The 72,089-nt window shown below is 42.0% G+C and overlaps 1 protein-coding gene and 1 pseudogene across 2 annotated transcripts; both read right to left on the reverse strand.

Annotated features, from left to right (window-relative positions):
• Window positions 1-13,863: 13,863 nt before the first annotated feature.
• On the reverse strand, window positions 13,864-39,507 carry LOC148012506 (transcription factor Pur-alpha 1-like). Of its 2 annotated transcripts, none has more exons than XM_087668695.1 (5): window positions 38,773-39,507; window positions 38,594-38,686; window positions 16,821-16,970; window positions 15,081-15,314; window positions 13,864-14,930 (listed from the first exon to the last, which is right to left on the reverse strand). In XM_087668695.1, exons 1-5 carry the CDS (start codon window positions 39,043-39,045, stop codon window positions 14,763-14,765), a joined length of 918 nt encoding a protein of 305 aa, XP_087524821.1. In that variant the 5' UTR covers window positions 39,046-39,507; the 3' UTR covers window positions 13,864-14,762. The 2 variants fall into 2 exon arrangements, with proteins under 2 accessions (XP_087524821.1, XP_087524822.1); XM_087668696.1 differs by having other exon boundaries at window positions 13,866-14,930; window positions 38,639-38,686; window positions 38,773-39,504.
• LOC148012507 (small ribosomal subunit protein eS25x pseudogene) lies at window positions 16,979-21,317 on the reverse strand (annotated as a pseudogene).
• Window positions 39,508-72,089: the final 32,582 nt, after the last annotated feature.

A 72,089-nucleotide genomic window follows, 5' to 3' on the forward strand; every position in this document is an offset into this window, starting at 1 on the left:
CTCTTAATCCCTTTAATATCCAATTGCTTAAGCCATTGATTCGTTGAAAAGGGAGAATTAAGAGTAATCCCATTTTGGAATTGTCAATTGAATGCATATAGACCCAACTTAGGGCTGAATGATGCTATGTTGTATTCTCTTCCTCCTACTCAATAAAATCAGTAGCCCATTGTTGCTAATCGCTTCCATTTGTTGGAAATTTTATGCCTAATCCTAACCTTGGTTGCTTGATGTGATTGATTGCAATTTGGCTGAAAGTAAAATCAAATTGGTAAGTGGTACATTGTATGTAGTGAGTCACTGCAAGAAAGAGCAATACCTATCACTATCCTTTTCCATTTCATCAATTTCCTACTTCCACTTGCATATCATTAAAGGGATGAAAGAGTTCTTTTCAGCCAATTGCATATCATTACTATTTTCTTAGCTTTAACATGTACCTTGCCATGTCTATGCCCGTGAAGAAAAGTGGATGCTAGGCGAGCATTCACAGGGTGTTTACATGGTGCAGGAATTCACAGGACACGTTCACAGTTTCTATTATAGAAATTTCTAACATGGTCTGATTTGGGAGCTTGATATCTTGATTCGAAGAGGTGATATCAAGCTTTGATTTGAATAAAAAATTTCAGTAATTAGACATCGGGAGCAAAAGCTATAGCAGTTTTTCTGACAGGGGGTCTAGTGGGATTGCACCTAGATAGGCTGACAAGGGTGCACTGTTGGAGTGCATTTCACCCATTTACAATATTGGAAGCTGAGATATTCATAAATCTAGAGTATCCCTACTATATAAGCTTCATTTGGATCAAGAAACCATTGGGATTGGTGCAATTGTAAACAAGATATTGACAGTTTTCTTCCCTACAATCATCTTTGACAGCATGTATTTGTAATGGCAAAAAACAAAAGGAAAGATCATGTCATGGAGACCATTTAAGAAGACATCAGAGAGTATGTCAATGATCAAAAAAACACTAATGAAGCCCTCAATCATGACCAACAAGATGATGGTGTAAGATTTGGTAATGCTCATAGTGCATGAGTGGATAATGATGGAAATCGAACCTTTTGAAGACTCTATGCTTTCAAGAGAGATGCGCATGCTAAAACTTGGGGTGCATGATACTTATGAGAAACTATCCAAATCCTTGGGAAAGGCTGAGAACACATCCAACAAAGTGAATGAAGGACTTCAGCACAACTGGTCAAGTTTATGAAGAGTGGATTTGAAGATGTAGTAGCAGCTATCAAGGACTTGAAGATTCAAACCACATCTTTTACACCAAATGTACCCACTTCTCATATTGAAAATACTTCAGCCCAGCCCTCCAATATGAAAGGAAAGGGGATTGGTCAGCCTATAATGTCAACCTTTGAGATAGGAGAGCCATCAACATTGAGGAGTGCTCATTATCAGCCACCAATGTCATCAAAGCATCATGCCCATCCTCAATTCAATTCAAGATGTGAGGCTACTTATGAAGAAGAAGAGGACCTAAGAGAATAAGAGAATGAAGAGTTTCATGGATGTGATCCCTTCTTCAAATCTTTTCTCCCTCAATCTACCATCAAGCAAAAAGAATTAGACTTTCATGATAAGAGTGGAAGATTTGATGAAAGAAGGTCATTTCATGATATCACCAATAAAGACAATTCATTTCATGGCCAACTCACTAATGAACAACATCATTATTTTGGATTGGGACAACCAAATCATGGTGGTAATACTTCTAAACCAAACTCTTTTGGAAGAGATTCAATATATAGAGATTCTAGGAGATAATCATCTTTTGGGCAGCACTCCAACAATTTCCAGCAAACCTATAATGAAAGAGAGTACAAAGAAAAGATTATCGTTTCCAACTTCAAGGGGAATAATGCATCTCCTATGGAGTGGGAAGAATGGGTAAATAAATTAGAGATGTACTTCACACTTTTCCCTCACCATGATGAAGCCAATATCTATTTTGCGGCACTCCATCTTGAAGGCTATGCGCATACATGGTGGAGATATATGCAAAGAGTTGGTCGCAATTTTGCTTCTTGGGAGGATTTTAAAAAGGCAATGTTGGAGGTGTTTGTCTCTCCAACGGCAAAAAAAGGATTGCAAAGAAGATGGTATGGTCTTCAATAAAGGGGCATGTCTGTTCTCGATTACTCTAATATGTTCCTTAACCTTTCTATGTACATTGAAGGGATTGATGATTTGGCCAAGCTAAACAAATACACCTCTGGTGTAGATTCAACCCTCTCTTCAGAAGTAGGTGCAATGCAGCCCAAGACAATTCATGAAGCCATTTTATATGCTGAAAGGTATGGACAAAAATATAGAAGAGACTCAATGGGGGTTCAGCCAAAAAGTGTAGGTAAGGGAAGCCAAAAAGTGTAGGGTATAATATGTAGGCAAAAAGTATAGGCAAGAAGGCAAGGAAACTAGTACCTATAATAATGATTACAACAAGTTGTCTACATATCCAATGGTCTATTGATCAAAACCAAGTGGAGGCAATAGTTATCGGCCAATGGTTGAAGCAAAACAAAGCTTTGCAAGGGCTGAAAATGCACAAAAGGGATCTCAAAAAAGCACTTACAGCAAGTCCTTTCAAATGATCAAATAAGGGGCATGAGAGACAAAGGGTTATGCTTCAAATGCAGAGAAAAGTGGACACAAGACCATAGGCTGAAATGCAAATCCAAAAATAGCAAGCTTAATTTTGTCATCATTGATGAGCCGCATGAAGATGAAAGTGAAGAGGGGAATGTATTTCATGTGGAAGCAAACCCCATGATTGAAGAAATGCATGATGAGGATTAAGGAAATAATGGTGAATTTTATGATATTGTGGACAGCTTTCTCTTTGATTCGGGTGGTTCTTTCTGTGCAATTTCTCATGATGCATGGACTGGTTGTAAGGGAGAAAACACCCTTAGACTTGAGGGGCTGATCAATGGAAGAATGGTTCACCTTTTGATTGATAAGGGCAGCATCCATAGCTAATGGATCTTATGAGTTAAGTAATGAAGTATGCTTACACACTCCTATCACTCTATCTCCTTCATGTACTTTGGAAGTGCACTTGCTCACTTTGGAAACGGGACCCATAGATATTGTCATTGGCTGCGATTGGTTGAAAACCATTGGAATTTTTTCTTTGGACTTGGAAAACATGCTGATGGAGTTCAAATGGAATGGATACCATATAATATTGAAAGGCATTGGTAAAAGCAAATGGAATTAATCTCTATGAAGAAGATGCATAAAGAATCAATGCATGGTCATGCATATTCACTCTTTTGCTTGCAAAAGTGGATGAAGAGCCGCCACCGAATCAGCCATCATCTGCTTTAGAACAATAACCTTGGGGGAATAATAAATCACCCACTGAATATAACTCATTAAATTAAAAATCCATCACACCTCTACACAATAGCCAAATCATTCACAATACAAGTTAATATGCAAATAGATGGATATCATTGTGAAAATTTTACTAGACATAAAAATGAATAATCAAGAATACTCAAAGAAGTTTGATGGGACTATGCAACTTCTAAATCATGTGGATATCCCAATAAATAAATATGGATTTTATAAAATCAATTGATTGTGGTTTCAACATGTTCACACAAATAGACCTTGATGTTTGGAAATTTATCCTTGTCAACACTCCGCTCAAGGGTGAATCCTCCAAGGTCCTCCACCCCTTGAGAATGCGGCCCATGCTTAAGGAGAATCATTTAAGGTGCTCATTCCCTTATGTATTGCAACAGTACTAGATTCTATTATACCTATCAAAATGCATTTTATGATGATAAGAATAATTCTTTAGCCTTCGACACCATTTCCAAGGGATATGATAGTTTAATCATAGTTATCTTCAAATGCTCAAGCTTCTTTTTTCATCTTTTCTTATAAAGTGCGTACATATATTCTCCTTCTTTGTCTTATTAGCTAAAGAGATGGGGCTCTCAAATGTCCAAGAGTGCTTCCTATTATCACCCTTGAAGATCACACACACACACACACACACACACACACACACACACACGCACGCACGCACGCACGCACGCACACACGCACACACAAGCCTTACCAAAGGCTAAGATATTGCATTTATTATAAGAATCTAATGGCAATCTTATTTACTAATTACCTTTATGGTTTTTCTACCTATCCTCTTTGTCACCACTCTATTTACTATCTAAATCTCTCTATTTTAATGGTTTCTCTATTCTCTTTCTCCAAGATTTCACCTCCTGCATGATCCATCTCAACTTCAACAATCGATGCCATATCTGAGGCTTAACTTGCTACTTTGGAACATTGTGATAAAGAAGTTCATGGTGGTTGACCCTTGATATTGTTTCTATTAGATAAAGTAAGAGGGTATGATGTTTATATATTTTAGGGCGACATAGATGTGCACCCACTTTGTAATAAGGTTAGAAAAGTGTATGGAAAGATGGGCCTTCATAATAGGCTGTCCGTGAAGCAAGTTCTTCTAGGGGTAAAGGTAAACTAAATGAGGAGGCCAAGAAACTATAGGAGCTTATAAGGGCCATTGTGCTAAAACACATTTGTGAAATTACAAATGTTGTTAGACTAGGGGGACTCAAAGGAACCAAGGGAATACTCACCACTAGCTAGTCCATACTAATGCAAGCAATTTTGGTTTGCAAGAGGAGCCTTGAGAGGAAATAGTCTAACTAGAAGGTTTCATATGTGCTGCTTCTTAAGAAAGTCATGTAGCTACCCTTAGAAGTCCTTTCTTTGAAGGAGGCCTTTCCATTTGGAGTTGTGATATATTTTACTCCATTAATACACCCTTGAAATTTCATGCTTTAAAAAGTATGGGTGTCTATCCCCTCCCGCTTCTCTCTCTCTCTCTCTCTCTCTCTCTCTCTCTCTCTCTCTCTCTCTCTCTCTCTCTCTCTCTCTCTCTCTCTCTCTCTCTCTCTCTCTCTCTCTCTCTCTCTCTCTCTCTCTCTCTCTCTCTCTCTCTCTCTCTCTCTCTCTCTCTCTCTCTCTCTCTCTCTCTCTCTCTCTCTCTCTCTCTCTCATATTTGTTCAGAGGGACGTTGCCTCAGTTGCTTGATCCTTGTCACGTGTTTTGATTTGATCGTGCCTCCGTTTAGAATGCAATGTGTCGCTCGCTCGTCTTCGATCTGACATATGTACTAAGGGGTATGTTTATATCCTCCCCTTGGGTAGTGGCTAATCCTATGTGGCTCTTCTCATGTGGTAGAGGCTCAATCCCCATATGGAATCCCCATACATAAGTGTTGGTGTGACCAAAGTGTCGGCTCAATCCCCATATGGGGTCCCCATACATGTGTTGGTGTGACCAAAGTGTCGTAGAGCTAGAGCTTTATTTGAGGCTCTTGAAACTGTATGCATGCGCACTAGCTCTCAATCAACCCTAGAGCCGCATAGCCTTGTGTCTATTACTCTCCTCAAAGTGAATCTTGGCCATGAAAATGCAATCTCCAAGTAAACATATCTTTGGACCACCTCCATTGTCTTCACTCCATATGTGAAATGGGGTATTGATTGTTGAATCCACTAGGAGGAAGTGTTAAACACCATAACCTTGGTTTTCCCAAGGTTCACTAGGAGATCCCTATCCTAACAGAAGACTTGAAGGGCATCTAGGTGGCGTTGCAATCCCTCCAATGTGTTGGAGATGAGGACTATGCCATCAACATATAGTAATATGGGTATTAATGCTCCCTCCCCCCCCACATGCCACCTCCCCCAAAATGCTAGCTCCCTCCCCTCGAAGTCCATCAATGTAGTGTAATATCTCATTGATATAAAGGTCAAATGGAGTAGGTGAGAGTGTTTCACCCCAATGGTATTGGGGATATCCTCCGATAACCCTCTTGGTACTCGTACTCGTCTTGATAGATATGTATAGTGATAGTATCCCCCGCCTCATCTCCATCATGACCTTTAGCTCATGTAGTATTTGCATGAGCTTAGCACGTGGTGTTGTGTAAAAGGCCCTACAAAAATCCACAAAGTAGTACACCTCCCATATGCCTTTCTCTCCTCAATGATGGCTTGAAGTGTGAGGATATGATCAAGAGTGGAGTAGCCCCTCCTAAACCATGCATGTCCACATGCCCAATGTTGGTGGTTCTTTGCCCATTTTCTCAACTCATGCTCTAACATCAATTCATAAAGCTTGGCTCTAGCACATGGCTAACCACGACCATCCTTTCATAGGAACCATGGGGTCTCTAGAATTCAAGAAGATTGGTACTATAGTATCAGTAGACCAACTAGCAAGGAAGCCTTTGCACAAGGTGTGTTTAATAGGTGGGCTAGAAGCAATGCTAGGATATCTCTGGCATGGGATAGGTGCTCTACTACTAGTCCATTGGGCTTGGCAGTTTTGGAGTCTATCGATGGCATCTCGAACCCTTGTTATCTAGAACAAGGAGGATGAAGTGGGTCTATCCTTTTGCTAGTCACGGCAACGAGGGTTGCCGATGTACCTAGTATAATGAGATAGCATATGCATGCCACGTGTCTAGGGAAGAGGTGATGGGTGTATGCACTCGAGGCTCCTAGAATGCCCTCCACGCCTCGTTGCTATTTTATCCCAAGAATAGCTTGTAAAAATGTGCTCTAATCTTGATAGAAATGCCCTCTTCTTTCACCGTACTAGGTGGGGAAAGATTGAATGTGTCTGGTTATGCGTGTAGGTCCCTCATGTTTCACCTTAGTAGAGGTGAAAACAAGTTTCCTTGCACTCCTTGCCATGCCAACTATTCTCTAGGACATTCTTGCTTGGGAGGGTGGTATGGGTGCGTGTGTAAGAAAAATAATGGCAGTTAAGGTGTAAAGTGCTCCGCAAGTTGTGCCATAAAATCTTCCAAGGGTATATGGAGATACATCTCTTGCAAGCTTCAATAGAGATGATCTGAGTAAGCAAGCATTGTCAATCTGGTGAAGTGGTATCCGGGGAATCTCGAGTGGCTACTTAGTGTGGACAAATCACATCATGTGTGCAAGTGATGGTAAACTATAGGTAGAGGCATGGTTGGCTGCCACTACTAGTGGACAAGAGGACACTTTGAAGGACTGTATGTTGGGGATGAGGGATAAGGTCCCTATGAGATAGTCCATCATGCTCACTCCTAGTATCTATATATATCCTTTCGAGGGATCTAGGCCATCCACCCAAGCTGTTAAGAATGGCTAATCCATGTGTGTCTCTCAAGGCTAGGAGGTGGTCACCATAATCTATGCACTCAACTGTGTCTTGTGATGTTTAGTTGAGCCCCGTCTCCTCTAGTGTTATCTCTCTATACATGTGGTACTCACTCTCGAAGAAAGGGACCTATCTATGTGTTGTGCAAGCATTGAAGTCCCCCACTAATAGGACATCTCCAATGTTGGAATAATGCATAGTGTCCTCATGTAATGGTGCATATGGTGACTCTCCCCTCTATGATGCATATGGAGAATGTGTTGGAGTAAACTAGTACACTACCATGTATATATCACAAGGGCAATATGTATGTATCTAGATCCACATGAAGCAAGCCTCATCATCTCTTCGCATTTCTTGTACCGTATGTTGTAGCTCCTCTATATATAGAACAACCACTCCTCTAGACTCTTTGTTCCCCCTCGTGATTGGGCTCTAGGGTAGCATGTTGTCTCCCATCTATAGTGTCTCACTATGTCAATGAAGGTCTCCTAGAATAGTCGTGTATCCATCCTCATGGCTCCATTATAGTTCCACACTATGAACTTCAAGTGTATCTTAGATGATGCACCTTGTTATTGGTGCCTATCTATGATAATAATGTGCCTTTCTCTATATACTACCCATTTGCCTACTTTGTGGGCCTTCATAATTTGCGACAACACTCCTTGCAATAAGTTACCTGGGGGGCTATGAGATCATTCTTAAGGTATATTTTTTCTCCTTTGAGAGTCTTTCTTTTGGAGAGAAATGATCATTGTGACTCCAAATCGGTAAATTTGACAATAAGGGGCCGACCCTTTTCTAATTCCTTCCCTATGCGCCATGCATTTTCCACCATGATGGGGTCCTCCACTCCCATTATTGTTCCATCCTTGCACCTTCTTAGCTATCTCCTTCTTGATTTGTTGCATGGCCTCATCACACATTGTTGCCATAATCTCTTTGATATTTCACATATCCTAATCCTACATTTTGCATACGTCTTGAAGTGCTTGTAGGCCCTTCTTCATGTGAGAATATGTCACTTTGTTGATGCTTGTACAAATAACTAGCTATTTCTCGCTCTTCTCCCGTCTTGTGCAGCTACTGGATGTTGGGGATATCTGTCTTTTCTTGGAGGGCCCCATTATAACTTGGAGATTGGTTGTTGTATGTTTTCTCAAGGGTAATCACTAGAATGCCATGTTCGGGCAAGATATGCTCATACTGGAATAGGTGATGGCATGACTGAGCAACTGGAGAGAGGTGGGTTGCAAAAGGCGAGTCTCGCATGGGTCTAGTTGAGCACACGCGGGTCGATGTGGGTGCAGAAGGTGGGGCAGGTCGGAAGCATATTCTACACATATCCCCTGATGGATTTGTTTTCCACCTAAGATACATGGATGCACACTTGTCCCATGGTGTATAATGTGCCATAGACAACTTTGTACGTTCTCACACTAGCTTTGAATTGAGATAGGTAGATACAACATTGCCTACCTCCCCCCAGAGGACAGGATTTGCCAACTTTGCCATTTTGAGCCAGAGATAGAGAGGGAGTACTACTTATGCAAATGCCTAGTGTACTAGAGATGTGAGGGCACCTCCATTGCTTGTTTAGAGTGGGATTTGGGCCACTATCTAGGGTTATAGATTTCCTGGATCTAAGATGCCTTGACTCTTCTTATTGGAGTTATGCCGCCATAGTAGAGAGCACCTGTTATGGAGCCAGTAGTAGACACGAAGCCACATGCTAGTGCACACTCATGGAGTTCTACAATGCATTGACTACTCCCTCTATTGAAGCGACCGATGACCCCACCATAGGGGACCACCCTTGACACCACCACAAAGAGATAGAGAGTCTATTTCCCTTGCCTAGCTAGTCCACATCCTCGCATGAAGCACCATCTGCAAATACAGAGGATACTAGACCATCACTGAGGAACCCTACCTCGCTGCTTCAACCTCTCTATGCTAGATAGACCCATGAGAGATATCCTCGGATGAGAGTCTCATGAGTAGTTCCACATTCTATCTAGCTTAGACATCATTTTGTACTCATCATCAACTATATATTCTTTACTGTGTATTTTCCATTTAGTTAGCCATAGTATTAGATGATAGCTACTTTAGGACATGGGAAATTCCATGACTTTTCATATGTAACAATTTGGTCTCATAGGGCGGTTTGGTCCTTTTGTTCACACACACACACACACACACACACACACATTCACACATTAGTACATCTTTGCAATTTCATGCTTTAAAAAATATGGCTCTCTCTCTCTCTCTCTCTCTCTCTCTCTCTCTCTCTCTCTCTCTCTCTCTCTCTCTCTCTCTCTCTCTCTCTCTCTCTCTCTCTCTCTCTCTCTCTCTCTCTCTCTCTCTCTCTCTCTCTCTCTCTCTCTCTCTCTCTCTCTCTCTCTCTCTCTCTCTCTCTCTCTCTCTCTCTCTCTCTCTCTCTCTCTCTCGTGTCATATTCTTTACAAACTTTACAATGGAAGTACTTGTTTTATTATGTCTATTTAGAAATACTAATAACAAACCTTTTATTAAGAATTTAGTAGCATAGACATATGCACATATGTACACATATTTAATATGTAACCATTTTGTTTGTATGCATGCATGATTACATGTATTTAAATAAGTACATGTACGCATATTGTATATTTTCCACATGCATGCATCATGAATATATACATATAGGAATACATAAGTTATATGCATGTAAAAGGTTATATCTTTGTATAAACATATATCTACAAAAATATACACATGCATGTATACATTAAAAAATACAAAAGAATAATATTATCTCAATATATACAAATTCACATGTCTATATAGGCGCATGCAAGCATTTAACTTGTTTAGTAAATTGCTTCACTAAACACTATATAACATAATGAGAGGAGTACTAAAATATATAACCTAGAATGAAATTTGGATAAAATCTTAAGATTGGCCAAAAGAACTATTTGTATAGAATTTTGACTCATATTTGAAAATTTCATGCAAATTTTATTATCATAACCATTTGAGAGCTTTAATGGGTTACTATGTGATTTGTCTATCTATATCTGAGGTCACATAATTCCTTCATCTTCACTAAGACTTTGAACTTAGCCTCTATTTTTGTCTTCGCAAGGTTGTGATTACACCAACTTGTTCTTATTGCAATATTCACTTAAACAAACCTTGGTGACCCTTGTTTACACCTTATTAACTATTAACACACGCAAATGCATGCATACAAACATGCACACATACAAACACGTTTATACATAACTACCTTGCTTGCTTATATACATGGTCATACACATACACACATAAAGAGATACTAGTGTTCCTCGCACACTTTGTGTATAGAAGATGCTAGGCTACTTTGCAACAATGAAGCAACATTAAGAAAGGAAAATTGTCATGTGGCTCTCTCTCTCTCTCTCTCTCTCTCTCTCTCTCTCTCTCTCTCTCTCTCTCTCTCTCTCTCTCTCTCTCTCTCTCTCTCTCTCTCTCTCTCTCTCTCTCTCTCTCTCTCTCTCTCTCTCTCTCTCTCTCTCTCTCTCTCTCTCTCTCTCTCTCTCTCTCTCTCTCTCTCTCTCTCTCTCTTTGTGCATGCATTCTACCATGTCTCATAATCACATCCCTTCGATGAAGAGTCTCCCTAAGCTTTTTTAATGGTGTCAACATACTATTGCACCAACACTCCTTCATCATTACATTTCGATGAGTACATAATTTAATTCTTTTAAAATTTATTCGCTTTCATCCTTGTTGAACAACTCGTAATAATTGTTGATCTAACAAAAAGACTAGTATTACAAATAGACAATGAAATGAGTAAAACTACACCAACTGGACAAACCTCATAATACTTGAATGATTCAAGGTATAGCATATGTGCTTTTAATGTCCTTTGCAAATAATAAACTCGCCTTGTGCAAATACCTTGATTCCATTAATTGAGTCTAGTCAAAACCAATCTTAAGCCTTCCATCTAAAGATATCTTATTAAGGCTTGATCATTTTCAAAATGTCTTCAATTGGTCAACTAAGCATACATGTTTAGGCCCATCACTTTATCTATTAAACAAGGGTCTCGTTAGATAACATGACATCTCTTGTCAAGTTCAAGTTGAAGAACCAACAATCTTACAAGAAGCAAAAGTAGACCTTGAACTTGCAATTGTCTATTTCCTAGCTTAAAAATAGAGCCTTAGTGGACCAAAAACATCAACTAGAACTATGTTTACATTTAGCCCTTAATCCGGGGGGCTAAGTAGTCCCACACCTTTAGATGCATCTACTAGTGTTGCAAGTAAAGGCAAAAGGAAGAAAGTGTCAAATAGTAATGATGTATTTGCTAGTCATTTGGGGTTTAATGGAGATCCAGTGGTCCAAAGAGTTTGGATGATAGCCAAGATACCTAGTGTACAAAGAGCACATGGTAATGCAAATGCTTCATTGAGTAATACAACGGTATGCAATACAACTAACGCAAAGAATAAGAACATCAAGAACTTGATGGATACAATTACATACACAATTTTAACTATAAATACTTGTGTGATTACTATCATGTTACCTAATGATATTGACACGACAAAACCACAAGCAACCAAGGCCTTAGCATGAGTGCTTCAATGTAGGGTGGCATGAAACACTCTCTTTTGTTAGTGGCCTACTAGGCCCTAGTAATAGTGAAAAACAAAAAACTACATTTCCTTTTGGTAGACATTGTCCATGACATACAAACAAGCTTTGTTAAGGATCAAAGTACCTTGGACATCTTCACGTTCTTCAAGATTGCAAAGAAATACATAAGGTAGACCTAGGTTCTCTAGCTATTTAATGTAATGCTAATTTGTAGAGGAAACCAAATTGGTCAAAAGCAAATGTATTTCAAAATGCACAAGTAAGGAAATAATATTACATTGGAAACTATTGTGGAAAATGTTTCAATTATATAAATTCTTGTATAAGCATATATCTAAATCAACTCTCAAAGAATTAAACTTAAACATACATTAAATTTTAAGCCTTTTTGAAAAGCATAAAGATTTACATCATTAAGCAAATAGACCACTTATTTCATAACTGGCTATATACTTTTGTAATAATTGTTCTCATCAAACTTGAATAGGCTTCAATGAGGAAGGCGAACTTTTGTTTATTTAAAATCCAAAAGATGATTACTAAGGCTAACAACTCCCATGTTCAAGTTCAAAGTTAAGTGTCTAAATATCCCATTTATTTAAGCAATCAACTTCCATTCCAAGCGTCTAAAGGTAGAGATTCCAAGCATCTAAAGGTAGAGTGTAGACATTGCCATCGACATAACCCTTTTGTTTTAATAACAAGCTGATCATTAACCTTAATGTCCACATAATCTTGTTTATTGTCTTAAAAAACAAGTAATGTGGACATCGTTTTTAGTCAAGCTAAAGCTATATTAGTTTGTTTGAGAATGAGATGAGATTCTAAGCATTTGTATGACCAAAATGGAATGAATTTTGCATGATATCGCACTATTCTTCATTAACATGTACATAGCTACACCTATACAGCCATGCAATCAGTATTAATTTTGACGCACCATAAAGACCAATGATTGGACTTCAATAGCACAAAAGCAACTAGTGTTGGTTTTTCCTAATCAAATTTAACATAGTAAAGCCGAAATAGTTCATTTTATTAAATGTTAAAACTAACCTCCCTTAAGGCAACAATCATAAACATCAAAAAACCTACACCTCTATGAGAGAGAGAGAGAGAGAGAGACACAAAATTAAAATCTTTGAAAGGCCAACATGGCCTATAAGACCAAACCAATACATACAATGAAGTGCATCTCTCATTTGGAATGGTAAAACACAAGTCCAGGAAACTAGATGTTAGGCAATACTCTTATGTAAGAGCATGTCAATGATGCAAATGTAAATAATACTACTAAAAATGAAGAAAAAAATATAGAAATGCTATTTGCCTCACTAAACTAGATGTTAGACAATACTCTATGCAAGAGCATGTCAATGATGCAAATGTAAATAATATTGCTAAAAATGAAAAAATATTGAAATACTATTCGCCTCACTGAACTCTCTCCCTCATGGAGTTCGATGTGGCTAAGATGGCATTTGTCTCTTCTGGCATTCAATGATAGTTGTAGTCCATCTATGATATGGATGTCTTGGTCTCTTCCCAAGCGGATGTGGCATTAACTCATAATAGATGGAACTATATTTAAGGGCTTGATGGTACCATGTGTGTATAGCTTACAAGAATGATAGATTGGGATCAATGATAGTTGTAGTTGATCTATGATGTGGGCGTCTTGGTCTCTTCCCAAGCGAATGTTTCATTAACTCATAATACACGAAACTATATTTAAGGGCTTGATGGTACATTGTGTAGGGGTGTGCTTGGGCATTGTCTAATGGCTACATTGTTAGTGGTCAAAACAAGGTGCTTAAGGAAATGCATACAGCTTAGTAGCTCACTTGGAACAAAATTACATGTTACCTCTAGTACACATCACATGTGGAAATCATGAGCTACCCAAACAAGATGGTATGCATGGAAAAAAGTTGATCCAAATTATTGGGCAAGTTAGTACTATACTCCATGCAAGCTAAACTTTGCACAATACTGTTGGCAGTACACGATTAAGAAAAAGCTTAACCTTAGTTTGACTATGAGTATTTCCTATATCCATATTACAACCTGAATGCACCTCACTTATTAGTGTTTATGCTTGATGTAATGTTCTCCAATCAGCATTTAAGGTACATTTTTCCTCCATTAAATGAAAATCCTGAATGCAAGAAATGAAACTCTCTCTTTTACCATCATCTTTCATAGAAGTTGCAGACTTTGCATGGAACCTTAGTACAGCCAACTGCATAACATGAACAAGACAATTTTGGCCCCAAATCACTCGTCCAAGTCCAAGGCCCATATCTGCACAATCATGATCCCTCCCTAAAAGATGCCTTTGATTTTGTACATTCATGTTGCTGGCCCATGATGAAGAAAGTCACTCAACATGCATAGTGGAGTGGTACGAACTCTTTTTTTAAGTCCCAAGCACTCTCACTACACCAGAACTTTGAAAACGTTTTCCATTGCCTTGATTTCATAAATTTGTTCTCATCCTTGAATGTCTTGTCCCACATGTTACAGAGAAACTGGGTCAATCATTGTAGATCAATATGAGGGAGCAGGAGCATGTCTGCCTAAATGGCAAACCAGATCCCTAATTATTGTGAGGCATATGCTACAAGAGTCCCAAATGAGCAAAAAGAACACCTCCACCACTGTTACATGCTTACCAAATATTATTGTTAGTATGATGGTAGTTGTTGCTCAAATGCACCTTGTGTGCTATGTTACCCCCTCAAGGCATGACTTTTGCATGCCCCCACTTGCCATGAGCAGTTAAAGCATTGACTATGGTGAAGATAAATGTTTGACACAAACAGAAACAGCTTCATTATCATGGGGGTAACAAAAACGGATGATACAATCTAATACTTCTGTTGCAACTTGCTACCCCTCATTCCATTTACGTGGGGGCGCAACAGGTCTAACTCTTGCAAGACCAGGCCCTGGCATTCCCTGGCTTTTCACTGTTTCTACAAACTGGCCAAGGGTCTCATAGAACTGCTCCAATGCAGACACAGGAAGAATGATTGCTGAACGGTCTGCACCTGTGACCTGCAAATCCCCAACCAGCCAGAAAGAAGGATGTTTGACAACCACAACAAAACAATTCCCCTGAAGCTAATAGCTCATGGAAATGCAAAATCTGGAAGCTAACCTCCATGCTACCTTAGAAACTTAAACAAAGATATAAAACAGAAGTACCTCAGAAATTTTCAGAAACTGCCCTCGTGCATTACTTCCAAGGTCAAAAAAGAACTTCTTTTGCTCAGCTCTCAGAACCTTTGAAAATGTTCCACCAGCATCACTACCAGAAGAAGGAAGAATCATACTGGGCTCAGCTATAGGACTTTCAGAAGAGCCAGCCTGTGAATCATCTCTGGATAAGACGACACCTAGCGACTGCACTGCCAAATGCTCAGAAGGCAATGCTGAATCCTACCAAATACACAAACACAGATCATCACCCTCCACACGTTTCACTTCATTATTCCCTCACTCTCCCTCCCTTATCCCCTGCTCTCCCAGGGAAAACACACCATCCATGACCATGGAAAACATTAGCTAATCATTCAAGTATATTGTTAAGCTTGGCTGGTGAATCATGAAGAACTAAAAATCCAATTAACATCTCATTCTTGAAAAAAATATCTGACAAATCCTAAACAAGTGTCCTATGTAGCCTTCAGGGTTTTGTGCATCGCAAATATTTCACTTCTAAATTTTATTTCTACTTCTAAAAGTTGTTTTGCAAGTGCAAATATATTCCTCAAGTAAATTCAGGTTTTTTTACAGCATGCTGAGCATCTATTAGCAATGTTTTAATCTTCTGACAAACAGGTCTATGTGCAATTCCAAACCACACCTTCTATGAGCTTCTAGGAAGACAACCAACATCAATCATTTAGAACCCTGATCTCAGTAAGAAATGTGCCCTTAGTGTTTCCTAGTGCAAGTGGGCTCTCTAGTAAAGCACTCCATTGTACATGTGGCTTTTAGTCTCAGAACTGCCCCTCAGGCCTCCTCCCAAATCAGTTAAACCCTAGACATGACAAGATTGGCTCGACTTGCCTTGAACAAGCAATACTCCAACAAGAAATGTCCCAAGGACGATTCTTTGTTTCATGGCAGCAAGTCTTCCATGTGTTTTGCAAAACATTGATTCCACAATCTTGCGGGTATTACATGATCTGTATTAATGGCTCAGGGCTGTTCCATTTGAGGTCCAACCACCAACTTGGACATTACTGCAACTCTGTAGTCCCTTAATATCATGCTACTTTGATAAATGTGCGGGAGAAGTCTTGAAATTACAATATAGAAAAGTGGCCATCAACCATGAAGAGTAAGTTGACCCATTTGTGTCATTATTGTAGGTGCAAAAGGCAAGGCAAATTCATAAGCCAAACCATTGATTGTACACAGTATTATATTCTGGAGCATTGTATGCAATGATTGGCCCCAACTCTTGTCTCGTCTGATGAGGAAATACAAATGAAAACTGGCTCCACCTGCACAACACTCCCACAACTTATCTAGGAACCATATCTGACTAACCTTCTAAGATATGCTGATTGTATTATTATATGTGCACTATATTTGTATGTAATGATTGGCCCCAAGTCTTGTCTCGTCTGATGAGGAAATACAAATGAAAACTGGCTCCACCTGCACAACACTCCCACAACTTATCTAGGAACCATATCTGACCAACCTTCTAAGATATGCTGATTGTATTATTATATGTGCACTATATTTTTTCACTTGATTGTATGTACAAGGAGCTTAAAAGGATCTCCATTTAATTGCTTACAGATCACCCATACATGCACACAGACACATCTACACATGCATGCACACACGGGCATACATAAATGTGTAGACAGAGTATGCGTAACTACCCATGTCTATACACAGCCCTGCTGCAAATAAGAGGACCTTCACCTGAAGACCTGCTGCATGGTTATCTGCTTGAAGAACATGCTGAGCTTCATCAATATCACTGAGGATATCACGGAAGGCAGCCCAACCTTCGGCAGCTTCATTGCCAGCTGGTACAATAATAGTGCTTCGATTGCGAGTGACCTCAGACACCTGCATCACAAAATACACTTCTTAAATATGTTGGAACTGAACCAAGATTCCCTCTTTCTCACACACACAAGACTAAAACAAACACATGTGATGAATATTTTCATCATATGGAAGAATGCACAAACAAGCTAAGGCTCCCATTCAAAGTTAGCATAAAGAACAACTTCAAGTAATAAAAGAACAAAGAAACCTACATAAATTTACACTAACAATTAATTTACAACAGCCCAAGAACAGAATTACCCTCCAATTGTTGATTAAGGGGAAGAAAGCACATACAGTGGCAGTGTGTGTGCATGCGTGCACATGAGAGGGGGGGTGGGGGTTACACTAAAGTTACGAGACACCAAATCAGCCTATGAGACAAACATAGATACATCTGAAACTTAAGGAACTATCATGTTTCCCAAGTAGAGTAAACAAAACATAACTGAAAAGAAAAGTCCTGCAAGGAAATAACACTAAAATTGGAATGCACATCTTCATGGTCTCAGTTATCACTTTGGCAGTCCTCAAGGTCTCAGTTGTATTCTTTGTCCATCTGATCTTGTCAATCATGTTGGTCTACCATGCGTCTCTTTCAAAAACTTGCAAAAACAGCAAAAAATAGCTGCCATTTGATGTTCTCTGCTGCCTCCTCTTGGCAACACAGAACTCTGAAGAAATACCACTCTAATTTGAATGCAAACACACACTACAAACTGTCATCTGCTACCTCTGCCCGGCCAAAAAATTCTCTATTCAGCACAACCCAACCCAAACACAATGAGGAGAGAGTTGAGGGAGACAAAACATATCAGAGGAGAGAAAAGGTAGCAAGGTAAAGAAATCACAGCTGCTATATGGGGCTCCATGCATTCACAATGATACCATGTGAGAGTGAGAAACTGGAAAACAAAGTGGAGAGAGGAAAACAGCGCATGAGAGAAGATGAAATGCAAAAGAAATCTAAAAGAATACCACTCTCATCTAAACGCAAAAAAAGGCTGCAAGAGTGAGCAATAGCAAAAGAACACAAAGAAGAGAAAAGGAGAGTATAAAAGAAGATAAACCACAAAAGAAATCTGAAGGAATACCACTCTCATCTGAATGCAAATGTAGGCTGAGAACAATCAGCCCCTTGCGTGCCATGTCAATGAGAGCACCATACTGATGGCAAATGATGACGATGATGCTTCTACTGTAAATTAGGATTTACAACAGAGATTTTCCAATATCTTCAACTTTGATTACTTAAACTATTGGAAAATGTTGAGGGGAGTTGAGAAATGGTTGTAATATGAAGAGAATGTCAAAGAGAAATTTTAGACTTCCATCACAAGAAAAGGGAAGAAATCAATTGCTGTCCGGTCCCTACTAATGGAACTTCCCGAACACAATGTTGTTTGAGTGAAACAACCCTCAAACTATTGTCATCTACTGCTATGGTCACTTCAAGGCATGTCACCTGCTCTTGGAGAGTCTCTTGCTGGCTGGAAATGGCTTGTCGCTTCTTGTAGCAGCTATGGCAGCCTTCTCTCTATTTCTCACAGCTTGCACAAGCTTGGAACGACTCTTTTTTTTTTTTTTAGTGCGTGAAATTTTTCTCATTGCAACCGTAGTATAACATGAGAAAATCATTTGAGGTTACACCAAGTAACTTTCATTAATACATGACTACAGCAATACTTCTCCAAAGGCTAAAAAGACTCAGTGTTTGTTGCTCGAGTGTAGATCTGTTGGCTGGCATGAGCTGAAATAACTCTCATTGTGCCTCGCTGCACCAACTCCTTAATTGCCTTCCTTGCAAGCGATCCAATTATCCGCAACCAATCTGAGAGAACCGATGGGGTGATGAGCTTGTACTTCGGTACCTCCGACAAAAGCTTGTCATATGTCGCTTGATCAAATAAGACCATGTTGTTTACCTTCTCCTTCTGTTTTCCTTTGCTCCATTTCTTCTTCTTCTGCTTGCCACCTCCTCCACTTTTCGCAGGCTTGGACCGTGCTGCTGCAGCTTTGTCTTTCTTGGGCGCCATCGCCGCAGAAGAAAAATTTGGAATGACTCTCTCTCTCTCTCTCTCTCTCTCTCTCTCTCTCTCTCTCTCGGCCTAAAGTCTCTCCCACTTACATGGCAAGTTTTGCCAAGTGACAACCTTCTAATCAAATTTTCTGGCATTATCCAACTTATTAAATTAATTTTCAGAATATTAATTCTAAAATTTAATGATTATTCTAGTGCCCAAAAAAACAATTCCACCAACAAGTAGTTAAATTGGTTGGGCCACTTTGTCTCCCAAGTGTTCCTAAGCAATTATTGACCTCTAGAATGGCATTAATTAATTAATTAATGCCAAGTCTCTAATGTCACCTCTGACATTAGTGGACAATAAATTAGTCTAGGCCCAAATCTCACATCAAGTAACACCTAGTACTTGTTAGGCATAATTTATTTATTACAACTTTTGCCTTTGGATATCACAGGATATAAAATACAAAAGTTGTTATAAGTTATGCCGCACAAGTACTTGGTGGTATCCGGTACAAATAGCTGGCCTAGATCATTCATTTGGCCATAAGTGTCAGTTGGTGACACTAGGAAAGTGACATTTAATGGTACCTAACACTAATATGATGGTCAAAGATGATGCAGAGACACTCGGGAATGAAAGTTACCTAGCCAATTTAATTATTGGTCAATTTGATTGTTTTTTAGAGCACCGAAATAGTTAATATATTAATTTTCAGTATTTAAAGACTAAAACTTAATATTTAATTATAAATAATGTCAAAAAAACCATTTGGAAAGGCTGCTACTTGTCAAAAATGCCCATGCAAGACTGAAAAACGTCTTTAGAGGTTGGAAAGAGGCATTTTTAATGTATTCAACCAGCAAGAGAGAGGGAGGAGATGTTGCTTGTCTGATTTACAACCATTGGAGGATCTTCTGAGGCAACCAGGGGCAAGAGAAGACCAATCCATAGCAAGTGACAGCATCTACAAGCTGTTGAGATAGGGCAGCAATAGTAAATGACTGATTTTCTTCAGTTTTTTGCATCTACAAGCTGTTGAGACAAAGAAGCAACAGTAAATGACAAATTTTCATCAGTTTTTCGCGAAGAAAGTCTGAATTTTCTCTCTCCTCAGCATTCTCTCTCATCTCCCAACCTTTCGATAGCCTTGCTCCGAATATTACAGCATTGAGTTCACCAAAGACTGAGAAATTTCAGATTTCTCTGTTGTAGACGCTAATCTGCAATAAAAATTAGGGTTTAGCAATAGCCTCTGAAAGCATGCCAAAAATTGAAAGCTTCAATACTTGGATTCAACAGGGCTGAAGTTGTTTTTAGCCTATTCAAGTGGAGGGACCAGCAAATCATTGAATTTGGGGCATTTTCCATATCCATCAAAGCAGATGAAGGCCAATTGATTGCCTGAATCAAGGGGCAAATCATATTGAAGACTTGCTGACCATTGTGAACAGCAAGGGGAGTTGGAATACCAAAAGGAATTGGGAGAATCCCATTATACATCAACTTCTTCTTCAATTGAGTTAAATAAATACCGAAAGGAGCGTCAGTTTTAGAGTCAACAAGGTGTCCAATCTCCAAGATTATATGGTAAAGTATACATTTTAAATTTGTGAATTTGTTAATTGCTGTAAATAGTACTTAATCAGGTTATTTACCACCCTATCCAAGGATTGCAAGCCAACGCTTTGTGCTAGTGCTGATTTTTACTCTCAGTTGAGAAATTACAGCAATATGTCTTCATGATGGCCTTACATTTGCATTCCTTGCCCCGTAGGTACCAACTATTTTATTTCATTAGCATCTTTGGGAGTTTCAAATGAAGGGTTTGGCATTATCTTCGGTGCATCTTAATGTCTCGAAGGTGTAGAAGACGTCTTCTTCTTATTGCCTTTGCTGTCTTTCTTTGAAGCATACAAAAGTCGGGTAAATCGAGGATCCTTTGCTAATTCAACAAAGAGATTTGCTATTGTCCTTACCTGATTCTTGAACTAGTCATCGAATTCCTCTTCACTTTGCTGGTCATCAGTCTCCTTATGCCTTGAAGGCCGTGCATCTTGCCAAACAGCAACATTTTCAGCTTCTTGTCCATGGTCTGAGCCTCGTTCAAGGTTAGGCATTGCATTTTGTTCATTCCCATGTGAATGTTCATACTGAGAGGCATCATCACTGCTTGAGTCCATATGGAAGTGCCAATCCAATGAATTTTGGACAACAGGGCATGCATGCTATGATGGGGCAGCCAAGATATTTTGGTGGAAGCACGATTTTTCATGCTATGGTTGAACAAGGACAGCATACGGGAATGTATGGCACAAATCCCTATGGTATGCAACACCCAATGCATGGTGTGCAAGGCCCAATGCATTTAGATATGGTTGGAAATATGCAAAACCCTATGTATGGCAGCATTGGCTTGATGCCTGGGGCACAAAGTAGCATGTTTGGTACTGCATCTGCATCCCCGAATGCTTATGGGGCTCAAGGAATGAATGTTGGTCATGCAAATGCTCCATTTGGTGTTGGTTTTGATGTAAATTCAGCAAATGTACCCTTTTTGTAGCAGCCAATGTATGACAACTTGACATCCAAAGGGGTAGAAAAAGACTATGATGAGGGTGGAAAAGGAGTGAAGTTTGAGTCCTTTAGCGGTGTACAAGATAGGTTGAAAGCTTTGACTTTCATTCAGCAGTTTGATGCAGTCTATTCAGGGGAAAACTTCACGGAGTCCTCAAAGATTCGAAAGGCAGCTACTCTCTTGAAAGGGAATGCATTACAGTGGTGGTCCACTCTTTTGATGCAAGGTAGAGCACCATCAATGTGGGTACAATTCAAGCAAATGTTTGTATCAAATTGGTTGACAAGTACCTTTGAGGTGGACATCATGACAGCTTGGAATAAGCTGGATGCTAAGAAATGCAAGAATTTGGAGCAATATAATATGAAATTTTGGGATACATTAATTCCTATTACTTCTTATCGCCCCATATCCCTTCATGAGCAAGTGGAAAAATATGTCTATGGGCTGCCCAAAGGAATCATGGATTTTTGCATTAAATCCACCTTGTCTAGCATATCTCAACTTATAGAGACTGCTGCTACAGCTGATGCTTTGCTGCATGGGAAGGATTCGAGCTTCCTAGAGAGTGGGGAGAAGCCGAATAAAAGGTTGTTTAAGGCTGAGAAAAGGGGCAGATCTGAAAACCCTAAAAAGAGGCCAAAACAACAAAGTAAGGGCTCGAAAACATTGGCACAATGTAGGGAATCAAGGATTATTACTTCTTATTGCCCCATACCCCTTCATGAGCAAGTGGAAAAATATGTTTGTGGGTTGCCGAAAGGAATCAGGGATTTTTGCATTAAATCCACCGTGTCTAGCATGTCTCAGCTTATAGAGACTACTGCTATAGCCGATGCTTTGCTGCATGGAAAGAATTCGGGTTTCCTAGAGAGTGGGGAGAAGCCGAATAAAAAGGTGTTTAAGTCTAAGAAAAGGGGCAGATCTGAAAATCAGCCTGAAAAGAGGCCAAAACAACAAAGAAAGGGCTCAGAAACATTGGCACAACGTAGGGAATTGATGGCTACAAATAAATGTTTTATTTGTGAACAGGAGGGTCACATTGCAAGGGACTATCCCAATAGGTAGCAAGCTGCAAAATCAGAAAATCAAGGAGATTTTGAAGGAAAAAAGCCTAAAACATCAACGGGATTGATGCCGATGTTGTTAGTGATCAACCCAATGATGATACTATTGAGTTGTGCAGAGCATGGGGCAAAATTAGGGATCAGCATGCATTGATTTTCTTTGATAATGGTGCACGAGCCAACCTCATCTGTGTCGATATGGCCGTCCGTCTAGGTATCAGAGAGAATGAGATGGGACCCATGGGGGAAGTTGGAATGGCATGTAAAGGCCATACAGAGCACGTCACATCGCTGATTGGAAAGCTTCAATTGCATATGCAAGGATATGTGGACCGCGAAGAGTTCTTCAATGCTCCACTTCAGGGTTGTGATGTATTGCCTGGTATGCCATGGTGTCACCGTAAGCATGCAGTGATTGATTCTCGTGCAAAAAATATCAATATTCAACATAAGGGAAGGTGAATCTATTCCTGTTGTATCTACAATTGCTATTTCTAAAGTAATGAAAAATCATCTTTCAAAGTACTTAAGAGCCGAATTCTCGACAGTGCAGAAAAGAATTTGCAGGTCTATGTGGAAACATTATTTGTTGGGGGCTGATTTTACCGTGCAAACAGACCATCAAACTTTGAGGTACTTTCTAACGCAGACAAAGTTGTCTGAGAAGCATATGAGATAGGTAAATTTTCTCTCTTTGTTTCATTTCAGATTGTACATATTGATAGTAAAAAGAATGTTGTGGCTGATGCACTGTCACGTAAGCCACAAATTTCAGCTGTCGACATGGTTTATGACACTAAGTTGGATGCCATGAAAGAGCAATATTGTAAACGCCCCGAACAACGTAGTATGCTTAACAATTATGATATTCACTTGTTTTCGAGATTTAATATAAAAGAGAATGAACACTTAAAGCTGAAAATGAAAATTACTCACAAAATTACAGCATGAAAATCTAAAAGTAATGGAGACAAGATTGAGGGTTGAAGATGGGCAACCCCCCCCCCCCCCCCCCCCCCCGAAGGAATGTATTTCTGCTCAACCCAAGTCCCTTAGGGAAGAGCTCAGTTACAATCAACCTGAGAGTGAGAAGAAGTAATTCTCAGTCTCACAAGATCATGCAAAGATGTACAAACACACATGCATTATCTATTATGCAATGATAAGAACTGATTTCTTTACAGTATGAGAGAAGAAAAAGGGGAAATCAGCCTTCTCCATCGTTGAACAATAGTATATGGATAGGGCTTGCTTCTTGTTACTAAAATGGAAGAAAGAGCTTGAGAAGGAGGTGCTGTAATGAATTTACAGGCTTGTTGTCCTGTAAAACAGCAGTGATAGAAGAGGGAATATGGAGGAATTTGATAATGGAGAGGTGGGGGATGATGATGGGGATGGATGGGGCCAGTTTCTAGCTATCTGTGGGTGATGTACATGAGTTTACAGCAAAGAAAAATGATGCTGAATGAAGAAAAACGAGCTCTTATTTATAGGAGAGGGAAGAGCTAGTATAAAAGGGGAAAGTGGAGTAGCACAAGACAAGTGTCCAACCACATGTCATGAGATGTGACAAGTGGTGGGACACTTGGAAACTTGTGTGACAAGTGTCTTGACACTTGTCTCTTCTCTATGGCCTTTCTTTTTGGGCTGAATACTATCAAGAATGGAAACAACCAAATTTAGTAAGCACAGTCAGAGTACAGAACTTACTATTTTTAAAATGACATTCCTATTTTTTAGGACTAGCATTTTTAGGCTAATTCGAGGCTCCTAAAATTTAGGGATCTCCTAAAATTTAGGGACCCCCCCAATATGGGTGTCATATGAAAGCTTTTTCCGTGTACATCGCAAAAACGGTATCCGAATCTTCATGTGACTTTCCTATGCAAAGAAATGTGCATTTCAAGCTTTCAGCCCACACATGCACATTATACAAGCATTTCATGATCATGCCATCTTGTTGATTGTAACTGTCTGTTCTAACCCACTGCGTGGATCCACCATAACCTGTGACCACTCATCAGTGGCCAGCTCCAATGCACTTTTCTTTATATCTAATTAGTGCAAAGGAAATAAATTTAATAAATCATTATATAGACAAATTAATGAAAAATGATACAATTTCTGTTTCCATAGAGTTGTGACAAATATGTTGTTGATTCAAACTTTGCAATGGCCAAAGGCATGAACACTTTCTACTAAGAGATGGATTTCTAACGATGCATGGATGACTCTGTGTCACAAAGCAGTTAAGGCCTAGAGTTATCACTGAAAGTCTTGCTTCTCCATATGCAAGACACACAGGTATTGATGCCACGGTCAAGGCAGTGGAGCATTTCTTTTATTGGTCAACTTTGAGGCATGATATAGAACAGTTTGTTAAGACATGCATCATATGCCAGAAGGTAAAACATGATAGGCAAAATATGTCAGGTTTGTTGCAGCCCTTGCCTATTCCAAATAGGCCTTGGCAGAGCATTGCAATGGACTTTTATCTTTTAGCTTCCTAAGACATCTACAAGGAATGATGGGATATGGACTATCATTTGCAAGTTTAGCAAACAAGCCCATTTCATTCCGATGAGAAAAAAAATAAAGGTTGATCATATGGCACGATTGTTTTTGCAGCACATCTTTAAGTATCATGGTATGCCAGAGTCGATCATTAGTAATCGAGACCCCTGGATGACCAGTTTATTTTGGAAGAGTTTGTTTGAGAATATGGGTACTACACTGAAATTCTCATCATCCTTCCATCCGCAAACAAATGGTCAATTTAAGGAAGTAAATTCCACTCTGTTAGATCTTTTGAGGTGCTATGTTTCAAACTACAATACACAGTGGGAGCAGTATTTGCCCTTGGTTGAGTTTGCTTACAACAATACAATACATAGTTCTACGGACAAAGCTCCATTTGAGGTGGTTAAGGGTGGCAAGAAGGTACCACCGATTCTGCAAACTAAGGATAAGATCTTTGTGGCTGATCGTTATGTGGAAAACTTAGATGTAGCCTATGCAAAGATAAAATATGCACTTTAAAGATCGCAATAAAAGCAAAAGAGAGCAGCTGATCGCCACAGACGTGCTTTCGAGTTTGCAGAGGGTGATTATGTATTGCTGCATTTTGAAAGGCTAAAAAATATGAAAGAAAGAGAAAGATTGTATCCGAAGTTGAGTATGAGATACTATGGGCTCTTCTAGGTGTTGGAGAATATCAATGATGTGGCATATCAGCTAAAATTACCTCCACATTGGCGGATACACAATGCCTTTCATATCAATTTGTTAAGGCCTTTTCATAGTGATGTGCCAGAGGATATGTCTGTTGAAATTCAACCTGAGCTTGAGGAGCTGAATGAGATTTTGTTACCCAAGCAAATTTTGGCATATAAGGGAAAAAAAGTCAAAGGTAAAGTTTCCAAGAGATACTTTGTGAAATTTCAGAATTATTCACCAATGGATGCCAAATGGATGGAAGAGGATGACTTGGCAAACCATCCTCAATTGTTGCAACTTTACCTAGATGCCTTTCAATTAGAGCAAACTTTAGTTCGAGCTCCATTAGGTTTAGCAGAGCAAGGATCTGGAGTATTAGCTGATGCTCAAGGGGGAGGTAGCACTTCCACTCCTTCAATTCTGGACAGCTCTCGTATGTAGTGGATCTCGGATGTATTCAGCATGCTCCAAGGTATTGCATTGACAGTATGTTTGCCATGAGGTCACTACTTAGTGTACTAGGCAGCACTATGAGATGTATGCAGATGAGTATGAGTTTCACCAGGGCACTGAAACTATACTTTTGCATCAAAATTTTGCCTCGATTTTGAGACAAAAATTCTGATTAATTTCAGCTCAATTCTTTATCAACTTGAGAACCGTTTATGGTCACTTTTCAGATCACTTTTTGCATCGATTGCTAGTCAATTTTTGCAATGAGTTTGTGATCAGTTTGGGGTCACATTTGTAGCAGTTTGTGATCAGTTCTCAAATCAGCAAGTGATCAGTTTATGATCAGATTATGCTCAGTTTTCAATGGTTTGCATCTAGTTCTATCGACAACAGCATATGTTATGATGCCATTGATGTTTTAGCCATGGTTTATGCTTGGTTATGCCATGCTATGGTTTGGTTTTGCCAAATGAGCCAGCCAATCATAACATACCATAAGACTCACAAATAATCTTTTAAAAAAAACATTGCTACATCTTTGTTTGGGCTGCCTATTTCAGCCCACTTTCTTCACATAATCAAATCAAGAAGGCTTCTTGACACACCTCTCTTCAAGCTTCTACAATGGTAGCTTGTTGTAAGCTTCCAAGAGCAAGAATGAGCCCCTTGATGAGACAAGATGAACTTTGGCCCTTTAGATTACAGGTTCAGATAGCCAATAGTAGTCCTCATTCAACTCTTGAAGGACTCGAGAGTAAATTTGATGCCTCTCTTGACATGGGAGTTTAGAATCAACATATTTATGGAATGCTTGAGCAACAATGCGTAATGTTGTGTTAACTATGATGCCTTGTGGAAATTCCAATCCACTATTTTACTTTTGATGCATTTGGCAGTGCAATCAAGGACGATTACAAGGATTTTAAGGGGAAGGGCTATCTTGAGGACATATATTTTTGAAACCTCACTTAACATGTGGATTAATTTTTAATCACGTGTTTAAGTAAATGTTGCACATGTGAGGTATAACTAGGTTTAGAGTTAATTTACGAGCTCGGGACTCGAGGAAATCACGAGATGTCAAAGGAAAAAGTTTCTATAAGTTATGTCACACAGATACTTGGTGGTATCTGGTGCAAGTTGTTGGCCTGGGTCATTCATTTGACCATAAGTATCAGTTGGTGACACTAGGAAAGTGGCGTTTAATGGTACCTAACACCAATTGATCGTCAAAGATGGCTCAGAGACACTCAAGAATGGAAGTTGCCTAGCCAATTTAATTATTGGCCAATCAAATTATTTTTTAGGGCACCGAAATAATTAATATATTAATTTTTAATATTTAAAGACTAACATATAATATTTAATTATGGATAGTGCCAAAAAAACCATTTGGGAAGACTGCTACTTGTCAAAAATGCCCATGCAAGACTAAAAAATGTCTTTAGAGGTTAAAGAGAGGCATTTTTAATGTATTCAACCTACAAGAGAGAGGAAGGAGATACTGCTGGTCTAATTTGCAGCCATTGGAGAACCTTCTAAGGTAGCCAAGGGCAAGAGAAGACCAATCAATAGCACGTGACAGCATCTACAAACCGTTGAGATAGGGCAGCAGCAATAAATGACTGATTTTCTTCAATTCTTTGCATCTACAAGTTGTTGAGACAAAGCAGCAGCAGTAGATGACAGATTTTCCTCATTTCTTCGAGTAGAAAGTCTGAATTTTCTCTCTCCTCAGCATTCTCTCACATCTCCCAGCCTTTCTACAGCCTTGCTCCGAAGATTACAGCTTTGAGTTCACCAGAGGCTAAGAAATTTCAGATTCCTCTATTGTAAACTCTAATCTAAACAGAAATTAGGGTTTAGCAATGGCCTTGGAAAGCGTGCCGAAAATTGGAAGCTCCAAAACTTAGATTCAACAGGGCTAAAGCTATTTTTAGCCTATTCAAGTGGAGGGACTAGCAAATCATTGAATTTGGGGCATTTTCCATCTCCATCAAAGCGGATGAAGACCAATTAATTGCCCAAATCAAAGGGCAAATCAAATTGAAGACTTGCTGGCCATTTTAAACAAGGGGAGTTGGAATACCGAAAGGCATTGGGAGAATCCCATTATACATTAACTTCTTCTTCAATGAAGTTAAATAAATACCGAAAGGGGCACCAGTTTTGGGGCCAACACGGTGTCCAATATCCAAGATTATATGGCAAAGTATACATTTCAGTTTTGTGAATTTGTTAATTGCTGTAAATAGTGCTTAATCAGGTTATTTACTACCCTATCTGAGGAGGAAGGCTGGTTACACAAACACAAACGGTTTGATACAAGCAATAAGGTGCAAAGTGTAGGCGATAGTGAGGATGACCCCACGGAGCAGAGAGAAGATCAAACGCAACCAATCTAGCCAAGGTACTGGCAACAGTACCTTGGTGACGGCGACAACTTTAAAAGGCCCTGGTGACAATAAGCACAGTCTGAATGATGACACCACCATCTAGAGATGGACACTTGGCAACAAACACAAATTTGACAGTGATGGATCAACAACCGCGACCTGGATGTGGATAATGGAGGCTACATTTAAGCGCCAAATGGTAGTAGACAGCAATTGGAAGCTCTACTATAATGTTCTCCTCGAACGAGATGTGAGCAACAGAGATATGACTCCTAAAACCTGCAAAAATAAGATTGATGATGAGTAGTGGCCTGTATGCCTATTTATAGAAAGTTTGGGGCACCCAAGTCAAGGTTTGGCAGTCCCATCAAGTCCTCACTGATGCTTAGACGGGTGGTCGTGTCAACAGAGATGAAGTTGGCTCATGCACCACTATCAAAGAAAATCAATGCATGGTGATCCCTAATTTTGCCCCATGCTCTGCACAACTCAATAGCAGCATCATTGGGCTGATCACTAACAACATCGGGCACCAATCCCACTGATGTTTTGGGCTTCTTTCCTTTAGAATCTCCCTGATTTTCTGATTTTCCGGCTTGCTGCCTATTGGGACAATCCCTTGCAATGTGACCCTCCTATTCACAAATAAAACATTTATTTGCAGCCATCAATTCCCTACGTTGTGCCAATGTTTCCGAGCCCTTTCTTTGTTGTTTTGGCCTCTTCTCAGGCTGATTTTCAGATCTGCCCCTTTTCTCAGCCTTAAGCACCTTTTTATTCGGCTTCTCCCCACTCTCTAGGAAACCCGAATTCTTTCCACGCAGCAAAGCATCGGCTATAGCAGTAGTGTCTATAAGTTGAGACATGCTAGACACGGTGGATTTAATGCAAAAATCCCTAATTCCTTTGGGCAGCCCACAAACATATTTTTCCACTTGCTTATGAAGGGGTACGAGGCAATAAGAAGTAATAGGCAGCAATGCATCCCAAAACTTCTTATTATATTGCTCCAAATTCTTGCATTCCTTAGCATCTAGCTTATTCCAAGCTGTCATGATGTCCACCTCAAAGGTACTTGTCAACCAATTTGATACAAACATTTACTTGAATTGTACCCACATTGACGGTGCCCTACCTTGCATCAAAAGAGGGGACCACCACTGTAATGCATTCCCTTTCAAGAAAGTGGCTGCCTTTCGAATCTTTGAGGACTCCGTGAAGTTCCCCCCTAAATAAACTGCATCAAACTACTGAATGAAAGTCAAAGCTTTCAACCTATCTTGTACACCACTAAAGGACTCAAACTTCACTCCTTTTTCACCTTCATCATAGTTTTTTGCTGCCCCTTTGGGTGTCAAGTTGTCATACACTGGCTGCTGCAAAAAGGGTACATTTGCTGAATTTACATCAAAACCAACGCCAAATGGAGCATTTGCATGACCAACATTCACTCCTTGAGCCCCATAAGCATTCGGGGGTGCAGACACAGTATCAAACATGCTACTTTGTGCCCCAGGCATCAAGCCAATGCTGCCATACATTCTCGTATGCGGTTCTTGTCCAACCATAGTATGAAAATTCGTGCTTCCACCAAAATATACTAGCTGCCCCATCATAGCATGCATGCCTGGCTGTCCAAGATCCATTGGATTGGCACTTCTGTGATGGCCTTGCATTTGCATTCCTTGCCATGTCGGTACCAACTGTTTTATTTCATTAACATCTTTAGGAGCTTCAAATGAAGGGTTTGGCATTCTCTTCGGTGCATCTTACTGTCCCGAAGGTGTAGAGGACGTCTTCTTCTTCTTGCCTTTGCTGTCCTTCTTTGGAGCATTCAAAAATTGGGTAAATTGAGGATCCTTTGCCAATTCAGCAAAAAAGATTTGACGCTGTCCTCATCCGATTCTTAAACTGGTCATCAAATTCCTCTTCGCTTTGCCCTAAAGGCCTCCTTATGCCCTAAAGGCCATGCATCTTGCCCAATAGCAACATTTTCAGCTTGTTGTCCATGGTCTAAGCCTTGCCCAAGGCCAAGCACAGCATTTCCTTCATTCCCATGTAAACGTTCATATTGAGAGACATCATCACTGCTTGAGTCCATCTCACTATATGAAGACATATTGCTGTAATTTCTCGGCTAAGAGTAAAAATCAATACTAGCACAAAGCTTTGGCTTGCAATCAAGTGCCTCGGGCCCACCAAATCAAGGGATTGAGTGGTATCTCGGCAATGGAACCATGAAACCAACCTTCCTCCTCGGATAGGGTGGTAAATCCTTGATTACAACTTAATTACAGCAACAAACAATAAATGCAAATCTGAAAATATAAATTTACCTACTGATCTTGGACAATGCACACCCAATTGGCCCCAAAATTAGCGACCCTTTCTATATTTCTTTAGGTTCATTGAAGAAAAAGTTGACTTACAATGGGATTCTCCCAATCCCTTTCGGTATTTCAACTCCCCTTGCTGTCCAAAGTGACCAGTAAGTCTTCAATCTATTTTGCCCCTTGATTCGGGCACTCAATTGGCCTTCACCCACTTCATAGACGATGGAAATGCCCCAAATTCAATGGTTGGCTAGTCCTCTACCTGAATTCAATTGAAATTCACCTTCAGCCTTGTTGAATCCAAGTCTTGGAGCTTCCAATTTCTGGCACGATCTTCGGAGCAAGGCTGTGAAATGGCTGGGAGATGAGAGGGAAAGCTGTAGAGAGAGAAATTTAGAGTTTTGTCGCGAAGAATGACTGAAAATCAGTCAAGTGCAACTTGCTGCCCTACCACAACAGCATGTAGATGCATAGAACTGAAGAAAATCAATCATTTACTGCTGCTGCCCTGCCTCAATAGCCTGTAGATGATGTCTCATGCTGTTGATTGGTCTTCTTTTATCCCTGGCTACCTTAAAGGTCCTCCAATGGCTGCAAATCAGACCAGCAGTCTCCCCTCCCTTTCTCTTGTAGGTTGAATTTATAGAAATGCCTCTCTCCAGCCTCTAAAGACGTTTTTCAATCTTGCATGGGCATTTTTCACAAGTGGCAGCCTTCCCAAATGGTTTTTCCAACATTTTCCATAGTTAAATATTAATTTTCAGTCTTAAAATACTAAAAATTAATCTAATAATTATTTCGATGCCCTAAAAAATAATCTGACTCGCCAATAATTAAATTGGCTAGGCAACTTCCATTCCCGAGTGTTTCTGCGCCATCTTTGACCATCAGATTGGCGTTAGGTACCATTAAACACCACTTCTTTAGTGTCACTAACGAGTGACACTTATGGCCAAATGGATGACCTAGGCCAACAACTGACACCAAATACCACCAAGTACATGTGGACATAACTTATAGCAACTTTTGCCTTTGACATCCTGTGATTTCTTCGGGTCCCGGGCTCGTAAATTTACTTTAACCCTAGTTGCACCTCACATGTGCATCATTTACTTAATCATGTGATTAAACATCAATCCACATGTTAAGTGAGGTTTTAAAAATATATGTCCTCATGACAGCAAACACTAAGAGAAGAGAATCTCAAAAACACAAGAACATGGTGACGATGCATTGAATCATACTATGAGAAGAAAAGCTAATACATTGGAGCCGAAGCTCAAAAGATAACTGCATTATCCTCTCTAAATCAGGCGGCAACATTTGTGGAAATCTACATAGTGAAGGGAGCCAAACATAGTCCTCCACACAGTGGGCTATCGAAGTAATCACTGAAAGGTGAAAGACAGTTGTTGAGGGAGTGGACCACACTCCTCTAATGTCGTCAGAGATGTGGAAGATGATCATCAACTACCAAGGGAGCGAACCGTAGTCCTCTAGTGTTGAGGAGTGATCTAGGCAGTAAAACGCAAATCCCAATGTGTTGGAGCTGTCAAACGCAAGGAGAGCAGCCCAAATGTTGATGCCAAGTGGATAATGATGACGTCTGATAATAAAGGATGAGCCAGGCTACAAAAATATAGGTCTCAACAGCCTTTGTGGTAGGCGAGTAACACTAGGTGATGGAGGAGGAGCCAAGCTACAAAAATGCAGGTCCCAACAGCCCTTGTGATAGACGAATGATGAAATCACTAACGCTCCGTGATGGAGACTCTCGCTTGAGGCTAGGATGTTGACGCCAAGCTGAAGATGATGCTGCCAAGCAAGGAGAAGGCCTCCAGAATAAAAAACGCAAGTAAAGGTGGAGCCTGAAGGAGAAGGATACTGACGCCAAGCAAATGATGGCAACACTAGGTGGAAGATGCTCCAAATGCAAGGTTTGATGATGGAACAAGGCGCCTGAAGCAAAAGAGAAAGGATAAGGCAACCATGAGCCACAAATTGCATTGTTCTCCTGAAGGGGTCTGAGGGCAGTGGAAGGGGCTCAGGCGAGAAGAAAAGTGGTGGTGACCAAAAAAAATGGTGAAGAATGACTGAAGAAAGAGTGGTGAGAATAAATAAAGTGATTGTCTATTTATAGGCATAAGCTGTCTAGAGTGGTGCACCACTATATAGGTACCCATTGAAAAAGTAACTAAAATGTGGACACTAGTCCTTTTTGAGGCTGTCAATGCAAAACCCTAAATGAAGTGTGTAAACTAAAGAAGTGGTTTCTCAAACACCCCCTCTCAAGCCCAAAAAGGGATGTGAAGAAAGAGGGGCTAAGAGAGAGATAATGACAATGTAGAGAATCTCGAAGATCCAACATTACCACCTAAAAGGTAACCTATAGGAAGAAACAGTAGATAGGATGAACTGTAGAACCTAACTTCACCTCGGAAGAGAAGCCACTAGCTTCGTTACTTCATACTAGAAGAAATGATTGCTCAAGGACAACCATCCTAAAATAATAAATGGTGGGTGATGAACTTCACGATGAGTAGGCATCCCCCGGAGAGCGGAGGGGCACAGGCCCCCTCTAAAGCCGAAGAGGTAGAAGCCCCCTTGGCGAGGCAAAGAGAGTGCATCCACCTCTGAATCCCCCTCCACAAGAAAGACGAAATCTAAAAACTCATGGATCACAGACTCCAAATCATTTGATGACGAAGGAAGTGCCACCGGTCATGCCAAAGAAGGTATCTAGGGGGCCGATGAAACCAGCCTTTCTTCCATGAATGGGTGGTAATTCCCTGATTACAACTCAATTATAACAATACCATTTATTACAAAACTGAGAAATGCAAAATAACTTACAATCTTGGACGATCGACACCCACCCTGTTGACCTCAAAACTAGCACTCCTTTCGATATTTCTTTAACTTAATTGAAGAAGAAGTTGATGTACAATGGGATTCTCCCAACCCTAATTAGCCCCTTAATTTAGGCAGTCAATTAGCCTTCACCTGCTTTAATAGAGATGAAAAATGCCCCAAATTCACTGATTTCTGGTCCTCCACTTGAATTCGACTGAAAACAGCTTCAGCCCTATTGAATCTAAGTCTTGGAGCTTTCAATTTCTTGTACGCTTCCTGAGGCTACTGCTAAACCCTAATTTCTGCTGTAGATTAGGGTTTACAGCAGAGAAATCTAAAATTTCTCAGCCTCTGTGATCTTGATGTTGTAATCTTTAGAGCAAGGCTGTAGAAAGGCTGGGATGAGAGAGAATGCTAAGGAGAGAAAAATTTCAAACTTCCTTCACGAAGAGCTAAAGAAAATCAGTCATTTATTGTTATTGCCATGTCTCAATAGCTTGTAGATGCAAAGAACTAAAGAAAGTCAGTCATTTACCACTGCTGCCCTGTCTCAACACCTTGTAGATCCTGTCACCTGCTGTTGATTGGTCTTCTCCTACTCCTAGCTGTCTCAAAGGATCCTCCACTGGCTACAAATAAAACCAATAGCATGTTCTTCTTCCCTCTCTCTTGCAATGCACTAAAATATCTCTCTCCACCCTCTAAAGACGTTTTTCAGTCTTGCATGGACATTGTTGACAAGTGGAAGTCTTTCCAAATGGTTTTTCCATCATTATCTATAATTAAATATTAATTAATATTCAATCTCTAAATATTGAAAATTAATCTAATAATTATTTCAAAGCCCAAAAAAATAATCTGACTGGCCAATAATCAAATTGGCTAGGCAATTTCCATTCCCCAAGTATCTTTGTGCCATCTTTAACCATCATATTTGCATTAGGTACAATTAAACGCCACTTCTCTAGTGTCACCAACTAACACTTGTGGCCAAATGAATAACCTATGCCAACAATTGGCACCACATACCACCAAGTACCCGTGTCGCATAACTTATAGCAACTTTTACCTTTGACATCCCCTGATTTCCTCAAGTTCCGAGCTCATAAATTTGCTCTAGCCCCAATTACATCTCACAAGTGCAACATTTACTTAACCATGTGATTAAAAATCAATCCATATGTTAAGGTTTCAAAAATACATGTCCTCACAACAGTCAAACTCCCACAGGTGGCCTCTCGAACTTGAGTAGTGGAGGGTGGAAAAAACGGAGGCTCAGACTGAGCCAAGGGTGGGCTACAATCATTGTCTCTCAATGAAGCAGACTACAGAGCTGAAGTAATAGGTATCAAACAATCACTGTTTCTCGAAGGAGCGGACTGTTGAGGGGACGATATCCAACAATCACTATCTCTTGGTGGAGCGGACTGCAAAACCATGAGTTGTCGAGGTGGCATTCCTGAAACCCTAGAAGAAGTAGAAGCAACCTCCGTAGCGCATTGCAGTGATTGCGAGAAGGCCATGGTACCAATCCATTCTTGTGTGGCTCAAAAGGGCTTAGTGCGCATCGGATGCGTCTTATTGCCTTGAGCATAAAAATTCTAAAGCCAATGCAGAATAAACTCTGTGCTAGAAGGGACAGGTAGCACAATGAGTACCTAGGGATAGACGCATATACTCCGACGGGGTGGGAAGCAAAGGTCTATGGTGGCAAATATCGATGGGAGTTTCAGTGATGCCAGAAGAGGTGCCCAGTGGTCTATCCATCTGCCTATGGAGAAGTCATAGCACCAGAGTATCGATCTGTAAAAGAGGATGGGTGGAAGAGGAAAAAAAAGGAATCTATGTATCCTAGTAATGCAACGAAAATAAAGGGAAAAACCAGTAGATGATGCCAAATCCGCAACCTGTCTTTGTCTTCTTAGATGAACAAGGTCTTTAGTTCTTTAAGCTCCTACGCTCTGATACATGTCAAAATAATAGGTATGCTTTGATACCATGTCAAAATAAGCAACAATGCAAAGAGAGTAGATTTTGAGGGCAATAACATAGAGTGTGTACAAAACGCAAGACCACGGTGATGATGCACTAAATCATGCCATGAGAAGAAAAGCTGATAAAGCGGAGCCGAAGATCAAAAGATAGCTACATTGTCTTGTCTGAATCAAACGGAAATACCTATGGGAATCTACATAGTGAAGGAAACAAAACGTAGTCCACCGGGCGGTGGACTATCGAAGTAATCACTGGAAGATGAAAGACCACAGTCTTCTAATGCTGGGGAGTGACTTGGGCAGCAAAACGCAAATCCCAAAGTGTTGAAGCTGTCAAAAGTGGGAGAGCAGCCCAGATGTTGACACTAGGTGGATAAAGATGACAAAAAATGATGGAGAATGAGTTGGGCTGCAAAGTCGCAAATCCTAGCAACCTTTATGACAGACGAGTGACGCTAGGTGATGGAGGAGAAGCTAGGCTGCAAAAACACACCAATAATCCCTATGATAGACAAATGATGAAATCACTGACGCTCAACGATGGAGACTGCGCCAAAGGCTAGGATGCTGACAACAAGCTAGAGATGATGCCACCAAGCAAGGAGGAGGCCTCTAGACTGAAAAACGCAAGTGAAGGTGGAGCCTGAAGGAGAAGGGTGCTGACCCTAACCAGATAATGGTGATGCCAAGTGAAGATGCTCCAAATGCACAAGGCCTAATGATGGAACAGGGCGCCTGAAGCAAAAGAGGAAGGGAAAAGGTGGACACCAAACCTTTTTGGGGCTATCAAAGCGAAACCCTAAATAAAGTGTGAAACTAAAGAATTGGTTTCTCAACAACCCTAAGGCTCTCACTCCATTGTATCAACGTTCAACATGAGTCATTGAGCATCATTCACTACTTTTGTATTTCTGAGTTCTTTGTCACAATGTTTGCCATACACACTCTATGTTCCTCTTTGCAAATCCTACTATTTCTTGACAATACAAAATGATAAATCCCTCCTCCATCTCTTTCATACTCTGACAAAGCTTAACAACCAAGAGATAACAGCAAAACTCAGAGAACACTAACACCATTGCAGGCGGTGTTCTATGGCAAGAAGATTGTGATGCCAAAATTCCACAACTACAACGACTAACACTTAGAATTATTAGTCAAAATGCTAGCTCCTCGCCTTTAGAGCAACTATGGACAGGTTTTAGCCATGTTGCTGCAAAAAAGAGAAACACGTTAAAGAAAAGTAGAATCAATTCCTTGCTCTATGTTGCTACCACTCTTCACCTTTTAGGTCAACCATCAACTCAATTGTCCAAATCTTGACGATGAAAGCTTCATAATTCTTGAGCTTAGGTTATGTTCTAATGATGATGATTTCAACAAATGTATGATTCCTTGCGGTATTCTTAAACTTTTATGAGGTAACTTTCAAGTTTCTCTAAACACTATAAATATGTATGGCATGGTGGTGGTGTATTTTCCACTTTTCCTGAAGGGTCTTGAACTTTTATGATGAACATGGCATGATGTTTCATGTTTTCCACTTTTCTTGGGAATGTTTCCACATTCCATGAGTCATGGTTATTACCATCCCATTCCCATTAAATTGTCATTTTGATTTGTGTATCTGTGCCCAGTTCCATTTCAAAGTTTCCCTCAACTATCATTAACATTGGTACTACAATTCCAGATTGTGCACAAGGCAAGAAGACCATGGAAAGAAAGGCATATGCTCGATAAGCTTTGTAACCCCTAGAGCCATCCTGATTGACTGCAGGCCCACCAACTTGTTTGCCTTGCAACCAAACCCCACAGACCACACTTGGTCTACTGTTATTCTGATCCAGTCTGATTGTACAATAATCATGCCTAGCCCCTTCAGGCCTGCTGGTGCCCATTCTCACTTACTTGCCACATTCTTCCAAATCACTCACAAATGGGGATCCTCAACCTGCCTATGCAATGAACAGCATCAAGTCCACCCTGCAGTCCATTCTGCAAGTTTTTCCTATAGGCAAGGTTGTATCATCTCAGTCTTAATGCAGAATTGTCCCACTATCAGCTGTCAATATTTGCTAAGTGGACGCTGGTGATGAACAGTTGTGTTTTGAGACTTGTAATTATTGATATTATGGTTAACATTCAGTTTAGCAGTGATTTGATTACAGTGAAGCACATTTGGTTTCCATAATGCTAGCACAACTCAAGCCAGGAAGAGTACCCACACTATGGCTTGGTCTTGAATAAAACCTTTGGTTTGTTGTGTCATCATCACCCAGACGAGTTGGCAGCAATCCTTGCTTGCTTGAAGATCAATTTCCCATATATGTCGCAAGTAGACTCCAAGTTGGCTCATGGTCTGCCATTTTATTCACTCTAATCCTATGTGAAAGTCGATCAAAACCTTCCAATCCCAGTCTGATTCAAAGAGTCATGTGAAAAGTATCTTCCTTCCCTTCGTAAATTTCCAGTTTCACAAGCATTCTGACCCAAGGGCCAAGTTCCAACACCATTAGCTTCTCTAGTTTGGAGAATACAGACACCTGCAAGAGGCATCCTAATTACACTGAATAGATTTCTGAACAAACTGCACAGCATGTACATAATTCAAGTAATCACATTGGTATTAAAAACAGTGTGCAATGTGTAGCAGTGACAACAGTAAACCATGTTCCACAAATCACCCGCAACTTAATTTTAATGTGTGAATTCATCACACTCAACCTCACGTGAGTGAACGAATTGTAAAGGGACTTTCAATCGTATAACCTTCAAAAAGCGGCCTCGCTGATTCTCTCCAACATCAAAATAGAACACCTGTCAATCATTTTATAGCTCATCAATATTTCATTGCAAGTATCCAGAAGACGCAAATGAGCAGGGCAAGGGCAAAAAAGACGAACCTTTGCGTCCAGCTGAACCTCGGTGCTCTCGAGTGGTAAGTCTTTGTTTGCAAGCTCCGAATTGTCTCCTGCTGTGTAATACTTAAACAGATCAACAAAGATGCTTATTCCGGAAGCAGGCACAATTATCGTGGACCTAGAACCAGAGGTCTTCTCTGAGATCTTCAAATAGCGGCCACGGGGATTCTCCTTCAAATCGAAATAAAAAAGCTTGTGCTCCACCTGGAGAGTTTTAGACAGCAGCTCTAGATCGCCTCCTTGAGGACCTTCCATGGTCTCTCTCTCTCTCTCTCTCTCTCTCTCTCTCTCTCTCTCTCTCTCTCTCTCTCTCAAACCCCGGCCGGTAAGGCTAAGCACCTTCAACCTATGCTGGCTGTTGAGCGGTCATGAAAAGGTCGATCGCTGTTCTGATTGCTAGAAAGAGCAAAGAACCAACAAGAAGAAAAGCAGATCGGTCCCGGCTTTCAAATAACGAAGGCTGTAAGGGAAAACCTAGGGGCCGTTACAGCATAAAAGCAGGAATGTGCGGGAACCTGAATCCTGATCTGCTGCTGACAGCATAGCAGAGATGAGATAATAGAAGAACACTGGAGCCGGACTCCGGGGTCTCTGCTTTGCTTATATATTCGCGCCGCGACTGATCCAGCTCATTTTCTTCTTCTTTTGCGATGATGGTGATGACGATGATGATGATGATAACACCACGACGACGATGACAAAGGACTGCACTATAGCAACGTCAGCTTGTCATCATTCAAATGCTAAAGCCTAAAACTCTTTTTGCCTCTTCAATAATTATGGGGTTTTTTGGCCTTTTGCCAGTATTTATTGATTTATTGATGGGTATAACATCCACGTCTTTTTCACCCCCCAAGATAGGTAACAGTGGGTTCACACACATCCGGATGCCCATTTCATGTAGGCACGTCTAGCGTAAGTGTCAAAACAAAGCAAGATCTAGAAAGTAAGTAGACATTAAACTCAAACTCCACTTTCATGTTGAACACGAGGTAGTAGACTACTTTAAAATTTTATAGACTCCACAGATGACAGATGACGATGTATTCTAAGTCTTCCCCTTGTAAGAACTTAGGGTGATGCTTTTCCAAATGGCCAATAATGATTGGTAATGAAAAAACAAAAAGTGCAATATAGAATATAATAGCCGCTCATTTGTGAAGCATTTGATGTAGAGACATGAATTTCTTAGTCAACCCATCCACCCTCTTATGAACTCACCCTAAGGTATTTATTCAATCACACACACTCCTAACCTATTGGGCCACCACTCATTGGTAGCAACTAATTTTCAAAAAGATTTAAGTCTAATTTCTCACTTCCTTGAATGATCCAAGTATACACATTTGGATTAATAACTAATGTAAGGGGGGGCCAATTCAATGAGATGGTGATTAGTAGTCCCACAGAAAATATATGTTTTTGTACAAGATGACCATGATTATTAGAAACAAACGTTTCATGTTGGTGAAGCTATGGTAAAGGCATCATGGTGCTAGAAATTAAAAACAGTAAAGCAAAACAAGCCCACCAATTTATCACATGGAAATGCCTCTTTAAGACAATCTTATCATAAGCAACTTTTAATAAGAGACCTTTTCCACCTCCTAATGCTTCTTCACCCATTATTTTCTAGACCTAACAAGTGTCATAAAATGGGGGAGCATCTTTCAATCAATCCCCCAATCTAGTGTCCAATTTTAGCCTTGAAGATTAAGTGTCCCATTCAACAACTAGAAAGTGGACCCTACAAATCAAGCTATGCTAACAACACATTTCTTAGAGTTGGGCCAAGCTTTCATTCATCCTACCAACCATCATTCCCTCGATGGCTATCACATTGACACCCATGAATACTCCTCAAAGACTAAATTTATGCTTGGCTTTTTGCCTTCCTCATAAAAGTAATATGTAAAGATTATACTATTCCTCAACCCAAAAGTTATTTGTAAAGATTACAACATTCCTCAACTCATAACTGGAACATTTTCAAGGGTATCTTTCAATTTGGAGGGTTTGTGTATCATCCATCAACCAATCAATTTGGATATAAACATATATGGACATGCCATCTCTTTTTCTCTTAAAAGCATATGCATGCAATAAATCTCAATCCCTTCAACAAACTTTTCCTTTAGTTTCTCCCTCATTCTAACGTGCAATTAGGTGTCTCACCCCTTCACATTTGATTGCCTTATAAGCCTTGAAAACAAAAACACAACTTGCATACTAAAAAGTACAAGCTTCATTGGTTGCTCAAACACTTCAAAACCATAATTCCATACTGTGATTGGATTTTTCTAAAGCTTGCAAACGAGATCTAAGACCCTCCTCTAAAAAGATGAATAAGGTGAACTTTTGGATTATATTGAAGTTTGAACAAATGAATTGAAAAATGAACATGTGATAGTGCTTACTTGTTTTCCATGAGAGAAGGCACATACACACACACACACCCAAACCTTGAGGGGGGGAGGGGGGAACACCTGCCTTCCAAATATTAGCCAAGAAAGTAAGTAAGAGCCATGGTAGCATTGTTTTGATACACAATGTAGGAGCTTTCGCTCAACCGCAAGACCCACTGACTGCCTATTGCTTCAAGCATTCCAAGCCAAGCACTAATGGCTACCTCTCACATAGCCGACGCACCATTTATATCTATGGGTGTAGTGAGCTTACCTCCATGCCGATCGAGTTACCTCCTCTTCCGCGCACTCCGGTAGCTCCACGATCCAAGTGCAAGCTTCAAGCAAGCTCCATGCTCCAAGCTCCATTGTTGCGAGCAAGACAATAGAAGAGAAGAGAAGAGAAGAAGAGAGGAGAAGACGGAGAGCTTCTCCTCCCCGGTCCCTCACCCTCACATACTCACTCCCTCACACTCTCACACTCCCTCTCAAGCACAAGCTCAAGCAAGCAAGAACAATAAGAAGAAGAAGAAGAAGAAGAAGAAGAGGAGAGCCACTTTTGGCCACACACAAGAATGAGCTTCTCATTCACTTTTCAACTTTATATACAAAACCCTAAATCCCTTTTGGGCGGTCATCCCCTTATCCCCTTTTTTACATGGCCGGCCATGGCCTAGGCCATTTTTCCCCTTGTCCTCCTATCTTCTTAGCTTCCTTTCCACTGCCCGTCTACATTTACAAATTGCACGGGTGAGAACCCGACACTCTTAAAATAAATCATGGTGCGCCTTGCGCTTTTTTACAAAAGTATTGACTTACGCTTTTTCTTGTGTACCTTTTTCATTTATTTAGGACTTTTCTGCACTTCTTGTGTTTCCATATTTTCATTGGCGTGCCTTCGTCTTCCGTTTCACTTTTGCCTTTGCCTTAGCCTTTGTCTTCTCCTTTAGATTTTTTGAATTTTCCACCTCGTTCGTTGTCTAAGGGTTAACACACAAACATGAGAGCTTGCCAGCCAAATAAACAACAATACTTGCTTAATTTCTCAATAACCCAATTAAGGAGGCAGATCAACTAAGGTCAAGTGGGTGAGAGTCTAAAGTTTCACAACCACATTATATAAGTGAAGCGTCTAAGTGATTCACACATATAAAAAGACTTAGGCTAACAACCTTGAGATTATGAGCTCGACTCATAACCACTAAGCCATTATGTTTGGGATATGATAATGAAAACTAATAACACTTAGGTTAAAATGTAAGACATTAGATATGCAATAAGACATAAATTTGCAATATGATATGTTGTCTATGTGTGTGTCTATGTTATGCATGCATGTGTGTGTGTGCACGCGCATGTACGTGTGCGTATGTGAAAAAAAATTCTCAAAATTTTGACTCATATAGGATTATTAAAAATTAATAAATGATCCTAAATCTAAAAACTACTTCAAAGAAATCAATTAAGAAACATATAAAGAAAAAGAGTTTGGACATATAAATAATCAAATATACAAATCACATGCGAACTATATCATTTGAAGAAAATGAAGGGAAAAGCCCAAGTGGAATCACGAGTGAGTGGAAGCAAGAGAGGTGTGAGCTATGGCAGATGGAGAGAGAGAGAGAGAGAGAGAGAGAGAGACTCAAGATGTGGGAACTCCAATAGTCACAATGTGTGATCAGCCTTCCCTTTATTCAAATGTCGCTAAAAGGATAAAGAATGAAGTAATAGTGATGGGCGCCCACCACTTATGGTGTGCAGGTGCAAGTATTATCAATAAAGTAATGCATGGGCAGTTAGGCACAGGTGCCTTTACCCCCAACAACAATGTCAACCCCAGTGCAAAGAAAGCGAAAGAAAATCAAAGGAGCAGGGCAAAGCGAAAAAATGTGGCCCAATGGAAAAATAGGAGGAAAAAGGCCAAAAGCACAAGAGTAACTTTAAAAGTCCGGGGCGATTGCAAAAAGGGAAATGCATATTTTAAATATAAAAGTGCAACCCTAAATTTTTATGAGAGAGTGCCATGCTAGCTTTTATGCAATTTGTAAATATAGATGGGCATGGGTGAAGGAACAATGTAAACAGGAAGGGAATAGGGAAAGAGGACCTATGCTAAAATGGTCGGTCATGTAAAAGGGAATGAAGAAGCTCATTCTTGTGTGTAGCCAAAACTAGCTCTCTTCTTCTTCTTCTTCTTGCTAGTGCTTGTGCTTGAGAGAGGGAGTGTGAGGCAGTGAATGTATGAGAGTGAGGGACCATGGTGGAGAAGCTCTTCATCTTCTCCTCTCTTCTCTTGTCTCACACATGACAATAGAGCTTGGAGCTTAGAGCTTCAGGATCGAGCTTACTTGAGCTTGCATCTTGGATTGTGGACCTACTAGAGAGCTCATGGGAGGAGGCAACTCAATTGGGCATGAGGGTAAGCTCACTACACTTGTAGATGTGAGATCGGATGCTGGATGTGTACATAGCAAGCGCCGGAAGGTCCCCAAGGACAAAGAACTCTACTTTAAGCTTAAAAAAAACAAAAGGATAGACTTGCACGACATGATGTAAAAAGACCAATTGGATACAATCTCTCCCCATGTCTTGTGTGAGTGCTTCACAAGGCATGTATTTATAAATTTATTCATCTCAAAGCTAAAAAATAGCCCAATTTTACAAATAAGCATGCTTTAGCTTTTGTGTTTGCTTTTGTCCATATAAAGAATAAAGCGGTTGGGCGGCCCAAGAGTCAGTGGGCTGTGCCCAAATACAATGTCCAATAATAAAATATTTAAACCATGCGCCTATGCGTATACAAAATAATAAATATTTGTTAAGCGCTTCAATAAATAAGCACGTCTAAATAATATATTTGTGTCACACCTTTAATGATAAGACGCGCGCCTATCAAAATGATAATTTCTTCTATCGCCCAGTGCTTCCCAACGCCATCACTACCTGCTCTACACATAAACTGAAGCATTCACAATTGTTAGAAAATAATAAAATTAACTTGACAAAAGTGAATACCTAGTAGTCTTCAGCTACAAAATAAATAAATAGGTTGGAGCTCTGTCCTAACCTTAATTTAATACGAGTGCACTCTAAACTCATAAATGTCCATTAATTTAAATATGTATTTTGTGGGATCACCCACTATGGAGTCACCCACGTGCACATTAAATTAACACGACACCCGAAAAGGACATGTGTCGCCGTCAACTTCTCACACAAGGAATCAACCTTGTGTACGAGCCCTAGTAAATAAATATAGGTTTACGAAATCCACCGCAAAACCTCACGGAATCCACTGTGGAATATGCCTCCTGGCATCATACCCCCGGGGTGGGATAGCAATTTTCCTCAATTGCTATTAGCTCAATGTGGAGCGAGCATTGAGGGATAAGCACTTAGTCGCAAGCGTACATCCATTGGGCCTCTTCAACAGGATGATTTTAAACTTAACCAAATATCTAGAGTATCTACAGCCAGTTCTAGTGGTCATAAAGTCAGTGTCTAGAATAGTTTCAGGTTCAAGGATTTCAGTTTCCTCTTCTAACAAAGGAGGGTTTTCATAGACAGGATAAACATATAATTGGCCTCTAAAAGGTCATAACAAATTGATATGAAAAGTATTATGGATTTTCCAGTGTTGGGGGAATTCTAATTTAAAGACATTGTCATTGATTTTGTGAATGATTTTGAAAGGTTCATAAAATCAAGGGGCTAAGTTAACAACATGGTGTTTCTCAACACTTTATAATCTTCTCTTTTCAATGTGTAACCAAACATAATCATCAACTTTGAAACTCATAGCTTTTCTTTTCTTGTTAGCTTGTTTAGTGTATGCTTGTTGGGCTTTTGCAATCATGTCTTTGACTTCAACAAAAATAGTAGCATGCATATTGGCAATATCATCAACAACTTTAAACTTTGTTTGACAATAATGTAACATGTGTAGGCAATCTATTTCCATAAATGATTTCGAAAGGTGCTTTTTGTGTAGCTATATGTGGTGTATTATTGTATACAAACTGAAGTAAATGCAAGTGTGTATCCCATGTTTATGGTTTTGAAATTGTGTGTGCACGCAAAAGATCTAAAAATGTATTGTTAGTAGCTCTGTTTGCCCAATTGTTTTAGGATGAAATACAGATGAAAAATCAATATTTATACCTAAATGAGTAAACAAAGTAGTCCAAAAATTATTGCATAATCTAGAATCACGGTCAGAAATAATAAATTTTGGCAAACCATGGTTAGTGAAAACAGATTTAAAAAACAATTGAGCAACTTGAGATGCAGTTAATGTTTTCTTGCATAGAATGGAATATGCTTGTTTGCTAAATCGATCTACAATAGTCCAAATCATATCGTGATTAGCTTGGGTGTTAGGCAAACCAGTAATAAAATCCTTTGAAATATGTTCCCATGGTCGTTCAAGATTTGGTAAAGGCATTAATAAACCATATTGCTTACCATGGCATTGCTTAGCTCTTTGATAAATTAACCACTCATATACAAAGTTAGAAACATCAAATTCCATTTGTGGCCAGTAAAAATCTTCAACCAATGTACGCAAAGTAAAATAATACCTCTATGGCCTTGGTATGGAGGACAATGAATTTCGTGCAACACAAATGATCGAAATGGAACAATTACACACAACCTTTTCTCATAAAACATAAATCCATCAGTATAAGACAATGAATCTATTGGAATCTAGTTATTTGCAACTAATTTATTCCAATCAGCATGAAAACTGGGGTCTTGGTCATAGATATCTTTCATATGGATAAGGGAATCAAAAGATATAACAGAGATATTATGGATAGTTGGTCTCCTACTCAAGGCATCGGCAACAACGTTCCCTTTTCTGGGTTGATATTGGATAAGTGGATGAAAACTTTGAATAAAAGTAGCCCATTTAATATGACGGTAAGAAATTTGTGGCTGACTAATGAGATGTTTGATACTTTGTTGGTCAGCTTTGATCATGAATTCAGATCCCATTAAATAGTGTTTCCATTGACGTAAAGCTTGTACTACAACTAGCGATTCCTTATCATAGGTAGAATACTTAAGTTCAAATGGTTTAAGTTTGTATAACTAGAGTAGGCTATGGGATGTGAATCGTGCATAAGGATAGCTCCTATTCCAGATCCACTAGCATCAATGACTACTAGGAAGAATGGTCTATTAAAGTCGGGTAGTTGCAATACAGGGGCATGTGTTAAGGCATGTTTCAGTAAATCAAAAGACTATTCCTGATTATCATACCAATGATACACAATACCTTTCTTTTAATAATTTTGTCAAAGGCAATGCAAGCAATGAAAATTTTCTCACAAATTTTCTGTAAAAGCTAGCAAGACATAAGAAAGAACGTAATTCATGCACATTTTTAGGTATCGGCCAATTTAACATTACTTTTATTTTTTTAGGATTAACTTTAATACCATCAAATGAAACAATATATCCTAAGTATTCAATGTGGGTTTAGAAAAATTCACTCTTTTCAGGATTAGCATGTAATTGATTTTCTTTTAATAATTTGAAAACCAAAGATAAATGTTCATAATGCTCGTTCTCGTTCTTACTAAAACCAATATGTCATCAAAGAAAACAATTACACAATGCTGATGCTTTAAAAATATGTGATTCATCATACGATTGAATGTGGCCGGTGCATTAGTTAAACCAAAAGGCATAACAAGGAATTCATAATGTCCAAATTGAGTTCTAAATGCAGTTATGAAAATATCAGATATGTCCAATCGTACTTGATGATATCCAGATTTAAGATCTATCTTGCTAAATATTGTGGCCCCTTGTAGCTTATCCATGAGATCGTCTACCCTAAGAATCAAAAATCTATTTTTGACAATGATCTTGTTTAGCGCACGATAATCAATGCACATCCTACTAATAAGACAGGTGCACCAAAAGGAGAACTACTGGGCCTAATGAGTCCTCGGGTTAACAAATCTTCAACTTGGGTTTGAATTTCTTTCTGTTCAATTTGATTATGTTGATAAGGTGCTTTACATGGTGGTTGAGAACCTAGAATTAAGTCTATTTTATGATCTTCAGGACATGTAGGTGGTAAGCCCAGTGGTGAGTCAGCATTTAAATTGTGAAAGAAATTGTGTGTGCCTAGGATGCATCTGATTTTCCTTAGCTTCAATTTCATTCAACCATATTAAGTAGGATTTTCTACCTTTTCTTAATGCACATTTAGCTTGTGTGTGACTAAGCAATGGAAAAGTATCTAAGGCATGTGTACCATGTAATGTGATTTGTTTCCCATTAGAACGAATCATCATTGAATGTGTGGAATAATCTATATCGGGATTATATTTATGATGCAAAGGCATTCCTAAGATAATGTCACTAGATTGCAAAGGTACAACTAAGAAATTTATGTACTCAATATAATCACCAATTTTAATTTCTAAGTCATGAACTTCTTGTGTTCCATTGTATCTAGTACCTAAGAATGCAGCCTTGATGCGATAATGAGTTGAAACAGTGTGTAAATTCAATTCTTTAACTAATTTCGCAAAAATAAAATCGTGTGTGCTTTCGTCATCGTGTAAAACAATATTTTCGCTACCATGCACAAGACATTTCATTGTTAATAAAGAATGAGGATTTGGCATACCTGGTAAAGTATCTGAAGTAGTACCCATACCGTCATCGTCTTCCGTGAAATCAAGCATTTCCTCATAGTCTTCATCTTCAGTCGCTCCCAAGTAGTTGATGTGAACAGTTGCCTTTTTGGATTGACAATTCACCGCTAGATGTCCAGGTTGATGACACTTATAGCAGACTATGGGTTTGGCTTTGGAAACATTATTGGTAATGGCTGGGAGTTTAGGTATGTTGGGATTTGACTGGTAAGATGGCTTAGGATTTGGATTTGTGTTTGATGGTAAAGCAGGGGGTCATGTCCAAGATTTACGGAAAGAAGATGGAACAAAACAAATTTGAATGAATCTTTGAAAGGTAGAATTGAATTGCTTTGTACCGAAGTTATCGTTAGTTGGGAATTGTTGTGGTCGCTTCTCTCGTCCTCGAATTTTGTCTTCAGCATCACGGGCCAAAGAAATCGCATCCTCGAGAGTCATTGGCTTGAACATGTTCACCTCCGCATAAAAGTGCCAAAGTAGAACATACATAAACTTGCACTTGTGGATCACCTCGGGTACATCTTCGAGCATTCGAAGTTGCAATAAGGCATTCCAGAAACGCTCGATATATTGTGAAATAGGCTCATGATCTCTTTGTTGTAGAAGATCCCACTGTTTGATTGCTTTTTCGTGGAATTGAGGTGGAAGAAAATTTTGCAAAATTTTCTTTTGAAAATCCTCCCAAGTAGTAGGACAATCAATACTTTTGTGGACAACAGTCCAACATAGCGATGCTCTGTCCACTAAATGGTTAGTGACTCACTTGAGTTTGTCTTTTTTGGCATAGTGTTCTTCATGAAAATAATCATCAAACTGATTAATAAAAGGGAGAATAGTCTTTTCGTCACATAGCCCATTAAAAGTACAGAATTTGAAATTTCTTTTACTTATATTGGCTTCTTTCTTGATAGATTTTGCTTTGAGTGTTGCATAGATCGTACATCGTATAACATCTTTAGGTTGCGGTCCATCTTGTTCGACAATAGATCGTTGAAGAGTGACTAGTTGAGCTTGCAAAGTTTGACGTGCTCTTCGTTCCTCTTAAAGCTGCATCATAATTAGGTCCAATTTTTGCTCCACCGTCTGGTAAATCACATTCGACCATAAAATCTTCCATATTTTGATCAGACATCCTGCAAAATTTCAAACAACCTCACACTTTGGAAATCTTGTTAGCGAGATGAGCGTAGCTCAAAGTTGGGTTTACAAGGCTTGCTTCTTTTTTTTTAAATGGCTTTTTTTTTACAATCTTTCTTCTTTTTGCGGGTACGGAAGTTGATAAATGTCTTCTTCAAGTGGGAAATATATTGCATGTATCAGCTTGCATGCTGGAAACTGTCTCTCTCAGAGTGCAGATACAAACATGGACTTGTTGAAGTTACAAAGCCGGTTTGGGGCTGGTTCAGTGTGAATTGTTGCTATGGAGAATATTTAAGATTGAAACTTTTAAGCTTTAGGAAGCTTAATAAGCTTAAGCTTTATTAAAAGCTTAATATTTTAAAGAAAAACGAATCAAGACGGTGGTATATTGGCACCGAATTCGTCGCCAGTCAGGACGTCCTTCCACCGCTGTTCATGAGATTTTAGAACTTTCGAGCCTTAAGCTTAAACAATAAGCTTACTATTTGATAAAAAAAGTTGGCACCTTCTGTCTGTTAGAGAGAAAAAAAAACGTCTTTGTGAAGAAGTTTCGTGAGTGGTCCTTCGTCTCCAGAGAGTGGTCCTTCGCAATCCAATAGCATAGCAGCGGATTCTTCACCGCCAGGAACACGCTAGTATTGATGGTTCCTCACGAGACTGACTGTAGAGCCCATTTGTTCTAGGAGCTTTGCTTTCACGCGAGATGGTAAGCGATTGGAAGCCCTTGATCTCAGCTTCGCTTTGATACCACTGGTGCGCAAATCGGATGTTGAATGCGTACATAGCGAGTGCTGGAAGGTTCCCAAGAACAAACAACTCTACTTTAAGCTTTAAAAAACAAGAGGATAGACTTGCACGACATAAGGCAAATAGACAAATTGGGTACAATCTCCCCCCATGCCTTGTGTGAGCACTTGACAAGGCATGTATTTATAAATTTATTCATCTCAAAGCTAAAAAATAACCCAATTTTACAAATAAACATGCTTTAGCTTTTGTGTTTGCTTTTGTCCAAATAAAGAATAAAGGGGTTAGGCGGCCCAACAGTCGGTGGGTTGTGCCCAAATACAATGTCCAATAATAAAATATTTAAACTATGTGCCCATACGCATACAAAATAATAAATATTTATCAAGCGTTTCAATAAATAAGCGTGCCTAAATAAATATTGGCACCACGCCTTTAATGATAAGACATGTGCCCATCAAAATGATAATTTCTTATAGGAAATTTGAATACATGCTATCACCCAATGCTTCCCAATGCCAGCGCTGCCTGCTCTACACATCAATTAAAGCATTCACAATTGTTAGAAAATAATAAAATTAACTTGACAAAAGTGAATACCTAGTAGTCTTCAGCTACAAAATAACTAAATAGGTTAGAGCTTGTGGGAGCCTTCGCTCAACCGCCAAGACCCACGGACCGCTTATTGTTTCAAGCGTTCCAAGCGAGCTCTAATGGCTACCTCTCACATAGCCGGCGCGCCCTCAATCCTACGAGTGTTGTGAGCTTACCTTGATGCCGATATGAGTTGCCTCCTTGCTTGCGCACTCCAGTAGCTCCACGATTCTAGTGCAAGCTTCAAGCAAGCTCCATCCTCCTCCATCTCCAAGCTCCAACCGCCATAGCTGCATTCTCAAGAGAAGGAAAGAGAAGAGAAGATGGTGAAGAGCTTCACCCCCTTGATCCCTTACTCCCACTCACTCACTCCCTCACACTCACAATCACACACTCTCTCAAGAGCACACACAAGCAAGGAGAGGAGAAGAAGAGAAGAGCTCTTGTGGGCACACACCAAAGAATGGGCTTCCATTCACTTTTTGAACTTTATATATACAAACCCTAAAACCCCATGGGCACCCATCCTTTTTTACATGACCGGCCATTATGGCAAGGTCCCTTTTTCTAATTCCCTCTTTTTGCTTCATGCCCTAGGCCTATATTCGACTATTCTTTTACAGGTAGCATAAGAGGGAGCCTGGCGCTCTTTTACAAGAGTTTTTGGAGTTTTTGAGGCACCTTTTATTTAAAACTACGCTTTTGGCTCCGGCTTAGCTTTGGAGATCGCCTACGTGTCCTTGCTCCTTTTCCATCTTCTTTTTGCTTTTTCATTCGTCCTTTCGCCTTCTCAGCTTGGGGTTAACATTACCCCCCTCCGAGACGGGTGCCAGTCCTCCAGGGCACTCTTGTCAATTGTTGGTGTCAAGAGGCAGTTGGCGGAGCAGTCATGTAAAGGCAGGGCAACGTGTAGACTCGGGTGCTCGTGGAAGCATGGTAGTAAGGTTGGATGAGGAAGTAACGGATAGCTAGTGGTTGACGGGGGCCTTCGAAGTCGGTGGTTGGGCGCGTTGGTGGTGCTTGGAAGGGCAGGGGGTGGTGCTCCACCTAAAGAGGGGGATGTCTATCGTAGTGTATAGTGTAGTGTGCTCGTGCCAGTGGAATGGGGAGTTGGGTTTAACCACAGGGCAGCCGAGGTGATATCCCACACGTGGGGGCTCCATTCGTGCTAGAGGTGCAGTGCAAGGGGCTCAGGGTGACAGGTCTAACCATAGACGAGTGGCCTCCCTAGGCATATCCTGCCCTTGATGGGCCCTAAGAGTGAAGTGGGGGAGCAAAAAGGGCTAGGGGGTTAGGAGCAGAGCCGGTTGACCGAAGCCACCGGGCACGGCTAACTTGAGGACCCCTAGGTGTGGTGATTGTGCTTTATGTGGTGCTGAGTGCTTGTGGAAGTGAGTTGTTTTGGTTATTCCATGCGTAAGGATCCGCCTATGCATATTGTTCTCTCTTCTTTTTTTTTTGGGTATTATACTAGGAGAACGACAGCATGTACCTAATCTTTCTTGTTTGATTGAGGCGGAGAAGGGGGTCGAATGGACTTGCTAAAAAATTGATGGCTTTGCATGTACCCTTTGAGGTTCATGCGGACGTGTAGGGAGGTAGTGGAGAGGAAGGGATGGTTGCACCTAGTAAATTGGCTGCTGTCGTTCATATCTTTTAGGAGAGCTAGGCAAAAGGAGGGAAGAAGGCTAGCTCTCATCATTAGGCGCACCATGGCACAGCTATCAATAGCATTGGGGTCAAAAAAGAGGGGAGGCAAGCCATGCTCTTGTGGGGTCAGGTCCTGCTTGAGTAATAGCTTAAGTAGCCTGAGGTAATTACAGGTAGTTATAAAGGTGGGATCGGGACAAGAGGAGAAGTCCACAAGAAAGCGCGTCATGGAAGGAGGGCATGCTTGAAGGAGGTAGCGTTGGAGTTATAGATGATGGGGAAATCATGCCGCCCATGGAGGGTGGCAACAAAATCCACACCTACCCTACGAGGATACGCCATGAATGTGGGGTCGTTCCTCTCATAGGGTAGGGTGTTGCAAAACGCCATCCAGGCGAGCATGCTAATATCGCACACTCGCCTCCTCCAAAGAGGTTGGCAGTTGTAGCCCTGTACAACATGTGGTATTTTGAACACCTTATCTTGCCAAAACTTTGCTTCCTCCGTGCCCCACAAAGTGGGGGTCTTCTCTCTTTCTTCCAGCCATTTTTGGCCAGTTGGCCGCCAGTCATGATCACCTCCTCCATTACCTTAATTAGTAGGACCCTCCTCAGGATGTTAGGCATGAGAACGCTGAAGGTGAAAGGGTCATTTTCATTTTCTTACCGTTCCCAAATCACCAGCTCCGCATGGAATCCCACAAGGAGGTCATTGGGCACGGTGGGAGGGGTGCGGACGGCCGCATGACTGGTTTGGCTCTTAACTGCCTCCTGGTTTCGTCAACTAATTTCTTCCGTCACTCCCTGAGCGCGGTTTGTCTGTCTGAGGGTGGGTCAATATGTTGCTGTTCTTGATCATGCAGTGAGGGGGGTTGTGGGATTATCTCTTCATTGGTTCTCCTTATAACGAATTCAATGTCAGCCTCCTCCCTCTACTGGTCTTCTAGTTGCGCTCCTTCCTCAAAGCCGAGTGCGTCCAACTCCTAGGGGGTTAGGCCGGCCAATAGTAGGTGCTTTCGTTGTCCTTCTAAGCCCAGCCTAACCTCCGCAGGTTGGGGTGGCATCTGTAGCCCCGCATACAGGGCCATGTGTGTGATGCTCAGTTTCTTTTGCACCACCTCCAATGACTCCTTTCCCTTTGGCTAGGTCGTGTCGAGTAATGTGTTGAGGAAGGCCTGTTGCTAGGCACTGAAGGCTGTCTGGGCAGTGTCTGCTTTACTTTCTGCCAGGATTTTTTCTTTTTCCACCAAAGCAAGGCACCGTACCAGTGTCTTCACCCATTTCTCATTCTGCGCGGCCCATTCCTCTGCCCTTTTGTTCATTCCTTCCATGCTCTCCCCCTACTTCTGTGCGAGGGTTACGAGCTTCTGCTCCTGGGCTCTGAGTTCTCTGCTCATATTCATGCGCTCTTTCCTTCCCAGGTGCAGTTGATAGATCATAGAATCGATCTCCTTTCTCTGCTGCTCCCTCTCTTATATTCTCTCCTCTTCTTTGGCATTTACTTCCTCCATCATTTGCTCGATGTTGGCGGTTTTCGCCTCTAGTTCCCCATGTTGCATCAAGAGGAGCTTGTATTTCTGCTACATCTATACCAGTTCTTGATTTTCCTCCTTGAGCCACTATTTGTAGCTTTCTTCCATGTCTTCCTTGGCCTTTAATTCCTCCTTGAGGTCAAAGATTTGTCGTTATTGCATGGCTATTATGCGGGTTTTGTCTAGCTGGAAGGTGGCTAGTGACTCCTTTTCCACCACCAACTTAGCCACATCCATTCTCTTTTCCTCCTTTGCCCTCTCCAATTGGGAGAGTAGCTTGGCGATGTACTCATCGTAACTGGCTGGTGGCGTCATTGTTGTGTGGGTTGGGGTGGTTGAGGCCTTCACTCGTAGACGCTTCTGGTCCTGCCTCGACTTAGCATTGCGGCTGGCCTCTTTTGCCCCGTGGCCATGGTTTTTGTGCTTTTCCCCCGTGCCATTTCCTTACTGATGAAATATTGCATCCAAGCCACGAAGTTGGAAACTTCCATGTTGGTGGGGATGCTAGGGGTGAGTATAGTTGGTTCGGTGGAGGGTGCTATGAGGGTGGGGATAGGATGGAGGAGGGCCTTACCTTTGCCTTCCAGGACAGTAGGCGGCGTGACTTTTGGTACCTGCATGCTAGAGCTAGGCCCTTCTTCCCTCAGCTGGCTCCAGGCTCTTGGATCATTAGCCTTGCACTGTTGCTCAATGGACCGATGTGTGGCTTCAGCCAAGTCCTCCTCCTCCTTCCTTCATAGTTCCTCTTCTTCCTTCGTAGCTCTTCTTTGCCTTTCTTTTTCGGCCTTCCTGTATTCTTCCTTCAGTTTCTCCTTTTCTTCCTGCTTTCTCTTTTTCTCTTCTCAGCCTCCTGTTTTGAAGCCTTTTTAGCCCTCTTGACTTGTTCTGTTGTTTCTTCCTCTTCCTGTTTCCTCTTCTTCTCCCTCTCCTCGGCCTCCTTGAGGGATTGTCTTTTTGCTTTTTCCAAATCGTCTTTCTCCTTCCTGCGGCCTTCATTCGGTTTCTTTTTCTTCTGCACTGTCTTCTCCTTGGGTTCCTTGACCTACTTTTTGCTTGATTGCTCTTCTTGCCCCTGTCCTATCTTATCAGTCTCAATTCTGTCATTGGACCTCTCGGTACTGATAAGGGGGTGACCTGTCGAGCGTTTCCCCTTCCTCTTCTTCAGCATCCTGCATCTCTTTCACTGCCTCCTGGATGAGCACAGTCAAAATGCTTCCATAGGCGATGAATGAGGCCTTGGACGAGGCCTTCTTTCTTTCTGTGGCCCTAGAGGCTAGAGACTCTCCTCCTACGGGCGTGCTTCCTAAAGCCAGTGCTTTAGCCGCCTGGTCAATAGTTTTGCGCACATAGCCATTCCAATCGACTTCATGCAGGGTATGAGCTGCTACGTTTTCCAACACACACACACTGATTCGGTGCATCAATGCGTTGTAGCGTTGGCTGGAGAAGAGCGCATGTACCAGTTTTGCCTGCAATCTGGTTTCCGCATCAGGGATGTCCTAGATATTGATGCCATCATTTGTTAGCACGTCCTCCTTTGTCATCCTCAGCATGGCGTACACATCTCTCTTCTGCTTCTTTTCTATTTTCGGCTCCAGTCCCAATGCCTTCTCCACCAAGGCAGGGATTAAGCGAACCTGCACCTGTTTGGTATTTTGTCCCCTTCCTATTGTGACGATGCCGCACTCGTTGTCGGGGTTGTAAGACCTGAGAAATTCCACACACTTTGTGTGGTCGAGTTCTTGTGCGAATTCTTCTAGGTACTTGGTGAAGTTGCATTTTTCAATGACTCTCCTGGCTGCCTCCTCCTTGGCCACCAAACCTTCTATGTTGTGAATGGTTCAGAACTTTAGCTGGTTGTAGGCACGGCTCTCTAGAGTGATGCTCTACTACGCTCTTTCCTCTTCCGTGAATGGAAGTCGGTGGGCACGGTCTTGTTGCGACATCTTTCGTTCCTATCATAAACCCTAGTTTCCATTAGTGCTTCCAAATTAACAATTCACAAAAGAAATCATAGACTAAAAAGAAACGACTCTATGTGTTTACTGAATGAAAGCCTTAAAATCTTATCCAATGTGGAGCCTTCCCTTTCAGCTTTAACTTTTTGCCTTTTATTTTAAAGTTCTCTCGACATCTTCCTACCTCGCTCGTTGTCTACACGCTTATGCGTTTTACTTGATTTTCACTGGTTTTAATTGATCTCTTGATTCACCATTGATCTCTTGATTCACCTTACTCCCCTTCCCTTCTTAGCTTGAAAAGAATCCTTAATAGGATTGAAGGTGTGGGAGGTTGAGGACCTTTGGCAATGGGTCTTAGGAGTCACCAGCGTAGGAACTAAGTGTAAAAATCAGGGTTGTACTCTAACTGAGCTCTGTGTGATCGAGATCAAAAGGGCGAGTGCCAACGTGTGTTATGTAAGTGAGAACATCTGTTAGGAAGTCACTGGAGGCACCGCAACTAGCAATGTGTAGCTCCTCCTCATTCAATAGGTGATTGAGGTAAGGATGTCCCTTGATGTGCTCTCCCAAGGGGCGGTTGTGAAGAGTGGTTAACACTCTGTACGAGGTTGGTGCGATATGAGTGGGGTCGTACTCCGCTATTTTGATTGCGCAGCACTGCTCCGTGTTGGTCATGACTCGGCATCCCTCTACTTCCCATTGCAACCTAAGAGTGTACCAGTGCCGCAAGAATGGGGATTCAATCCCGGCAAGTTGGGATAATTCTGCAATTTCTTGGTCGGTGATGGCAGAAGTGGTTAGTTGATCATATGATGTTATGAGGCGCTGTTTGAGGGCTTGCTCTTTAGAGACCTCGCTGTCGAGCAATACAGCAGCAGAGTTTTCTGCCTTTGCAAAGGCAAGTTCAAACGTTTCCCAAGAACAAGGCATCGTGTGAATTTCGGTTGCCAAAGGCTCAGGCAATAAGCCTAAGTCCAAGTGGTCATAGCTTAGAGCTAGCTCTCTGAAGGTGGCATCGAGCCGTCTAATGCAATCAACCATGTCTTCCCCTGTATCTTCGGCTAGATCTGAGGCTAGTGTCAAAAATGACTTCCGCTCGTAGGAGGGTTTAAGACGTGCTGGTGGTTGGGGTTTGATAGCACTAGAGCCTTTAACAGTGGATAGTTGTGGTTGCGGGTGTGCCTTAGGTTGCGGTTGGTCTTCCTAGCTTAGGGCTAGGGGAGCAACAGCTACTTCTAATGGACTGTTGCCTTTAGAGTGGATCATTGTAGTCGGATGGACTCTAGTGGGTGATGGGTCATGCGACGGTGTCTGTCGTTTGGGCCGGTAGGCTTGTTTGAGTCTCTCGGGCATATGTGTAGATGGGCTTGATGCATGTGGGCCTGGGGAGCACTGCGGCTCATGGTTTTGAGGTTTGATGGGGCTGAGGGTGATCGAGCTTGGGGGTAGTATATGAGTGGCGGTCTTGGCCAAGTGGGCTTTAGGGATATTTAACTAGGTCTTTCCCTCATAGTCGCCTTGCGCGTGCAGGAGGGCTTTGGAGACTCACCTTTGCCAGATCATGCCCTGATTTCTGTAGCTGCGCCTTGGCATCCTACGTTTAGCGCTTTGGGTCTTATGAGGTCGTGTATGACGACTCCTAGGTGGCGGTTGCAACTGTTTAGGCATCCATTGGAAACTAGGCTGTTGACCCTTAGCTTTTGTTACCATGAGTTGTGGTTCTTGAGAGGTGGTGGGTGGTGGCCAGGCACTACCCTTCTCCTTAGATTAAAATGCTAATAGTTCTATCAGTGGTTGTGCGAACTATTCCATCGCACAACCCTTACTGAAAGGTGTATCCATGCGAATGTTGCCTATGGCGAGGTGAATGCACTGCAACTTATAATCGACGTGGCAACGAGTTTGCTTCTTGAAGGTTCGCCCTAGCAGCGTCTCCGTGCTTGTGTCCTTGGTGTTTGGTAGCACGTAGAAGATCATTGGTACAGTTTCAGTCTCGATAGAAACGATGGCCCTGCACTTGCCAAGGAGTGCATAGGAGCGGCCCCCATATGGATTTAACCTGGTGTTAGTGGGTTGTAGTGGCAGTTTGCCAAGTTAGGTCCAATAATCGTGAGTCAAGACATTGAAGTCCGCTCCCTCGTCAATTAAGGCATTGAAGATGCATGTTCGCTTGGCAGTGACTGTGATGTGCATGTATGCAGGTTCCACGATTTTCTCATTCGCACCATCGATTTCGGTGACGATGGCTCCCCGGACGTTGACTGGTGGTTCCAACATTGGTGGTTCATGCGAAGGATGCGTGGGGGGATAGTATTTCTTGACACGACTGCCATTGAAGAAGCCTATTCCTTCGTCGGCTAGAGTCTCGATCTCGACGTTGCCAGTTCGGCTGATCGCACGGACCCTGAAAGGTCCAAGACCTCGAAACTTCATTTTTTGCTTGTGCCCCTTGACTGAGTATAGGAGCACTAGGTCGCCTTGCTCGAAGTCGTGTTGCTTGACATGCTTGTCAAACTAGCTCTTGCGTCGTGCATTCTCGCATACGAGTGCATGAGTGACTAGAAGACGAGTCTCTGAGAGGCATTCAAGCTCTACTAGGCGTTGTGTCCATGCTTCCTTTCCTTCCCATCACTCCTAAAGCGCAATTCATAGGCTAGGCATGAAGAATTCTATGAGGAGAATTGCTTCGGTTCTGTAGGTCAGCCTAAAGGGGGTCTGTCCGACAGCCATTTTGTAAGCTGTGCGGTAAGCCCACAAGGCCGCCATTAGCTTGTTATCCCAGTCGCTGCATGAGGCTGAGACTACCTTGGTTAGGATGTTGACAAGAATCTTATTTGTGGATTCCGCCTGGTTGTTTGCTTGAGGCTAGTATGGAGAGGATTTCTGATGGATAATTAGGAAGGTGGATAGGAGATGAGTTATCACTTCATTGATGAAGTGTGTCCCCTGATCATTGACTAGTTCGATGGGGCATCCGAATGGTGAGATCACCTGCTCCCATAAGAACTTTGCAGTCATTCGAGCATCGTTCTTTCAGGTTGCTCTCGCCTCTGCCCACTTTGTTAGGTAGTCTATGGCCATAATGATGTATTTGGCCTAAGAATACTGTGCAGCAGGGCTGATGGGTCCCATGAAGTCGATCCCCTATTTTTCGAAGGGTTGTCGTGCAATGACTGGGGTCAACTCCATCTGATCCTTGTGAATCAGGATCTTCATCCACTAACATTCATCACAATGCTTAACAAATCGTGCGGCATCACGAAACAGCGTTGGCCACCATAGTTGAGACTACAACAGCTTGCGGGCCATTGTGTCTCCGCAAAAGTGTCCACCAGCAATCCCACTATGTGCCTCCGAGAGCATGTCGTGCATCTCATGTTCGCACACGCATCTGTGCAGCAATCCATCTTGCCCTAAGCGATATAGCTGGCCTGCTATCAATTGGTAGGGTTGGATTTTGAGAATAAGTCGCCTCAGTCTTGACTTCTCTATTGGTCGTTCAGGCAGTCCATGCTCAAGCAGTTGGACTATGTCATTTGCCCAATATGGTGTTAGATTGGCCTTGAATAAATCCCTCCCGTTGGAGAGGTTAAAGAGGTGGGCGTCTGGCAATTCATCGGTAATGCCTTCTCCAGCGGATTCCCCTGTGGGGATGCGTGACATATGATTAGCCATGTAGTGTTGTTTCCCCTTCTGTACAACCATAGAGAAGTCAAACTCCAAAAGCAGAAGGAGTCTTCGAGCTATGCATCCTGTAGTGCAAGGTTTGTTCACTAGGTATAGCAAGGCTTGATGGTCTACAAAGAAGGTAAAGGGCGTAGCCAATAGATAATGCCGGAACTTCTTCACATCAAATACCATGGCCAAGCCCTCTCTTTCCATCATTGAGTAATTCATTTCCGTCTTCGTGAGTTGTCTGCTAGCAAAGCTCACTGGATAATCTAGGTTGTGCTCGCCACATTGGCACAACACTGCCCCCACAGCGATTTTAGAAGCATCGATATGCACATGGAAGGTTATGGTCCAATCCAACGCTTGTAGAATTGGTGTTGTGGTTAGAGCCCTCTTCAACTCTTCTTATGCGCATTGATAGGCTTCAGTCCATTCAAAGACAATTAGTAGCTTGTACAAAGGTCTTGCTATCAATGCGTAATTCAACATAAACCGTCGACAGTATCCCGTATGGCCTAAGAAGCATCAAACTCCCTTGTAGTTGGTTGGGGTGGAAGGTCAACAATAGCCCTGACCTTCGAGAAGTCAGTGGCAATGCCATTCTTCGACACCACATGGCCGAGGTTGCATCCATGTTTCACCCAAAACCGGCATTTCAAGGGGTTCAGGAAGAGATGATATAGGCGACATCAATCAAAGACTGCTTGGAGTTTGTTCAAGTGTTTCATCCAGGTCGAGTAAACGCATAGGTCATCGATAAAGACTTCTAACTCCTTGCGAATCATGTCTTTAAATATGGTGCACATGAGACATTGGAAGGTGGCAGGGGCATTAGTCAACCCAAAAGGCATGACTATGTATGCAAAGATGCCCCACTCAGTGGCGAAGGCAGTCTTATGCCTGTTGGCAGGATGCACTTGCACTGGTTGTATCCTAAGAAGCCGTCCAGAAAACTGTAGGCCTCCTTGTCTACCACTCTTTCAAGCATGTGCTCGTTGTATGGCAATGGATAATTATTCCTTTTGGTAGCAACGTTTACCTTTTTATAATTGACACACACTCTAATTTTTCCGTTTTTTTTTCATCACAATGACTATGGGTGATACCCAGTCCGTGTGCTCAATTTCGTAAATGAATCCTGCTTTCATTAGCTTATCAATTTCTTCCTTGACAGCATGAGCGTGCTTAGGATTCATTGGGTACGGTCGTTGTTTCATTGATGTTGCGTCTGGTGTCATGGGTATGTTATGAGTCACTACACTCGGATCTACCCCTTTAAGCTCTTCCAAGGACCATGCGAACACGTTTACATACTCTCGCAAGAGAGTGACCAGACTCGCTTCCTCATTCTCAGCCAAGTCATTGGCAATGAAGACTGGTTGGGGTGTCTCCCCTTCCCGAGCTAAGTTCACCTCTTTGACCCTAGCTGGTCCCTCGATTGGTTTGCTTGTTTGCCCTTGCCGTTTGGCACCCATCAAGATCACTACCCTATCTCCTTTCTTGAATTTCGTAAATCGTTTTGGAAGGTCCTATGGTTTTCATTGCTCGTTTGTTCAGGTGTCCTTGAGTTGGTTCGCCCTTCCTTGCTTCAATCGTTTGCGCCTTAGGTGGATAGGTAAGTCCCCGGCTGTGCGTCAGGTCTTGGGCGCGGCCTAGGTATTTTTGGATCGCTATCCAAGCTCACCTCTGACTCAGAGTCGAACTCAACGTCTTCGCTAGAAGAGGGGGTCTCCCCTGGTGGTAGCAGTTCAAGTGGTGATTCTGCTCTAAGCACTTGTGTCGCCCCTGGTTGAGCTAGGCCTGCTTGCTCAAGGTCTATGGCTGCTACGTGTTCTAACCACACACGGTCACAATTTATGTGCATGAGTCCTCTCTCTGTCTTGTAGGCACTTCTTTTTTGCGGCTTGGAATCCGCCCGTATTTGTTCTATTTCATGTCCTTCCATGTCGTACTCTTCCGAATCCACCTCACCCTCACTTCCATCACTGAAGGGTTTGCAGTCTTCGTACTTGTCGTCAGAGTCCTCTGCGATAGCCGATTCGTCGTCTCGTAGGGCTTGGTACATCTCTTATCACCGATCCAGGACTAAGGCCCAGTTGTACATAAGGTTCAAGTCATGCACTTTGGTCCATTGCCACTCGGATTCACCTAAGAGGTCCTGGAGTGGTGTGAGGTTTGCTGCTGAGTTGTCAGCCAGCTTGTCTGTTAAGTATTACAGGGCCTCTTGGAGTTCTCTCTTGTTGCCTGGCACTTGGAAGGTGACGGGCTTAGGTCTCCCAAGATGGGTCCCTTCCATCATGCACACCGGTATAGAGGGCATGCCATCGGTCATGCCCATCATCTTAATGGTTTCCTCATGCGCTTCTTGGTCTGAGAACGGCAGGTCGATTGTAGCAAGGACATGCATCCAATCCCGCTAGTCTTTTGGACATGGGATATACTTGGTCAAGGGCCCATAAGACTTCTTGACCTGACTGTCACCCTTGAGCATCGAGGAGATGGCATCCAAGTTGACTGGTGAGGTTTTCCAAGTGTCCATCTCCACCCTCACAGCTTCCATCTTGTTGCCTAAGAATATCGAGCCGTTACCCCAATCTTCAATAACTCTGGCATTGTGCATCCATGGCCGGCCTAATAGGACATCGTAGTCCACCCCCTTCATGACTATAAAGTCGATAGAGAACTGGACACCTGTGATTTTCACTGGCCAGTTTTTAAGTACCTCGAATGGCCTCACCCTCATGCCGTTTGCTAATGTGACATTAAACTGAGCGGTCTCAACAGGTGGGTTTCCCCAGGTTTGCAGTACTGCATGGGTTAGCACACTAATCTTGGCTTCCATGTCTATGATCCCCTTTCTTGTTGTGTCTCCTAAGGCTAGGACTAGTAACACTGCATGCATCTCAGTGCCTTCCCAAAAAGCGTTAATGTGCAAGGATTTTGGCACAGAGTGTAGCATTAGACTCGGTATTTGTGTTTCTACGTCCTGATCCTACAGATCCGACACATGTTCTCGTGATTCCTCGACCCACTACTTGAGGTTTTTCCATAAGGTGGGGTACTGCTTAAGTAGGTCTCCTAGGCTTAATGTCACTGGGGTGGTCACTAGCGTGGTGAGGAGGCTGTCGGTTGCTCATCCCTCTCCTGCGCCGAATTGTCTTAGCCGAATGGCCGTGACTGATTTGTGGACCTGCAACATCAAGGCTTGCCCTAAGGGGTACTGTCTATGGTGCGGTTGCCCTTCCTGACTTTGGTTGAGGGGGTGAGTCTGCTGTGCTCATGCTGATGAGATCCTCGCTCTCATCCTCTAGGATGGGCTTAGCGTCTCTTAAGTGCTCTTGTGCCTCTTTTACCCAGTCCCTCACCTTCTCTATGGCCTTGAGTTGGTGCTTTGGATGCGGGTACTCCCCTACCTTGGCACTTCCCTTTTCGGCCGTCTTGGGGGTTGAAGTTTTCGTCTTTGGGTCCTCAACTTTCTTTCCAACAGGTAGAGTTGTAGCACTCTTAGCTTTCAGTGTGATCTTAGCCTCCGGCCTCCTCTTCCTTCGCCTGCGGCTCTTTTTTCCCGTCAAGGCTGTATTGACGTTGCTGGGCCCTGGTAGTGATATGCCAGTCTGCTTTGTCTGGGCACGGGTCATGACCCGCAATGGGATGGATGTGGCCTCCCAATCAAGATTCTCGACGTCGAACAGCCCCAATGGGACAGATGGTACTTCGGCTAAATTTGCAGAAGGTTTTCGCTTTGGGCAATCGACGAAGAGATGGGTGATTCCATACTCTACAAACCTTAGGTTAGCTTTGTCTCTGTTTTGCTGCTCCCTCTCGGGGCAACATGATGAGACATGGCCTGGGTGTCCACAGGTCCAACAGATGATTGGATCTTGCATCTGCCCCCTAGGCCTCTACCTCGTCCTCTCCCTAACGCCATCACTGGTATTGGTCGATAGTCCATGAGGACGGCGTTGCCCTCTTCGTCGTGAGAGACATAAGGGTATAAGTAAGTCTCTTCCTCATTTTGCTCTTCCACATAGTGGACTGGAGTGTCACTCGGTGGATGGGTCACATAGAGACCAGGCGACCTAGGTATACCTGTAGGGTTTATGTCCATCCTGGGGATAGCCGGCTTCATGTCGTTAGGCGCAGGAAGAGCCAATGGGGCTCCCCTTCCAAAAAGTGGCTGCGGTCTGTTTGCTAGGTAAGGCTGACCATATGGTTGGGAGTACGGAAGTCTCATGGGCAATCTGCAGTGCATAGCATCGTGACCAAACCTGCCGCAATTTAGCGCAAGGTCTCGACCGAGGGTCTTGACACTCGGCTGGCAAATGATTTCTGCCACAGTACACACATTGGATGTCTGGCCACGTTGGTCGTCTCCACAGGTCTTGTAGCTTGACTATCTCCATCTTGACATCAGCCAAGTTGTGGTTTGTTTGGACTTCCCCTTATCTTGGGATTATGGTGTTGGTCACTCAATAGAGGTTGGTGCTCTTTCCAAACCTCGCGAGATGGTTTCTTCTAAGTTGGAGTTCGTGGAGCTCCTCTCTTTCAGTTGATTGTCAACTCTGATAGCTTCCTCAAAAACCCTAGCTAGTGTGTCTCGCTGCAAGCTCGAGTTGGTGGCAAAAGCCTTATAGAGTTGCTCGTTTCGAATTCCGCCGATGAACACAGTTGAAACTGCTCTTTCAGTCAGTCGTTCACATGTAGGGATTCTCTTGAAGAGAGACTCCTTACGTGGGTTACGTAATCGCGAATGTCCTCCTTCTCTTTCTGCTTGAAATTCATCAGTCGCACCAGTAGATTGTCGGAGTATCTAGGCTCGGCAAATCTCTTAATGAAGAGATCCTTGAGGCTATTGAAGTTTGCCTGCTCTGTGGCGTCTAAGCTTATATACCAGGTCCTGCCCTTGTCACCTAAGCAGAGTCTGAATGCTTGAGAATGCTGAGTCAGGTCATTGAGCCTGTAGGCTTCGTAGAATTGCTCGAATTGCTCTACAAATCTGTATGGGTCGTCATGGGGTTGGTACTTGTCGAGCTGCTTTGTGACTATAAGGATTTTAGATTGGCTCTTAGAGCCTTGGGTTGCTCCTAACCTTGGCAGCAGTGAGGTCACTAATGCTGCAACACTTTGCTCTGCTGCGGTGTTGTCTAACAATCGCTTCATAAGAAGAAGTTCGCTCAACGTTAAGTCTCCTTCTAGGGCTCTCTCATGATCAGTTCGGTTTTTGCTGGCTAGGTTTAGCACTCGTTGTACCTCACGCAACTCCGTGCTTTGCCATTGACTCTTGACCTGCTGGTCTCTATTGTACGCAGCTATGCCTTGCAATGCCTTATGGGCTAGCTTCCTCTCTTCTTCTAAGTCTGTGATGATAGCATTTGCTGTCTGACCGCGATGCTCATATCAGGCGTGCGCATCGTAGTTTGCTTACCAATTGCTGAATAGCCTTTGGGAAGACGCCAAGTCGAGTTCCTCATTGGACCTGCGGTCTAAGCTTTCCTCCACCATAGTCAAGTTCTTGTGCTTTGCCAAGCTATCAATCGGATTGAGTGGGTTTGTCAAATCCCCTTTGTTTGCGCCGCTTGCTTGGTCCTACTTTGCATCTTGATGGTTTGTCTCCGTCCGTGGTTTCTCTCCTATTCGTGGGTTCCTTGAGTGACTTATCTGAGTGGGTTCCTTGACTTATTAAATACAGTCCTCAAGTTATCTCCACTCCGTGCATGTGTTCTTTCTGGTGCATGTGTGTTCAATCAGGCTTTCATTTTTTCTTAAGTGCACTTCAAGTGCGGAAATTCAAGGTACGTGCAGCAAACAACCTCTAAGCATCTCATGTACCCTTGGGCTTGATAGGCTTTGTAGATCAATTCTTTGGCCATCTAGGCAAGATTTAGGGTCTTTCAACTACGTTGCCTTGCCGTTTTTTGGGCTCGGTCATGGTTTTATGGCTCGGCGGGTTACCTTCTAGGTCTCTAGGTTTCTAAGTATCGCAACAGCCCACTCAAACTGTTAAGCAGCCATGCCTTTCAATTTTGTCTACTCGGTGCGTTAGAATCAGGCTCTAATCATCAGGAGGGCTCACGATAGGTTGCGCTGCTGAGCTCCAGTTGGGTCAAGTCAAATCTCTGAGATTGAGTTAGACACACACTCAGGCACACACTTGGCCCAACTGGTCTGAATTGCAAGGGCCGAGCGAGTGACTCGGACGGGCTGAATCGTGAGCCTATCCGAGTGCAAAATTTTTTTTTAGTAGGCTGAGGTCCGAGTGGAGTGACTCGAACGGGCCGAGCCAGATGATGGGCCGAGGGCCGAGTCGGGTCCTGGGCCGAGTGGACCTCGGACCGAGTGTTGGTTTGGTCAAAGGACTGAGTGGAGTAACTCGGACGGGCCGAGTCAAGTATCGGGTCCGAGGGCCGAGTCTGGGACTCAGCCTAATAAGGGCCGTTCAGACAGGTCGAACGCGGCGCGATGAATACCGCGCAATGACGATTTTGATTGATTCTCCCTAGTTAGGCAATCATCCCTTGCATAAACTTCCAGATCCTGGCTAAGGCACCAAGGGAAGTGATTGGTATACCTGGGGTGAGCGATAGGCTCTTCGACGACGCGATTGAATCGAATCCTTGCGGGGCTCTCTCTCTCTCTCTGCAACAGTTGCAAATGAGCTCTCCCTTGGCCTCCTGGCCCTTAAAGGGCTTTGACACTCTCAATCACTCACTTGCCGGCATTAGGCATCCCAAGCAGCTTTTTGCCATTTTTTGCATGTTTTATGCCCTGTTTGCAATAGTAAACAGTAAACCCTACCCTTTTTCGGTTCGATTTCCTAATCCTATCCTATACTAAATGCAACAAGAATCGAAAGCAATACATTGAAATGATTTCTCCCTATTTTCCAATCATCAAGTAAAGAAACTAACCCAAAATACTTACTTGTTTTGAAGATCAAAACACCCAACCTTCCTACCTACCTCAAGCTCCATTTCGAGGGAGAATCCCTTACTTCGATGCTTGATATGGGGCACGCAAGCGCTCAAGCTTAAATCCGTGGTCCTAGCAACGGAACCAAAATGTGGGAGCCTTCGCTCAACCACCAAGACCCACAGACCACTTATTGTTTCAAGTGTTCCAAGTGAGCTCTAATGGCTACCTCTCACATAGCTGGCGCACCCTTGATCCTACAAGTGTAGTGAGCTTACCTTGATGCCGATATGAGTTGTCTCCTCTCTTGTGCACTCCGATGGCTCCATGATCCTAGTGCAAGCTTCAAGCAAGCTCCATCCTCCTCCATCTCTCCAAGCTCCAACTGCCATAGCCGCGTTCTCTAGAGAAGGAAAGAGAAGAGAAGATGGTGAAGAGCTTCACCCCCTTGATCCCTCACTCCCACTCACTCACTCCCTCACACTCACAATCACTCCCTCTCTCAAGAGCACACACAAGCAAGGAGAGGAGAAGAAGAGAAGAGCTCTTGTGGGCACACACCAAAGAATGAGCTGCCATTCACTTTTTGAACTTTATATATACAAACCCTAAAACCCCATGGGCACCATCCTTTTTTATATGACCGGCCATTGTGGCAAGGTCATTTTTCTAATTCCCTCTTTTTGCTTCATGCCCTAGGCCTATATTTGACTATTCTTTTACAGGTGGCATAGGAGGGAGCCTGGCGCTCTTTTACAAGAGTTTTTGGAGTTTTTGAGGTGCCTTTTATTTAAAACTATGCTTTTGGCCCCGGCTTAGCTTTGGAGATTGCCTACCTGTCCTTGCTCCTTTTCCATCTTCTTTTTGCTTTTTCATTCGTCCTTTCACCTTCTTAGCTTGGGGTTAACAGAGCTATGTCCTAACCTTAATTTAATATGAGTGCACCCTAAACTCATAAACGTCGTTTAATTTAAATATGTATTTTGTAGAATCACCCACTGTGGAGTCACCCACATACACATTAAATTAACATGACGCCCGAAAAGGGCAGGTGTTCCCATCAACTTCTCACACAAGGAATTCACTTTGTGTATGAGCCCTGGCAAATAAATATAGTTTTACGAAATCCACCACAAAACCTCACGGAATCCATCGTGGAATATACCTCCTGGCATCATACCTATAACCAAGAGTAGCGAGTTCAGAAGTTGAGACAAGACATATAAATGTGTGAGGTCCAATGTGTCTTAGCTCTCACTAATAGAACTAGGGCAAGACCAAATGCTGTGAGGGAGAGAGTGCTAGAGGCAGATCTTACATTGAGCAAACTAACTCTTAGATAATACAGGTGTGGAAAGGAGAGTGGAGCAGCCCTAGAAACTACATTGCTATTGGGGCTAGGAATCACCCCAAACTCTAAGAGCCAAACCAAGCTACCTACGGTTGTTAAGCAACTTGACAAGTATCAACCCCACAATGACCCATACAACTTCGTAGAGCAGTTTGAGTAAGTATACAAGGTGAATGACCTCACTGACCTTGCTCCATAAACACAAGCTTTCGGACTTTGCCCCGAACACAATAATTTTAATAACCTCAAGAATCTATTAATCAAGAGATTCTCTAAGGTGGGATACTTCGACAACCTTGTGTTGATGAATGTTAGCCAAAGGGACAACTTGGAGGATATTCGAGACTACATTACTCACGTCCAGAGTTTCTTTAAGGGAATCCCAGAGTAGAAGGACCTAATGAATGAGCAGTCTCCCACTATATTCATAAACAGAATCCGAAGCAAAGAGCTTTACAAGGCCTTGGTGAGCAGTTAAACTTGCAAAGGGACGTGCTAGCTAGGGTCTTCAAAGAAGCCATACATGTGTGGATGACCTGCTCAAGGAGAGAAGCTCAAGAGCTACAACTCGAAATAGCACTGCCTCTAGATCCTTAGAGAGAGCTATGACCATTAGCAAAATATCCAACCAGAGCACATAGGACAAGGGTAAGAGAGTTGACTAGAGTTAAGAGTTGATAGATATGAAGCTAGAGTTGGCTAAGCTTCAAGAGATCATGAGAAGGACCACACAACCTCATGTGCAATGTGTACATTGCAGAGGAAATTGCCTTTGCGCCTAGTGTCTCAATCCTAGATTGAGACCATGTGCTAATTGCGGTAGGTTTGGCCACAACACGATGCATTGCAAATTGTCGAGATGATTCCTATACTTGCAATCGTACAATCAACCATATTACCTAGAGAGAATAAGTTGCCAAACTTCAGAAGGGGAGCTCCATTAGCTCTCCCAACATCCAATGACTCAAAGCCAATCCTCCTTAGGATGGATATCAACCCTAGAGGGATACCCAGACCACGTGTACCCATCATGACCCATCCACCGAAAAGCAATACTCTGATACATTACGTAGAGGAGCCGAATGAGGACGAAGTGTATGTAAACCCTTACGTCTTGTATGACAAAGAGGGTAATCCCATCTTGATGGATTTTAGACCCGTGCTGGTAATTGCATTAGGCAAGGGAAGAGGTAGAGGTCTAGGAGGACAAAACCAAGAACCCATCGCATATTGGACTTGTGGTTACCCAGGACGTATCTCATCTCGCTGCCCCAAAAGGGAGCAAGCCAATCAAGACAAGGTTGACCTAAGGTGTCCAAAGTGCAGGATCACACTCTTGTACATTGAGTGCCCTAGGTGAAAAACCTCCACTAGTTCAGCAATTATGCCATCCGTACCATTGGGGCTATTCGGAGTTGAGCCACTTGATGGTGAGGCCATGTCGATTCCATTGAATGTCATGACATGAGTATAGACTAAGTAGGCAAATATTCCATTACCCGGACCTAGCAACCTTGACACGCCTTCAATAGGGAAGAAGAGCTGTAGGAGAAGGAGAAAGAGGGCTAAGGTGAAGATTATGCTCAAGACAGACAGTACCACCACATTACCCAAGGGGAAGCAAGCCACAGATGCACAAGTGGAAACATCTACTCCTTTGATATCAAAAAATACTAGTGCCAAGATTGGGGAGTATCCCAACTCGGGGATCCAATTGAAAGTAGTAGATAAGGCCAAGGAGTGGGTGAGAGAAGCCTAAGAGCACCTAAAGGATGCCAAACCCATAATTGAAGATGAGATCAATGAGCTCTTTAGCATGAGCACACCAATCTTGCCTATGCAGGTAAGATTGAGAGATGCATCTACACCCCATGTAGCACCGCATAGATAAAGCCTAGACACCACATGTAGATTAACCGTCCAAAATCACAGGCAAAAGAGCGTAGAGCCCGAGGAAAAGTAAGGTTTTGGCAATTTGCTCACAACATTGATATCAACCCCTACGACTTTACCTCTGGAGAGCTACTTAGGTAAAACTCGACATTATGGAAATTGTTAAAGTAGTGGGTAGAAGGACCTGATGAGCTTGGATCAACCGATTTCCTAACCAAGACACAACAATGCAATTACCGAGCTTAACTCTAAACTCAATGCCTAAGTCCTTACATTTAAACACTTTTGGGAAGGCATAGAAATGCACATATTGTTACCTGTCATAGCATTAGGAGACACCACGAGAAAGGGAATCATAGATACGAGAGCAAGAGTCAGTGGGCTCAGCCATACAGTGCTACAAGCCTAGAGTAACCCAGTTGTGGAGACTACAAGATTTAATGTCTTGCTAGCTAATGGAATGAAGGTTATACCATTTGGAGTACTAAAAGATTGGCCCTTGAAGATAGTAGGAGTTCAATTCTCAATGAACTTCAGAGTCATGAAGAGAGTGGACTATGACATCCTACTAGGTCGACCCTAGATGTGAAATGCATGGTAACATTCTAATATTCTTAGGCAATAGATCGAAAGCTATAAGAGTTAAGATGGACACCTGGAAGACCATGCCACTTGACCTAGATGCCATCTTTGCTATCTTGAAAGGAGACTCACAAGTCAAAAATTCCTACGTGCCACTAATGAAGTATATCCCTTGCCCCAAGGATGAGCGAGATTGGATGCATGTGCTAGCCGCAAATCAATCAATCATTCTCAATTGATGTGAGGAGGATTATAAGCATGCTGTGATGATAGCCGAGCCCCATAAAGCCGCACTATCTCAGTTGCCAAACAGTAAGATCACACCATATCACTTCGCATGATGGCAAGGAGTTCTAGTAGTCGACTAACACATGTCCCTTTCCACGTTCCATCTAACAAATTTGAACTCCAGGGGATTCTTGAACACTTGATGAGAGAGCTAGTAGGTACCCCAGCTGCCAATCTCAAACCCGTCAAGGACCTCATGGAGGAGCCGAAGTGGCAGTGGACCAAAGTGCATGCCTTGAACCTATATACAATCGGGCACTAATCACAAATGAAAAGAAGACTGCATTTGAAAGCCTAAGAAATGATGAGACTAATCATAATATGATGATTCAAACAACAAGTATGAAGACTCCTACTCTACAAATGAGGAAAGTGAGGAAAAGGCCGAGACAATAGAGTATGCTACAGACAGTCCAATGATCAAACAGATACGAGTAGACTCCAAGCCACGGAAAGCCAATGTCTTTAGGAACAAAAGAGGAATGCGATTTGTTGGACCACCTAGGTGTAATAGACTATGAGCAAGCAGGATTAGTTCAACCTAGTATTGCACCACTCTTTAGAATTGAATTGGCCTCAGAGCTACGACCACTAAGGGAAACTCCTTCTTCTGACAAAGGTTATGAGTTTAACTCTGAGTCAAAAGTGAGCTCGAAAAGCAATCCTTAAATACCTTGACCACGTAAGACCAAACACACCAAAGGGGACCTGCCAGTTTCACCTAAGGTGCATGAGGTTGAAGGTGAAAAAGAGGAGATAGTCAAAGGGGTCAAAAGCTAAAGAGTAAAGGAAGCCCCAAGATCTACCAAAGCACTTCATAAAAAAGGGTAACAAAGTAATGATCTAGTTGGAAGCTAAGAGGCAAGGATAGTTAAACGAATCAATAGAAGGGCCTACTAAGGTCAAGGAAGTTAACTTAGTAGGGGAAGGGGAAAATCCTCGACCGGTGTTCATAACAGATGACTTGACTAAGAAAGAGGAGACTGGTCTCATCACTCTCTTGTGAGAGTACATGGATGTGTTTGCTTGGTCCTTAGATGAAGTAAAAGGAGTAGATCCAAGGGTCATGCTCATAATATCCCTATGACTCCCGATGCAATATCAGTTAAGTAGTGACACCATACCCTATGAATCTAAAGCACACACATGCCATTAAGGGGAGGAGATAAATAAGTTGTTGAAGGCTAGATTCATCTACGAAATTGAGCACATGGACTAGGTATCACCTATAGTAATTGTTCTAAAGAAGAACAAAAATATTCAAGTGTGAGTGAATTATAAAAAGGTCAACGTTGCGACTAAGAGAGACAACTATCAACTACCCTATATAGAGCGCATGCTTGAAAGAGTAGCGGGGAAAGAAGCCTATAGTTTCATGGTTGGCTTCTCAGGCTACAACCAAGTGCAAGTGCACTTTGACGATAGACATAAGACAACGTTTGTGATTGAATGGGACGTATTTGCCTACATAGTCATGCCATTTGGGCAGATGAATGCACTAGCTACCTTTCAACGCCTCATGTGTGGCATCTTCAAAGATATGCTTAGGCGAGAATTAGAGGTGCCATTGATGATCTATGTGTCCACTCTAGTTAGAGGGAACACCTAGATAAACTTTGCGCAATCTTTGAGTGCTGTAGACTGTATAATCTCTCCTTGAACACCTTGAAGTGTTAGTTTTGGGTAAAACATGGATGTATCCTAGGGCACGTAGTGTCTAGGAATGGCATTGCCACATACTTCTCCAAAGTCAGAGTCATTGTCAATTTACCACCACCCATTATTGACGATTTGTTCTAAACTATGCATTAATTGCTAGATCTCTTTACAAATTACTAATTATATTTGAGTGGATCAAGGAATGCCAATGCGCCTATGAGGAACTAAAGAAGGCTC

The sequence above is a fragment of the Lygodium microphyllum genome, chromosome 27, assembly GCF_053477565.2.
Source record: "Lygodium microphyllum isolate KBCC chromosome 27, Lygodium_microphyllum_v1.1.10, whole genome shotgun sequence".
NCBI lineage: Eukaryota > Viridiplantae > Streptophyta > Polypodiopsida > Schizaeales > Lygodiaceae > Lygodium > Lygodium microphyllum.

Bases quoted from the DNA above. Each gene is read 5' to 3' on its own strand.
- LOC148012506 (XM_087668695.1), bottom strand. From the start codon at position 39,045: ATGGAAGGTCCTCAAGGAGGCGATCTAGAGCTGCTGTCTAAAACTCTC. The intron at 16,971-38,593 runs GTTGAGTGTGAT...TTTGTGATGCAG, and splicing joins AATTCGTTCACTCACGTGAG to GTGTCTGAGGTCACTCGCAA. The intron at 14,931-15,080 runs GTACTTCTGTTT...GGGGATTTGCAG, and splicing joins AGTTTCTGAAAATTTCTGAG to GTCACAGGTGCAGACCGTTC.